Below are 72,089 nucleotides of genomic sequence, written 5' to 3' on the forward strand. Positions count from 1 at the left end.
GCAGTATCCTCAGAAAGAATAGACTTGACAAATTTTTCTGGGGATGCCGGAATCTGAATTTGTTGATGTTTCTGGCGTGTAAATTCTACCGTTTAAACAGTGCAGCCAAATCCTATTGAAATCAATGGGACTCTGCCCCCTACTTAACAGAAGTCGCCCACAATGAAAGTCCTGTCGGTCTAGACAGAAAGGACTTTCCGTCGACATTTAAGTGAAATTAAACACTATGACAGGAGACCCAGGAGGACCCCACTGCTGACACAGCGACATAAAAAACCAACACTAGATTTTGCCAAAATTAATTTAAGTAGGTCAAAATCCTTCTGGGAAAACGTCTTGTGGACAGATGAGACCAAGATAGAGCTTTTTGGTAAAGTACATAATTTTACTGTTTACCGAAAATGGAATGAGGCCTACAAAGAAGAACACAGTACCTACAGTGAAATATGGTGGAGGTTCAATGATGTTTTGGGGTTGTTTTGCTGCCTCAGGCACTGGGTGCCCTGAATGTGTACAAGGCCTCATGAAATCTGAGGATTACCAATGGATTTTGGGTCGCACTGTACAGACCGGTGTCAGAAAGCTGGGTTTGCGTCCGAAATCTTGGGTCTTCCAGCAGGACAATGACCCAAAACATACGTCAAAAAGCCCCAAGAAATGGATGGTAACAAAGTGCTGGAAAGTTCTGAAGTGGCCAGCAATGAGTCCAGATCTAAATCCCATTGATCACCTGTGGAGAGATCTTAAAATTGCTGTTGGGAAAAGGCGCCTTCCAATAAGAGAGACCTGGAGCAGTTTGCAAAGGAAGAGTCCAACATTCCGGCTGAGAGGTGTAAGAAGCTTATTGATGGTTATAGGAAGCAACTGATTTCAGTTATTTTTTGCAAAGGGTGTGCAACCAAATATTAAGTTAAGGGTGCCAATAATTTTGTACAGCCCATTTTTGGAATTTGGTGAGACATTATGTCCAATTTGCTTTTTTTCCTCAGTTTGTTGGTTTAGTTCCAATACACAGAAAGGTAATAAATGTGTGTATAGCAAAACATGTGGTACTGCAATCCTTTTCTTTGAGAAATACTTCATTTTCTAGAAAAAATTCAGGGGTGCCAACATTTACGGCCATGACTGTATATCCTGTACTGGGACATTACATGTGGCTCTGCAGACTACCTCCTATACATATAGTGTGGCTCTGCAGGCTGCCTCCTGTATATATAGTGTGGCTCTGCAGACTGCTCCCTGTACATATAGTGTGGCTCTGCAGGCTGTCTCCTGTATATATATAGTGTGGCTCTGCAGCCTGCCCCCTGTATATATAGTGTGGCTCTGCAGGCTGCCTCCTGTATATATAGTGCGGCTCTGCAGCCTGCCCCCTGTATATATAGTGTGGCTCCACAGACTGCCTCCTGTATATATAGTGTAGCTCTGCAGCCTGCCCCCTGTATATATAGTGTGGCTCTGCAGGCTGCCTCCTGTATATATAGTGTGGCTCTGCAGGCTGCCCCCTGTATATATAGTGTGGCTCTGCAGGCTGCCTCCTGTATATATAGTTTGGCTCTGCAGCCTGCCCCCTGTATATATAGTGTGGCTCTGCAGGCTGCCTCCTGTATATATAGTTTGGCTCTGCAGCCTGCCCCCTGTATATATAGTGTGGCTCTGCAGGCTGCCTCCTGTATATATAGTGTGGCTCTGCAGGCTGCCCCCTGTATATATAGTGTGGCTCTGCAGGCTGCCTCCTGTATATATAGTTTGGCTCTGCAGCCTGCCCCCTGTATATATAGTGTGGCTCTGCAGGCTGCCTCCTGTATATATAGTTTGGCTCTGCAGCCTGCCCCCTGTATATATAGTGTGGCTCTGCAGGCTGCCTCCTGTATATATAGTGTGGCTCTGCAGGCTGCCTCCTGTATATATAGTGTGGCTCTGCAGGCTGCCTCCTGTATATATAGTGTGGCTCTGCAGGCTGCCTCCTGTATATATATAGTGTGGCTCTGCAGCCTGCCCCCTGTATATATAGTGTGGCTCTGCAGGCTGCCTCCTGTATATATAGTGTGGCTCTGCAGGCTGCCCCCTGTATATATAGTGTGGCTCTGCAGGCTGCCTCCTGTATATATAGTGTAGCTCTGCAGCCTGCCCCCTGTATATATAGTGTGGCTCTGCAGGCTGATCCTTGTACATATAGTGTGGCTCCGCAGACTGCCCCCTGTACATATAGTGGGGCTCCGCAGCCTGCTCCCTGTACATATAGTGTAGCTCTGCAGCCTGCCTCCTGCATATATAGTGTGGCTCTGCAGGCTGCCTCCTGTATATATAGTGTGGCTCTGCAGGCTGCCCCCTGTATATATAGTGTGGCTCTGCAGGCTGCCTCCTGTATATATAGTGTAGCTCTGCAGCCTGCCCCCTGTATATATAGTGCGGCTCCGCAGCTGCCTCCTGTATATATAGTGCGGCTCCGCAGCCTGCCTCCTGTATATATAGTGTAGCTCTGCAGCCTGCCCCCTGTATATACAGTGCGGCTCCGCAGCCTGCCTCCTGTATATATAGTGTGGCTCCGCAGCCTGCTCCCTGTATATATAGTGTGGCTCTGCAGCCTGCTCCCTGTATAAATAGTGTGGCTCTGCAGCCTGCTCCCTGTATATATAGTGTGGCTCCGCAGCCTGCCTCCTGTATATATAGTGGGGCTCTGCAGCCTGCTCCCTGTATATATAGTGTGGCTCCGCAGCCTGCTCCCTGTATATATAGTGTGGCTCCGCAGCCTGCTCCCTGTATATATAGTGTGGCTCTGCAGCCTGCTCCCTGTATATATAGTGTGGCTCCGCAGCCTGCCTCCTGTATATATAGTGCTGCTCCGCAGCCTGCCTCCTGTATATGTAGTGCGGCTCCGCAGACTGCCTCCTGTACATATAGTGCTGCTCCGCAGCCTGCCTCCTGTATATATAGTGCTGCTCCCCAGCCTGCCTCCTGTATATATAGTGCGGCTCCGCAGACTGCCTTCTGTATATATAGTGCGGCTCCTCAGACTGCCTCCTGTATATATAGTGTGGCTCCGCAGCCTGCCTCCTTTATATATAGTGCGGCTCTGCAGCCTGCCTTCTGTATATATAGTGCGGCTCTGCAGCCTGCCTTCTGTATATATAGTGCGGCTCTGCAGACTGCTCCCTCTATATATAGTGTGGCTCCGCAGCCTGCCTCCTGTATATATAGTGCGGCTCCGCAGACTGCCTCCTGTACACCATACATACATTTCATTCATGTGACACAGACAGAAAAGCCCCAGTGAGGTTTGTGTAGACACAAGCTTCTCCTCCTCCTCCTCCTCCTCCTCCTCCTCCCTCGGAGTGCTTCTCACATTGAGTAAAGTTCAGCAGACACTGGAGATCAGGAGGCAGTGGAGCTGGTGGCTCTCCTCACTTCTCCCTCCTTCCTCCTATATATTTTTCCTATTCTTCCCTTCAGTCACTGAGGAGTCATTTCTCGACACATTGTATATGGGAAATCTATTTTGTGTGTGAAGAACAAGAAGGCTTGGAGAAGGTTTCGTTGAGGGGGCTGCCATTCGCAAGACCCTGTGAGTCAAGAATTTCTTGTGAACTTTTCTTTGGTGCCTTGAGGTGTTCTGCTCCTCCAGTTAAACATGTTGTGCAATGTATCCGCGATCTGTTTGGATCCTCCAGGGGAGACAGTCTGGAGACAGTCGGGAGGTGCAAACAGAGCTAAAACTTTAAGGTGAGAAGCACAACTCTAAGCTTGTCCTTCACCTGCTCTTGGGTGGTACTGAAGGACAGCGCCCAACCGTGTGGCCTCAGCAATGAACTTTTCAAGGGACCCCTTTATCCTTAACGTTGGGGGTGCCAGGTATTCCTTCTCTCAGGATGTGATAAAAGATTTCCCGTTGAGAAGGGTGAGCAGGCTGCACGGCTGCTCCTCCGAAAAGGATGTCTTAGAGGTTTGTGATGACTACGACCAGGAGAGGAATGAGTATTTCTTCGACAGGCATTCGGAGGCTTTTGGGTTCATCATGATGTACGTCAAGTATGGCAAGCTAAGGTTTGTCCCCCAAATGTGTGAGCTTTCCTTCTACAATGAGATGATCTACTGGGGGCTGGAGTGTTCCCAACTGGAATATTGTTGTCAAAGGAGACTTGACGACCGCATGTCCGATACCTATACCTACATGTCTGATGAGACCAAGCCCGATGAGAGCACCGTCAACGACGACCCCCAGGCTCCAGGGGAGAAGAAGTGGCTAGAGCGCATGAGGATGACATTTGAGGAGCCCACCTCATCCTTGGCAGCCCAGATCTTGGCTGTGATATCTATTCTATTTGTCATTGTCTCCATGGTGGTCTTATGCGCTAGCACCTTACCTGACTGGAAGACAGCGGAGAATAGGAGCGTGGAAGAGCACAGGTATACAGCAAGTCTATGGGAACCTTCGGGGTACGAGCCGTAACTATAACTACTATCCATGTCCGTCTGTCTTGGGATGGGTGAGGGGGGCTTATTGTCTTGTGTCTCTTGCTATCCTATAAGTCAGTGTTTCCCAACCGTGGTGCCTCCAGCTGTTGCAAAACTACAACTTCTAGCATGCCCGGACAGCCGAAGGCTGTCCGGGCATGCTGGGAGTTGTAGTTATGCAACAGCTGGAGGCAGCCTGGTTGGAAAACACTACTCTAAGTGGTTCCCAACGTGTAGCTTTTCAGCTGTTGAAAAGCTACACGTTGCATACTCATGTTAGGAGTTGTAGTTTTGCAGCAGCTGAAGAGCCAGGGGTTACGGACCACTACTCTAAGGTAAGGGGTGCTCTAGTGAAAAAAATATGTTTTCAAATCAACTGATGTCAGAAAGTTATGTCTTGGGATGGGTGAGGGGGGCTTATTGTCTTGTGTCTCTTGCTATCCTATAAGTCAGTGTTTCCCAACCGTGGTGCCTCCAGCTGTTGCAAAACTACAACTTCTAGCATGCCCGGACAGCCGAAGGCTGTCCGGGCATGCTGGGAGTTGTAGTTATGCAACAGCTGGAGGCAGCCTGGTTGGAAAACACTACTCTAAGTGGTTCCCAACGTGTAGCTTTTCAGCTGTTGAAAAGCTACACGTTGCATACTCATGTTAGGAGTTGTAGTTTTGCAGCAGCTGAAGAGCCAGGGGTTACGGACCACTACTCTAAGGTAAGGGGTGCTCTAGTGAAAAAAATATGTTTTCAAATCAACTGATGTCAGAAAGTTATGCAAATTTGTAAATTTCTTCTATTTAAAAAATCTTAATCCTTCAAGTACTTATCAGCTGCTGTATGCTACAGAGGAAGTTGTGTAGATCTTTCCAGTCTGACCACAGTGCTCTCTGCTGACACCTCTGCCCTCGTCAGGAACTGTCCAGAGCAGGAGAGGTTTGCTCTAAGTGGTTCCCAACCTGTACAAAAACTACATCTCCCAACATGTGTGCTGTATGCTACAGAGGAAGTTGTGTAGTTCTGTCCAGTCTGCTGACACTCTCTGCTCTCTGCTGACACCTCTGTCCATGTCAGGAACTGTCCAGAGCAGGAGAGGTTTGCTACGGGGATTTGCTTCTACTAATGCAAAATTTTTACAACACATGCATTATTAATAACATTGTCTTTTTATGAACGAATACATATTAATTTGTTCTTTATTACATTCCAAATTCATTGTTGAAATGTTCCTTTTGTCTAATTCTTTGAAAAATCCCAATAAAAATCACGTTAAACGGGATTTGCCGCTACTCTGGACAGTTCCTGACATGGAAAGAGGTGTCAGCACAGTGGTCAGACTGGAAAGAACTACACAACTTCCTCTGGAGCATACAGCAGCCGATAAGTACTGGAAGAATTAAGAATTTTAAATAGAAGAAATTTACGAAGCTGTATAACTTTCTGGCACCAGTTGATTTGAAATTTATTTTCCCCACAGGAGTACCCCTTTACCTGATAAATAATAGTTGCGGTCCACAGAAGACCACTAAATTGCAAGTAGCTTAATTGATAGAAATTGTTAACCGCTTTGCACCAGTTGCCTGGTGTAAAAAGAGTCAAAAACATATATGCATGCAAAAATTTGGCATTTTTTAAAATCTTGCACTGCAAATGGAGGACCTCTTGCTACCTGACCAATTTACTACAAAAAAATACTGGAAATGATGGCTAAGATTTGGGGATGTGCGGGATGATCTCAAAAATTTGGTGCATGTTACTCTGACGAATTTTGGAGTAAGACTGTCAGGAAACATCAGTTTTTAGACATCTGCTCCAATGTGATACAATGTAGCTCTATAGATATAATCAGGAAATCTCAGTTAGTGTAGCCTCAGTCTGTGGCAGAGGTCTACAAACTATTGCAAAATTACAACTCCCAGCATGCCCGGACAGCCAACGGCTGTCCGGGCATGCTGGGAGTTGTAGTTTTGGAACAGCTGGAGGTCCACAGTTTGGAGACCACTGGTCTACAGCAAGGGCTACACAGCAGCACAGGACGCAATCCTAAAATCCCAATCGCAATCCCCAAAACGTATGTGATCACATTCAGTTTTATTCTGCTGTGATGCAGTCAGTGAGACACTGTGATCTTAAATAGTGTTGAGCGGCATAGGCCATATTCGAATTCGCGAATATTCGCGAATATATGGACGAATATTCGTCATATATTCGCGAATATTCGCATATTCGTTATATTCTCGTTTTATTTTCGCGTATACGAAAATACGCGCATGCGAAAATTAGCATATGTGGAAATTCGCACGCCAGTCTCACACAGTAGTATTACAGCCTTCTTTACACCACACAAGCTGGAAGCAGAGAGGGGTGATCACTGTGATGTGTACTGTGAAGAAAAGTAAAAAAAAAAAAACGAATATTCGTAATTACAAATATATAGCGCTATATTCGCGAAATTCGCGAATTCGCGAATATGCGATATTCGCGAATAATATTCGAATTGCGAATATTCGCGAGCAACACTAATCTTAAAGGGGAACTCCAGTAAAAAAAACATGTATGTATGCATATATTTGGTGGCACAGTACGAGAGATGTTACCCCGTACCCTTGGTGTCCTGTCAGGCAGCCTCCTTCAGTGTCCACAGGGACCCTTGTACCTGTTTCCCCCCCTGTACATATGTTCTGCAGTGCATTGTATTATAAAATGTGCTGTATCTTTAAGAGTTATGTCATGTGATTGTTACCCAGGAGGTACCAGTGACCAGGTGATCCCAAGAGTGACCTATGGGCTCCCTGCTAGTCTCCCCCATATAACCCCTGGGTGGAGCTTCTCAATCTTTGCTCTTCTGCTGAGGTCCAGTGCAGTCTTGTCTAGTGTGTGTGTCCAGAGTGTTGGAGACCTCAAAGTCCAGTCCTGCAGCCACCATCAAGTCAAATGACTAAAGTCACAGCTTTATGAGTCAAGTCAGTCCCTGTCATCTGTCCAGTCAGCATGGTCTGCATTCAATTGTCCAGTCCTACTACAAGTCCCAGCAAGCCCTTAAGGTCTCTGCATCACTGGTCACCTCCTTGGGCCCTGGCTGAACTGTATAGACTTTACCATCTGTCTACCCTCAGTAAAGCTACCGTTGTCCATAACTTGGCATCGGAGTCTTTATTGCCCCCGTGCCTAGCCCAGGATCCAGCGGTATACCTTCAGGTGGTCATAGGCTAAACCACGCCCTGGCGTCACGAATACAAGGGGTTAATGCCATCTGCCCCGAGGGTAACAACATCTGCCCTCATCACACCCCGCTACCACATATATATATATATATATATATATATATATATATATTTATATATATTTATGTTTTTTATTTATTTTTTTCAAATCAACTCGTTCCAGAAAGTTAAACAGATTTGTAAATTACTTTTAAAAATAAATCTTAATCCTTCCAAGACTTATCAGCTGCTGTATGCTCTGGCGGAAGTTTAGTTGTTCTTTTCAGTCTGACAACAGTGCTCTCTGCTGCCATCTCTGTACATGTCAGGAACTGTCCAGAGCAGGAGAGGTTTGCTATGGGGATTTGCTCCTACTCTGGACAGTTCCTCACACAGACAGAGGTGTCAGCAGAGAGCACTGTGGTCAGACTGAAAAGAACAACTTTACTTTCTGTGGAGCATACAGCAGCTGATAAGACAAATACTTGAAGGATTAAGATTTTTTTTTATAGAAGTAATTCACAAATCTGTTTACCCTTCTGGCACCGGTTGATTAAAAAAAAAATATATATATGTATATATTTCCCACCGGAGTACCCCTTAAAGCCACGTGACAGGCGACCCAGCCTCAGTGGCCCTCGCCTTGGCTGGGGCTACGGTGTGATTTTGGCCATGTCTGGGGTCGTGCAATTAAAGTTCCCAGTGTCGTGCTATGTCCCAACAGAGGCATGAAAGCATGACCCCATTCAATCACATGTAACGGGTTTACTAATTTACTCATCTTTAATCGCACATTCCCAAAATTGGCCTAAGTGCATTTTGCCTCTGCATCACAGGCATCAGTCATCAAGGACGAGCACATACATTTTTGGGGGCAGGGCAGGGCAGTGAAAAAAAAAAAAGGGCACTCATAATTATTTATGTAAATGCCCACATAATGATGCCCCACTGCCCAGAGTCAAAATGGCAGGGGCTCAAGCCCCCTTTCTAGTCAATGTGTGCACGTCCCCGTCTGTCATCATCCTGAAGTACAGCATACTGTGGTGGAGAGCAGCGGGTACCATCCATTTTGATGGCTCGAATGGTGTCCCTTAGGGACTCGAAAGTGCGAAAACTTTTTTTTTTTTTTTTTATCAACTGGTGCCAGAAAGTTAAACAAATTTGTAAATTGCTTCTATTAAAAAATCTTAATCCTTCCAATACTTATTAGCTGCTGAATACTACAGAGCAAATTCTTTTCTTTTTGGACATCACGAGCACAGTGCTCTGGACAGTTCCTAAAATGGACAGAGATCTTAGCAGAGATGTGCTCGTGATGTCAGCAGAGAGCTCTGTGTTCCAAAAAGAAAACAATTTCCTCTGTAGTATTCAGCAGCTTATAAGTACTGGAAGGATTAAGATTATTTACAAAACTATTTAACTTTCTGGCACCAGTTGATTTAAAGGGGTACTCCCATGGAAACCTTTTTTTTTTTTTAAATCAACTGGTGCCAGAAAGTTAAACAGATTTGTAAATCACTTCTATTAAAAATCTTAATCCTTCCAGTACTTTTTAGGGGCTGTATACTAAAGATAAATCCAAAAAAGAAATGCATTTCCTGTGATGTCCTGACCACAGTGCTCTCTGCTGACCTCTGCTGTCCATTTTAGGAACTGTCCAGAGCAGGAGAAAATCCCCATAGCAAACATATGCTGCTCTGGACCGTTCCTAAAATGGACAGAGATGTCATCAGAGAGCACTGTGGTCATGACATCAGAGGAAATGCATTTCTTTTTTGGATTTCTCTTTAGTATACAGCCCCTAAAAAGTACTGGAAGGATTAAGATTTTTTTTATAGAAGTGATTTACAAATCTGTTTAACTTTCTGGCACCAGTTGATTTAAAAAATAAAATAAAAAGAAAATGGTTTCCACGGGAGTACCCCTTTAAAAAAAAAAAAAAAAAAAAAAAAACGTTTTCCACCGGAGTATCACTTTTAAAATGTAAATGGAACCTAGTGAGTCCATTCAAACCATTAAAATGGACGACACCCGCTGCTCTGTACTTCTGGATGACGACGGATTCCTGTGATGGAGAGCTGGAACGCAGTATGAACCGAGGCTTACTCTGCAGACCAGTGTTTCCCAACCAGTGTGCCTCCAGCTGTTGCAAAACTACAACTCCCAGCATGCCCGGACAGCCGTTGGCTGTCCGGGCATACTGGGAGTTGTAGTTTTTCAACATCTGCAGGTCCACCGTTTGGAGACCACTGCTCTAGACGTTAGAAAGACCCCAGCACCAAATAACATCACCCAGATAGGAATCACCTGCTACACTTCAGTCACTTGAGTTCGGCGCAGCCGAGGGATTACACCGTCTATAAACACTTTCAAAGTTCTCCTGATAGACCTCATTATCTGAGCGCTGTCTCCGAACCCCTGAGAGTGTTTACTCGGGAGCGAGAGGCGACGGATTAACCCTTTGCCAGGCACTGTGCAAAAAGAATAGACATAACTGATGGGTGCCTGATGCCTAGATCCATCGTAACCGTGTATATTGCGCAAACATCACGCCAGTCTGGCTTAATCCTCGCCAGTGCAATTTTCTCCGGGCGATAAAGTAGCGCATGACAGTGATCAATGCGAACACATAGCGACTCATTGTATGCGTCGTCTTGTAATAGGAACTCCGACACGGGTGAATAGAACCCTATTAGCGCCAATTGTCTCTGGCGCAGTGTTTCTCAACCAGTGTGCCTCCAGCTGCTGCAAAGCTACAACTCCCAGCATGCCTGGACAGCCGAAATCTGCATTATATATATATATATATATATATATATATATATATATGCATTATATATATATATATATATATATATATATATATATATATATATATATATGTGTGTGTAAATGTTTCCTTACTCTGTAGAGTCTAGAAGGGGAGATTTATCAAAACCTGTGCAGAGGAAAAGTTGCCCAGTTGCCCATAGCAACCAATCAGATCGCTTCTTTCATTTTGCAGAGGCCTTGTTAAAAATGAAAGAAGCGATCTGATTGGTTGCTATGGGCAACTGGGTTACTTCGGTTTTGATAACTCTCCCACTAGGTCTCCAAATTGTGGACCTCCAAATGTTGCAAAACCACAACTCCAAACATGTTCCGGCATGCTGGGGGTTGTAGTTTTACAACAGCTGGAGGCACGTCAGTTGGGAAACACTATTCTAACATATATATATATATATATATATATATATATATATATATATATATATATACAGTACACCATTTTATCCAATAATACATTGTAAACTTGATATCCTTTTTTGACACTTTAAAAGCCACATGGTGGGAGTTGTAATCCTGCAATGTCCAAAAAGCCACAAGATCCCTATATAGATATGGGGGGTGGTGGGGGGGGGGGGGGGGAGAGAAAGACATAGCAGTGCTGTATTTGTATATCTGACCCAGTGTTTTTTTTTAACCATCGTGCCTTCAGATGTTGCAAAACTACAACTCCCAGCATGCCCGGACATGTTAGGAGTTGTAGTTTTGCAACATCTGGAGGTCCACAGTTTGGAGACCATGGCATGCCTGGACAGCCGAAATCTATGTATTTGTATATCTGACCCAGTGTTTTTTAAACCAGCGTGCCTTCAGATGATGCAAAACTACAACTCCCAGCATGCCTGGACAGCCAAAATTGACATCATATATAGTATGTGTGAATGTACCCTTACTCTGTTTCCAAACTATGAACCTCCAGCTGTTGCAAAACTACAACTCCCAGCATGCCCGGACAGCCAAAGGCTGTCCGGGCATGCTGGGAGTTGTAGCTTTGCAACAGCTGGAGGCACCCTAGCTCTATGCATAACCACAGATTATACATCTTAACTTGTACTTTATGACAAACTCAGCTCTGCTACATCTCTACAGTACACACAGCATGATTCGGCTCAACAAAGAGTTAAATGCAGGCGGCTGAGGATTCCCCACTTGCTGCTCAGGATACCCCCTCCCCGGAACAGGATGAAAAGCTTGGTACCACAGGGACGGAATGGGGGAATACATGTGTTAAATATAATAAGGTTATTGCCGGTGATGGATGACGCTATCTTTCAAGCCCTGCAGAGATGTGTTTGCTATAAGTGTGTGTGCTGGGCGGCTGCGGGGGTCCGGGAGGGGGCTACATGCACTGTACTACCAGACGCTGGTCAGTGATTCATTGTAATCCTATCACAATTACCAACCAGTGACTGAAGGATGAGATGTCAGAGAAAATGAATAGGCGGGTACGCTGGGATTTGTATTTTTGCAACAGCTGGAGGCACCCTGGTTGGCACAAAATAACATTGAGTTACCATAGCTCCGCACTACATATCTGCAGACACTCTGCCATCTAGTGCCTCCATACCGCACATTTAGGGCTCGTTCACATGGCAGAAGTTTCGGGGCGGAATCCGGTAAAAAAAATTCAAAGGGATTCCGCTGCACCATGCACAGGGCGTAATTTCCGCGGTGGAAACATCTGCTGTGGAAATTCCGATTCCAGCCTTTTCAGAAAGAATTGACATTGGCACGGAATCTTCTCGGAGATGCATTTATGGAATAGCCTTCCTACAGATGTGGTCACTGCAAATACAGTGAAGAAGTTTAAGCAAGCACGGGATAGGTATTAGGCTATCCTTCATATAAGATAGGGATAGGCATAAGGCTATCCTTCATATAAGATAGGGATAGGCATAAGGCTATCCTTCATATAAGATAGGGATAGGCATAAGGCTATCCTTCATATAAGATAGGGATAGGCATAAGGCTATCCTTCATATAAGGTAGAGATAGGCATAAGGCTATCCTTCATATAAGATAGGGATAGGTATAAGGCTATCCTTCATATAAGATAGGGATAGGTATTAGGCTATCCTTCCTATAAGATAGGGATAGGCATAAGGCTATCCTTCATATAAGATAGGGATAGGCATAAGGCTATCCTTCATATAAGATAGGGATAGGCATAAGGCTATCCTTCATATTAGATAGGGATAGGCATAAGGCTATCCTTCATATTAGATAGGGATAGGTATAAGGCTATCATTCATATAAGATAGGGATAGGTATAAGGCTATCCTTCATATAAGATAGGGATAGGTATAAGGCTATTCTTCATATAAGATAGAGATAGGCATAAGGCTATGCTTCATATAAGATAGGGATAGGTATTAGGCTATCCTTCATACAGTATAAGATAGAGATAGGCATAGGGTAATCCTTCATATAAGGTAGAGATAGGCATAAGGCTATCTTTTATATGAGATAGGGATAGGTATAAGGCCATCCTTTATATGAGATAGGGATAGGTATAAGGCTATCCTTTATATAAGATAGGGATAGGTATAAGGCTATCTTTTATATGAGATAGGGATAGGTATAATGCTACCCTTCATATAAGATAGGGATAAGCATAAGGCTATCCTTTATATAAGATAGGGATAGGTATAAGGCTATCCTTCATATAAGATAGGGATAGGTACAGGGCTGCCATCAGAAATTTCAGGGCCCCTCACACAGCTCAAGGCCTGGGACCCCCATGATACTGCCAGACACTGTAACCTGAATATAATACTGCCACACATCGTACCCTAAATAAAATACTGCCCCACACTGTACCCTGAATATAATACTGCCCCCACACTGTACCCTAAATAAAATACTGCACCTCTCATCACCCCCATAACCCCTCCTGCACCTTTCATCACCCCCCTTCACCTCTCATCACCCCCATAACCCCTCCTGCACCTCTCATCACCCCCATAACCCCTCCTGCACCTCCTGCACCTCTCATCACCCCCTGCACCTCTCATCACCCCCATAGCCCCCCTGCACCTCTCATCACCCCCATAACCCCCTCTGCACCTCTCATCATCCCCATAACCCCCCTGCACCTCTCATCATCCCCATAGCCCCCCTGCACCTCTCATCACCCCCATAACCCCTCCTACACCTCTCATCACCCCCATAACCCCTCCTGCACCTCCTGCACCTCTCATCACCCCCCTGCACCTTTCATCACCCCCATAGCCCCCCTGCACCTCTCATCATCCCCATAGCCCCCCTGCACCTCTCATCACCCCCATAACCCCTCCTGCACCTCTCATCACCCCCTGCACCTCTCATCACCCCCATAGCCCCCCTGCACCTCTCATCACCCCCATAGCCCCCCTGCACCTCTTATCACCCCCATAGCCCCCATGCACCTCTCATCACCCCCATAGCCCCCCTGCACCTCTCATCACCCCCATAGCCCCCCTGCACCTCTCATCACCCCCATAGCCCCCTGCACCTCTCATCACCCCCATAGCCCCCCCTGCACCTCTCATCATCCCCATAACCCCCCTGCACCTCTCATCATCCCCATAACTCCCCCTGCGCCTCTCATCACCCCCATAACCCCCCCTGCACATCTCATCACCCCCCACCACCACTCATCACCCCCCTGCACCACTCATCACCCCCCCCTGCACCACTCATCACCCCCCTGCACCACTCATCACCCCCCCTGCACCACTCATCACCCCCCATGCACCACTCATCTACCCCCCCTGCACCACTCATCACCCCCCCTGCACCACTCATCACCCCCCCCCCTGCACCACTCATCACCCCCGCTGCACCACTCATCACCCCCCCTGCACCACTCATCACCCCCCCCTGCACCACTCATCACCCCCCCTGCACCACCCATCACCCCCCCCCCGGCACCACTCATCACCCCCCTGCACCACTCATCACCCCCCCCTGCACCACTCATCACCCCCCCTGCACCACTCATCACCCCCCCCCCCGGCACCGCTCATCACCCATAACACCAACTTCATCCCCCCGCGCAAGTTCACCTACCTTGCCGGAGATTGGAGAAACCACGTGAGGATTCTACTGCTCCTGGTGCTGGACGGGGAGGATGAAGGAGACCGCGCAGGGACGTGGACAGGTCAGGTGATTGGAGAAGATGTGCGTGGGGCACGTGACGTCTGTACTCCAATCAGCCCTTGGCCTGTCCGGCTCTGCCATAATTCTTAAGGTGCCTGCCCCCATGAAATAAATGTGCGGGCCCCCGGGACTATGAGGCCCGGTCATAGTCCTTGCGGGCACCCAGCGGTCAGTGAGAGACAGTCGCAGTCACTCACTGACAAGCAGGGCCGCCATTAGGGGGGAGACAAGCCATAAAAATTTTTTAAAAGTCCAGGGACGTCCGGGCTTCCTGAAGCTCGGGGCCCAATACAAGTGCATGGGCTGTATCCCCCTGATGGCGGCCCTGGATAGGTATAAGGCTATCCTTTATATAAGATATGGATAGGTATAAGGCTATCCTTCATACAGTATAAGAGAGAGATAGGCATAGGGTAATCCTTCATATAAGGTAGAGATAGGTATAAGGCTATCCTTTATTTTAGATAGGGATAGGTATAAGGCTATCCTTCATATAAGATAGGGATAAGCATAAGGCTACCCTTCATATAAGATAGGGATAGGCATAAGGCTATCCTTTATATAAGATAGGGATAGGTATAAGGCTATCCTTCATATAAGATAGGGATAGGTATAAGGCTATCCTTTATATAAGATAGGGATAGGTATAAGGCTATCCTTTATATAAGATAGGGATAGATATAAGGCTATCCTTCATACAGTATAAGAGAGAGATAGGCATAGGGTAATCCTTCATATAAGGTATAGATAGGCATAAGGCTATCCTTTATATGAGATAGTGATAGGTATAAGGCTACCCTTCATATAAGACAGGGATAGGCATAAGGCTCTCCTTTATATAAGACAGGGATAGGCATAAGGCTATCCTTTATATGAGATAGAGATAGGTATAAGGCTACCCTTCATATAAGATAGGGATAGGCATAAGGCTATCCTTCATATAAGACAGGGATAGGCATAAGGCTATCCTTTATATAAGACAGGGATAGGCATAAGGCTATCCTTTATATGAGATAGGGATAGGTATAAGGCTACCCTTCATATAAGATAGGGATAGGTATAAGGCTATCCTTCATATAAGATAGGGATAGGTATAAGGCTATCCTTTATATAAGATAGGGATAGGTATAAGGCTATCCTTTATATAAGATAGGGATAGATATAAGGCTATCCTTCATACAGTATAAGAGAGAGATAGGCATAGGGTAATCCTTCATATAAGGTATAGATAGGCATAAGGCTATCCTTTATATGAGATAGTGATAGGTATAAGGCTACCCTTCATATAAGATAGGGATAGGCATAAGGCTCTCCTTTATATAAGACAGGGATAGGCATAAGGCTATCCTTTAAATGAGATAGAGATAGGTATAAGGCTACCCTTCATATAAGATAGGGATAGGCATAAGGCTATACTTCATATAAGACAGGGATAGGCATAAGGCTATCCTTTATATAAGACAGGGATAGGCATAAGGCTATCCTTTATATGAGATAGGGATAGGTATAAGGCTACCCTTCATATAAGATAGGGATAGGTATAAGGCTATCCTTTATATAAGACAGGGATAGGCATAAGGTTATCCTTTATATAATACAGGGATAGGCATAAGGTTATCCTTTATATAAGACAGTGCCAGGGACTATTCATAGTATTCAGGATATCGTGCAGACTAGATGGGACAAATGGTTCTTATCTGTCGACACCTTCTACAGTATGTTTGTATGTTGACAAGTTGCCAATTTCAGCCTGGAGAACTGTCAATGCAGCTCTTGACTTTAAGAAAGGTGGTACTGTAATGCATTAACTAAACTTGATGGCGGAGATTTATCAAAACCTGCCCAGAGGAAAAGTGGCTGAGTTGCCCATAGCAACCAATCATATCTCTTCTTTCATTTTTCAGAGGCCTTTTTAAAAATGAAAAAAAAAGCAATCTCATTGGTTGCTATGGGAGACTGGTCAACATTTCCTCAGGACAGATTTTGATATACCTCCCCATATATGTAGACGATGGTGGAGATTTATCAAAACCTGTGCAGAGGAAATGTTGACCAGTTGCCCATAGCAACCAATCAGATCACTTCTTTAATTTCTAAACAGGCCTCTTAAAAATGAAAGAAGAGATATGATTGGTTGCTATGGGTAACTGGTCAACTTTTCTTCTGCTCAAATTGTAATAAATCTCACCCTATGTCTATACATACACTGCTGAAAAAAATAAAGGGAACACCTAACACCACAATGTAACTCCAAGTCAATGACACTGCTGTGAAATCACACTGTCCACTCAGGAAGCAGCACTGATTGACAATCAATTTCACATGCTGTTGTGCAAATGGAACAGACAACAGGTGGAAATTATAGGCAATTAGCAAGACACCCACAATAAAGGAGTGGTTCTTCAGGTGGTGACCACAGACCACTTCTCAGTTCCTATGCTTCCTGGCTGATGTTTTAGTCACTTTTGAATGCTGGCGGTGCTTTCACTCTAGTGGTAGCCTGAGACGGAGTCTACATCCCACACAAGTGGCTCAGGTAGTGCAGCTCATCCAGGATGGCACATCAATGCGAGCTGTGGCAAGAAGGTTTGCTGTGTCTGTCAGCGTAGTGTCCAGAGCATGGAGGTGCTACCAGGAGACAGGCTAGTACATCAGGAGATGTGGAGGAGGCCGTAGGAGGGCAACAACCCAGCAGCAGGACTGCTGGCAGGAGAAGAACGGCCAGAGCGCTGAAAAATGACCTCCTGCAGGCCACAAATGTGCATGTATCCACTCAAACGGTCAGCTACAGACTCCATGAGGGTGGTATGAGAGCCCGATGTCCACAGGTGAGGGTTGTGCTTACAGCCCAACACCGTGCAGGACATTTGGCATTTGCCAGAGAACACCAAGATTGGCAAATTTGCCACTGGCACCCTGTGCTCTTCACAGTTGAAAGCAGGTTCACACTGAGCATATGTGACAGAAGTGACGTCTGGAGACGCCGTGGAAACGTTCTGCTGCCTGCAACATTCTCCAGCATGACCCATTTGGCGGTGGGTCAGTACGGGGTGGCATTTCTTTGGGGGGCCGCACAGCCCTCCATGTGCTTGCCAGAGGTAGCCTGACTGCCATTAGGTACCGAGATCCTCAGACCCCTTGTGAGACCATTTGCTGGTGCGGTTGGCCCTGGGTTTCTCCTAATGCAAGACAATGCGAGACCTCATGTGGCTGGAGTGTGTCAGCAGTTCCTGCAAGAGGAAGGCATTGATGCTATGGACTGGCCCGTCCGTTCCCCAGACCTGAATCCAATTGAGCACATCTGGGACATCATGTCTCGCTCCATCCACCGATGCCACGTTGCACCACAGACTGTCCAGGAGTTGGCGGATGCTTTAGTCCAGGTCTAGGAGGACATCCCTCAGGAGACCATCCGCCACTTCATCAGGAGCATGCCCAGGCATTGTAGGGAGGTCATACGGGCACGTGGAGGCCACACACACTACTGAGTCTCATTTTGACTTGTTTTAAGGACATTACATCAAAGTTGGATCAGCATGTAGTGTGGTTTTCTACTTTAAATTTGAGTGTGACTCCATATCCAGACCTCCATGGGTTGATAAATTTGATTTCCATTGATCATTGTGTGTGATTTTGTTGTCAGCGCATTCAACTATGTAAAGACGAAAGTATTTCATACGATTAGTTCATTCATTCAGATCTAGGATGTGATATCTTAGTGTTCACTTTATTATTTTCAGCAGTGTAGTATTTCCCCAGGGTCTTTCCTGCAGGTCTTGTTATTTTATTTCCATAACCCCCACCACTAATCTGTTCCTGTTGGCTATACGTGGGGGTCTTGCATTTGTAATAAGCTCCCAATTTTCTAATTTTTATTGCTATAATAATAAATGATAATTAGAACGGAAAATGGAAAACAACATAGAGTACATAGTGAGATAGTTAAGAAGGTCAATGATGCCTGAAAAATGTAAAAAAAAAAAAAAAAACACCAGAGAGAAGTGATAGGAAAGTGGCGCTGTATCCCTCCCCCACCTGTGATTATATATAGTGATCCTGGTAAATGTAATTACCGCTCATAAGACAGATTTAGGACATGAGTATAAAGTTTGCTGAACCCCCCACTCTACACCGCATGTTGCACTATTCAGTCAAGGATACCGTAATTACTGCTTCGTGAACAAGACAAATGGCTACTCAGGGACATTGCGACAGAATTTTTTTGTTTTTTTTTTGTTAGCAGAGAGTTAGATAAATGTAACAGTGGCCACAGCATATGTCCTTAAGCCCAGAATATGAGAGCACAGCATCAGGGTCTTGTTGGAACATTATATGCCCGGGGCACATCAGCTGTATTGATTTTCCCATAAGAGATGTGTGATAACTAGCAATGCACTGAGTTGCATTGATCCAACAGGTTCGGTTAACAATAGTGTTACTCTACGTCAGACAGCGAAATGGAAAAAAGCAAATACGCATCAACATAGTAAGGACCGATAGGACACAGGTCCATATAATTTAAAGGAGAACTGCAGCCACAAGTAACTTATTCCCTATCCACATGATATGGGATATGTAGCTGATGTGTGCGGGGGGTCCAACCGCTGGACCCCCCTGCATTCACTGGAATGGGACCCTGGTTGTTTGTGAGGAGTGCATGTCGTCTACTGGTAGACGGCACACGCTCCATTAATTTCTATTGGAGAGTCAGTGATGCCCGTACTGTGGTCTCTTCGGCACTTCCATAGAAATGAATGGAGCAGGTTTCATTGGCAGTATGCTCTCCCCCCGGAGATCGTGGGGGGGGGGGGGTCTGACCATTGGGACCCGCCACTTATCCCCTATCCTATTGCTGGCGTTCCCCTTTAAGTGGTGTGAATTCAGAGTAAGGCCTAAGAGGAAATAGCAACCTGTAGTCCACATTTTAGGGGAAAGATTGTTGCTCAACTGCAATGCAAAGTATCTCAAGAGCTTCTTTGTAGTGTAACATATTGGAGGTAGCTTCTTTGTAGTGTAACATATTGGAGGTAGCTTCTTTGTAGTGTAACATATTGGAGGTAGCTTCTTTGTAGTGTAACATATTGGAGGTAGCTTCTTTGCAGTGTAACATATTGGAGGTAGCTTCTTTGTAGTGTAACATATTGGAGGTAGCTTCTTTGTAGTGTAACATATTGGAGGTAGCTTCTTTGTAGTGTAACATATTGGAGGTAGCTTCTTTGTAGTGTAACATATTGGAGGTAGCTTCTTTGTAGTGTAACATATTGGAGGTAGCTTCTTTGTAGTGTAACATATTGGAGGTAGCTTCTTTGTAGTGTAACATATTGGAGGTAGCTTCTTTGTAGTGTAACATATTGGAGGTAGCTTCTTTGTAGTGTAACATATTGGAGGTAGCTTCTTTGTAGTGTAACATATTGGAGGTAGCTTCTTTGTAGTGTAACATATTGGAGGTAGCTTCTTTGTAGTGTAACATATTGGAGATAGCTTCTTTGTAGTGGAACATATTGGAGGTAGCTTCTTTGTAGTGTAACATATTGGAGGTAGCTTCTTTGTAGTGTAACATATTGGAGGTAGCTTCTTTGTAGTGTAACATATTGGAGGTAGCTTCTTTGTAGTGTAACATATTGGAGGTAGCTTCTTTGTAGTGTAGCATATTGGAGGTAGCTTCTTTGTAGTGTAACATATTGGACGTAGCTTCTTTGAAGTGTAACATATTGGAGGTAGCTTCTTTGTAGTGTAACATATTGGACGTAGCTTCTTTGTAGTGTAACATATTGGAGGTAGCTTCTTTGTAGTGTAACATATTGGAGGTAGCTTCTTTGTAGTGTAACATATTGAAGGTAGCTTCTTTGTAGTGAAACATATTGAAGGTAGCTTCTTTGTAGTGTAACATATTGGAGGTAGCTTCTTTGTAGTGTAACATATTGGAGGTAGCTTCTTTGTAGTGTAACATATTGGAAGTAGCTTCTTTGTAGTGTAACATATTGGAGGTAGCTTCTTTGTAGTGGAACATATTGGACGTAGCTTCTTTGTAGACTAAACTTCCCAGGAGAGCAGCACAACCACAGGTGTAGATCCAGAAGGTGGTGCATGCTGTGTAGGAGCCTTGGTGAGGGGATCCTAACTCAAAGAAATCCAAATAGCAGCATCACACGAGGTAGTAGGTGCAAAAATGAGAACATTTATTGCATCATTCCAGTGTATACAGAACAACGTTTCTGCGAACTCCTGTCGCCATTTTCAAGCTCCAGAAACGTTGCTCTGTATACACTGGAATGATGCAATACATTTTCTCATTTTTGCACCTACTACCTCATGTGCTGCTGCTATTTGGATTTCTTTGTAGAATAGTGATCAGCAAAACCAGAATCTCCTCAAAAAGGAAGAATCACCCATCTGTAGGACAACTGTTTAGGGGATCTTGTCTCTTGTCATGGCAGAGCAAGATGCTGGATGACAGGGATAGAGAGGCCATCTTAGTGGTTTCCCCAAGGAGATACATTACCCCCTTAAAACCAAGTCAAAGACCTCTCTTCCAGCCAACACCCTGCTCTGTGCTGATCAGAGACATGGACTAGAGTCCTGTGTGGGACTGTCTTCTTAATTTTGCTCCCCCTGGATTGTGGCCAATCCCGCCCCCTCCCGCAAACATTTTCTCACAGCATTTAGAGATACCTGCCATTTCATCACCTTCTTATACCATTTCATCACCCCCTTGTTCCATTTTTATCACCCCCTTTTGTGCCATCTCATGAGCCCCCTGTTCCATTTCAGAGGTTTGTGGGACCTGTTCTGTGACCACACGCTCCTGCCTGCTCAAGACTAAAAAACTGTCCGCTCCCGCAAGTTTTATTTTGGGTCCTGTAGGACCTGTGGGATCCCAATCCGATTTCAGTCCTCTAACATGGACCCCAAAACAGCTGTTTACAGGTAGGTGACTCTTCCTTTTGCTTTTGTTTAATTGATTATCCCTAGTCATGTTTCAAGGCTCTATAAAGTCCCATGTAGTACAATGTATTGCTCATACAAAGGATAGGGGATAAGTATCTCCTGTATAGCGATCCGGCTCTTCTTGTGCACAGAGCGGGGGTCGGCACACACCCTCCATTCATCTCTATGGGAAAGTCAGGAATAAAGTCACATTTTTCTACTATAAATATTGTTCAGGTGGATGTTGCCTCAAAGGTTCTCAGCTCAGTCTCAGGTCTATTTTTCTTAATGTATCGTTAGACAAGTGTATTTTTCTATATATATAACTCAACGTGTATGTATGTGTGTATGTGTGTATGTATGTTCCAGCATCACGTCCAAACGGCTAAAGATATTAACATGAAACTTGGCACACATGTTACTTATATGTCAACAACAAACATAGGATAGGTGATTTAACCCTTACTCACCCCCATTTGCCAGGGGCGGGGTTCATGTTTAAAGTCCTATACAAGTCAATGGGAAATATATATTACTGCATAACTTCCAAACGGCTGGAGATATTTTGATAATACTTGGTCACATGTTACTGATATGTCCACTTAAAATATAGGATAGTTAATTCAACCCTTAACTACCCCCATTTGGGAGGGTTGGGGGTTTTATTTAAAGTCCTATGCAAATCAATGGGAAATGTATGTTCCCACATAACTTCTGTACGGCTGGAGATATTTCAATACCTGGTACACATATTACGGGTCGGAATATGAGGACGGGATGAGAGGTCAAGATAGGAGGTCAAGATAGGAGGACGGGATGGTCGGGATAGGAGGACGGGATAGGAGGACCGGGATAGGAGGACGGGATAGGAGGTCGAGATAGGAGGACGGGATAGGAGGACGGGATAGGAGGACTGGATAGGAGGTCGAGATAGGAGGACTGGATAGGAGGTCGAGATAGGAGGACGGGATAGGAGGACTGGATAGGAGGTCGAGATAGGAGGACTGGATAGGAGGTCGAGATAGGAGGATGGGATAGGAGGTCGAGATAGGAGGACGGGATAGGAGGTTGTGATAGAAGGTCGGGATATGAAGTCAAAAGCTTCCTCCTTTGTTTATTTTCCTCCCCAACAAGGATTAGGAAGGAATAAAAGGGCAACGCCGGGTACTCAGCTAGTATATATATATATATATATTTCTGGCGGTTTTTGAGTCAAAGTCAAAAGTATATGCATAAGGGAGGAGAAGTGTAAGTCCTTCCTTAATATGTCCTATTCTTTTTGAATACATTTCTGGCTTTGGCAGTTTTGGCAGTGACAGTTTTCAAAAAACTGCCAGAAAAAAAAAATAAGTGGAAACTTAGCCTTTTGGATGTTCTAAGGTCAGTGATGTTTCAGAGTAACCCAAGGAAATGTCAAGTCAGTCTTAAAGGGGTACTCCGGTGGAATTATTATTATTATTTTTTTTAAATGAACTGGTGCCAGAAAGTTAAACAGATTTGTAAATTACTTCTATTAAAAAATCTTAATCCTTTTAGTATTTTTTAGCAGCTGTATGCTACAGAGGAAATTCTTTACTTTTTGAATTCCTTTTTTGTGTTGTCCACAGTGCTCTCTGCTGACACCTGATGCCCATATCAGGAACTGTCCAGAGTAGCATAGGTTTGCTATGGGGATTTTCTCCTGCTCTGGACAGTTCCTGATACGGGCATCAGGTGTCAGCAGAGAGCACTCTCGACAACACAAAAAAGAAATTAAAAAAATATAGATTTCCTCTGTAGCAAAAAGCTGTTAAAAAGTACTAAAAGATGTTTTAATAGAAGTAATTTACAAATCTGTTTAACTTTCTGGCACCAGTTCATTTAAAAAAAAAAAGTTTTCAACCGGAGTACCCCCTTAAGTCAAGTTTTAAATTGTAGTCTACAGTCTCCTTTGTCTGATCTTATTCTGCAAATGCAGTGTAGTACAGCCAGAACTGCCAAAGACTTCAGAGCCCAGCACGTACCGCTACGGATAGAGACCTAGGCTACTCAGGAGGACTACATGTCAAACAATTCCCAAGTCTATATTCCTCACCTTGTTCAAGGACTGCAAAAGTGACATACTACCAGCTATGTCTACCTAACCAGTCTATCAAGTGTGATATTTTCAGTCTTTATCGTCATCACTGTCTGCTTTTATATCGGATCTGAAACAACAGTAAAAAACAAGCTGTTATTCATAAATCCTGGCTTTTCAGGTATTTATTCCTGGGGGGTTGATATGGATAGCTGCTTTACTTGAAGTAGTGGTTAGTGGGAACTGTTGGTTATTTACAGGGTTGTTACACTTCAGCCATGAAACACTACAACCCCCATCATCAGTCACAGATACTAACTCACTGTTTCCCAACCAGGGTGCCTCCAGCTGTTTCAAAACTACAACTCCCAGCATGCCTGGACAGCCAGAGGCTGTCCAGGCATCCTGGGAGCTGTAGTTTTGAAATAGCTGGAGGCACCCTGATTGGGAAACAGTGTACTAACTACAACCCTACCTCTGGCGTCACAGACCTGACAACCTGCCAGCCAAGAATCCGAATCTGTTTTAAAAGCATTTATGTCAGACGCTGCCCGCACATACATATATAAGTTCAAATAAACTATAACTCTGTATTTCTAGCCTCTGCATCACCTCAGTGACTGCACCAGTAAGACGCCATTACACTGGGGTATGCCTGCTCTGTATATGTACCTGAACCCATTTCGCCTTCTTGAAGCATTCCATACCAGCCGCACTAGTTAAAGGGGTACTCTGCCCCTAGACATCTTATCCCCTATACAAAGGTTAGGGGATAAGATGTCTGATCTTGGAGGTTCCTGCTGCTGGGGACCCCTGCGATCTCCCTGCTGCACCCATCGTTCATTTAGAGCGGCGTTTGGTGCAGCGCCGGATGCTCATGATGTCTCGGCTGCACCCCCTCAATGCAAGGCTTAGGGAGGGGGCGTGACGGATTTCTGGGGTTCTGCAGCCGGCGGGACCCCCGCGATCAGACATTTTATCCCCTATCCTTATGATAGGGGTTAAGATATCTAGGGGCGGAGTACCCCTTTAAGCACATTCAGGGAGGCATCTGCACGGCACAGTGCACATCCTAAGGAACATCTATTACCTGCGACGCACTACAGTCTATAAATCGAGCACAGCTTGTCCCTGCAGCCAGCCGAGAAGTTATCACCAGCTGAAGCGATGTGCTGCATCGTCATGAGCAGTGACAGGGTAGGAGCGTGGGGGCCTCTAAGACTATTAGTGAAAACAAAAAGTGTCATGTGGAAATATATTAGCGGCTCCTGACTCCCATCATCCTCTTGTCACCACTTATAAACAGTTTATGCAATAGAGATTCTAGCTATGCAGCCTCTGGTACTGTGAACCATTCAGACCTGCTGCATCGCGCACGGCAGTATGACATCACAATGTATGGCACAGGGCAGTAATAAGGTCATAAACAATTATCCTTAAAGGGTCTGTGCTCTTTAGCACTTAGGGGGTCCTCTCATTATATAGTTCCGAACATGCATTGAAATGTCTGTAAGAACTGGGATAGGAATAAGTGTTAAATGCGAATATCCGAAATGCAAATTTTTACTATGAATATCGGCACTTCGCGATTTCGCTAATATTTAGAATAGAGCGATATATACTCGTAATGACGAATTCATTTTATTTATTTTTTCTTCACAGTACAAATCACAATAATGATGTGTACTGTGTAAAAAAAGTGATCACCCCTCCCTGCTTCCAGCCAATATTATTTACTATTCATCCATATATTCGTAAAATATTGTGAATTCGAATATGGCCCCTGCCGCTCATCACTAATAGGAATTACATATTTTGAATGAGTGTCGTTTTGCCTGTTTAGAAATAGCAGCAGTTTTTGGGGGTAAGATTTAGTGACAGGTTCCTTTTATTTTTCAGAAATAGCATCACTTTTCTAAAAGGAGCTTATATGCAACTGTTTACATAGCAAATTTTTGCTATAACACACCTACACTATAAGATATGAGGACTGAGGTCCCCAGGCTGTGTTGGATTTTACAACTTGGCTCCATTCATTTCAATGGAACAGAGCTGTAATACCAGACACAAACTGAGGATAGGTGTGGCGCTGTTTTTTTTGTTTTTTTTCAGTGTTCATATGGGACAACAACCTTAGACTTAAAAGAGTTGTCTGGGAAGCTGAAAATGACCTTTTCTTCAACACTCTATTTTCTACCCTGTGCCAACACAGCCCAATAGTTACCCCTGACTTAAAGGGGCTTGCTATGTTGCTAAGGCAGGTACTAAATTGTGCATATGGATGAAACCACACCTGCATTTAGTGAGCAATCGCTGCACAACGTTGCTGCAACATGACTCACTACTGTCAGGATCGGCAGGCTGGAGGTGAATCCTCTGTGTCAGAGAGGGATTGGCGTGGACCGTGTCGGTGGACCGGTTCTAAGTTGCTACTGGTTTTCACCAGAGCCCGCCGCAAAGCGGGATGGTCTTTCAGCGGCGGTAGCAACCAGGTCGTATCCACCGGCAACGGCTCAACCTCTCTGACTGCTGAAGATAGGCGCGGTACAAGGGATTAGACAAGAGCAAGGTCGGACGTAGCAGAAGGTCAGGGCAGCAAGGATCGTAGTCAGGGGCAACGGCAAGAGGTCTGGAACACAGGCTAGGAACACACAAGGAACGCTTTCACTGGCACAAGGGCAACAAGATCCGGCAAGGAAGTGCAGGGGAAGTGAGGTATAAATAGGGAGTGCACAGGTGAACACACTAATTAAAACCCATGCTCCAATCAGTGGCGCACCAGCCCTTTAAATCGCAAAGAACCGGTGCGCGCGCACCCTAGGGAGCGGGACCGCGCGCGCCGGGACAGCACAGACGGGGAGCGAGTCTGGTAAGCTGGTCGAGATGCGCACCGGAGCCGTGACCTAACGATGCTCCGGCCCCTGTATTGCGTGTCATTACGTGCAGAGCGAACTCGCTCTGTGCTGTAATGATAGCGCAGTGCTGCAGCGGGGATCCCGGGGGTCCCCAGCAGCGGCACCGCGGCGATCTGACATCTTATCCCCTATCCTTTGGATAGGGGATAAGATGTCTAGGGGCGGAGTACCCCTTTAAGTAGCAGTGACACATAGTCCTACAGTAAATACCAGCAAACAGTTCTCAAATAACATAAGGGCACGATATCTCTCTGCGTATGTGGTTTCCCTGCTTCATTTCAAGACATTACAGTTTCTTATTCTTTTCTGGGCAAATACAAAAGCATCTGACATCTGCTGCCCCTATAAATAGAACTGCTGTTCCTTGTGCTGCTAAGTCCGGCCTGAATATTAAATACTATAGGGACACAAGCTAAAATCCAAGCTCTCCATAGAGGGCTGATGATCAGAATGGCCTCAATTATTACAGCTCCCAATTATTCACTATTTTTAGACATTGTTAATGTAAATTGTAATGAACTCATGAAATCCTCATTCATAAAGATGTGCGGAGACTTATAGGCCACTGATGCTCCAATGGGAAATCTGGGAAGAAAGGAGATGCAAAGCCGCCTTCTCTTAAACTCTGTTTTCCTACTAGTAGTCTTGGAAACTAACTGGGAATGTATGCTTAACCAGGAATCTCTCCAGAATGAAAGGATAACTGTCTCTGGAGAGATATCAGGCTTGGTATACATTCCCAGTTATTTCCAAGACTCCTAGATGGGGTGAAATGATAAAAGGGAAAGCCTCCTGAGAAAGTGGTATTAGAGCTGCTTTGCAAATTCTTTTTTCCCCCGTAGAAGTGAATAGAAGAATACAGAAACATCCTAGAACAGCTCGCTCAGCTAATCCCGGCAACCTTTGGCCACTGTCAGGTATTCACAATTCCATGCCATGATTGACTAAGAAGGAAATCCCCCAGTAACTTGAAAACTGACATGAAAACATATCTGGGGGATATTACTAAGTAATTCTGTAACTTGAAGTATAGCAACCAGGGCCGCTGCCATCAAGGCAAATAATATTATGTGATGCAGTAAAAGGGTTGTATACTTCTAAACTAGCCATACATATAGTATTTCCAAACATAACTTCTAAACATAGATTATTAGAGAGGCTGCAGACTGTGCACCTGTATTCATGTCACAAGCTGTGAGCCTATTTCATTAAGTCCCAATGGCAGAATACACAGGGCTGGGGACATTTGGGACCACAAGAGGATTTTTGTGTGGTTACAATGCTATGATTTAGGCACATTCTGCTTGATATTCTGAAATTAACAAGGCACAGCAGTGACATCAGATATCATATTGCGAGAAAAAGAGAGGAACCGGCCCGGGGAGCTTCTAGGTTTGAGAAAGCACATATTCCATCCAGGAAAAGCTGGGTGATATATAAAGAATCCAGGAATAGTCGAATCCCTAGCAGACCATATCTGCTGAGGACATTGGCAAAGTTAGTTTTTGAGCCTGTAATGTAATGGAATGAAAGACAGGTTAGTAATGGGGCCATTCATTCCCATCTTGGCCAGTCCAGCACAGGTGCTGAAGACAGTTGGTTATTGGGCTTTAAGACAAGGGGTAACTGTAAGGAACCTGTACCACTGATAGGAGTTGAAGTCCTGAAGTTTGTAGTCTCAATAAGGAACACATATGATGATTGTTTTGTTAAGTGGCTGGTAGTAAGCCACCTGTATGGATAGGGAGGATTATTGTATAGTTAAAGGGGTTATTCATGGCAAAACCTTTTTTTTATATATATATATATATATATCAACTGGCTCCGGAAAGTTAAACAGATTTGTAAATGACTTCTATTAAAAAATCTTAATCCTTCCAATAGTTATTAGCTTCTGAAGTTTTCTGTCTAACTGCTCAATGATGATGTCACGTCCCAGGAGCTGTGCATGATGGGAGAATATCCCCATAGGAACTGCACAGCTCCCGGGACGTGAGTCATCAGAGAGCAGTTAGACAGAAAACAACAACTCAACTTCAGAAGCTAATAACTATTGGAAGGATTAAGATTTTTTAATAGAAGTAATTTACAAATCTGTTTATCATTCCGGAGCCAGATGATATATAAAAAAAAGTTTTGGCCTGGAATACCCCTTTAAGATTTGGATAAGCAGGAATATATTTAGTATTTTGTGCCACAGTGTAAAAGCTGTATTTTTGTTTGCTGAAAAATAAAGACAGAAGAAGCCCTGTTTAAAATTGACTTCCATGTCCCTGTCTCTGATGCTATTTGCCACTACTTACCTGGCCTTATGGAGCTAATCTCCCACAATACTTGCTTGTGACATTTCATGTGGAAAACAAGGCTTATTACTGAAGCTACATCTGGACAAAGCCAACAGTTTGAAATACTTGGTGCCTGGAATAAAATTGCCCTATATGACCCATATAGTAATAACTCTCCTTCATAGGCATGTGTTTATAGAGTCTGAAATTTCTACTAGACTAATAATAATAATAATATAGAAAGGTAAGCAGCTTTCCACGCAATAAAATATATGAAATGTCATAGTTCACTCCAACATCACCAGCTGTAAACGTCCAATAGCGATAGCTTCCAGTTGTCATATAACAAGGCAAAGCTTCAGCCCAGTAGACACGAAGATCTGGAGACCTTGTCTAACAATCCTCATAATAACCAAAGCCTATGTGTTTATATTAAAAACCCTCTCTTGACCTATGATGAGAAACCTTGCAGAGGGAGAACTGGGAGAACTGGCAGAACGTCTTTGCCCTTTTCTACAAGACTTTAACTTGAAGGCCTTTAACCTTTTCATTGGTTTGGAGCAGAAACATATGAGCTGACCCTTTAACCTTTCCGGATTTTGTGATAGAATTACTTTTATAAAAATATCACAATATAGATGACATTTCTCCAGTATTAACATTAAAAGGGTTGTCTTAATAGTACAACCCCTTTAGTAATGCCCTATTACAACATACGAATATTATGGATGGTGGAAAGCAGAATGCCGCAAACCAGAAAAAGTTCTTAAGGTGCCCACAGATCTTCAATAGTTGCCAGCTAAATGCTCAATCAGCCACCAGCTATGTCTCCCCCCTCCCCCCATATGGCTAAGCAGCCATATGTTCTTAATAGGGAAAGCGGAGTAAGTGGCGAGTAAAAGCCAGATTTAACAACAATCATAGTTACATAGCTGATAAGGTTGTAAAAGGAAAATGAACAAGTCCAAATTACAGTATAACCCGATTGTGTTGAGGAAGAGGAAAGCAAAAAGAAAACATAGCGCAGATGCCAATTGCCTCATACCAGGGAAAAAGTTCCTTCCTGACGCCATACGTGGCAGTCAGAATTAATCCCTGTACCATCTCTAGAAAATTAGTACATTAGTATCAAAAATGTCACAACTCCAGATGTTGGCAGATGTTGAAATAACAGCAACAGCTGCAGAAATGCTGGAGGAAGAATATTGAACTGACAGCAGATGGTGCTGTGCTAACTGTTAAAGGGGTACTCTGATTTGTTTAAAAAAAAAATGTGATGACCCTGCATGAAAACAAAAACAAAAAAACATATACTCACCTTCCCCGTTTTCGCTGCCACTATTTTCCCAGAGATGGACCCATTGCACAATGTTTGCCGTGATTTGTGTTCGATGCGTGCACTGCCCGATCAGCAAGTAGGTGGCTGAGGTAGGATACCCACCAACCCCAAACACAGCAAGCGTTGTGCAACACGATCGGGTCTGGGAGAACATTGGTAAGAGCTAGGAAGGTAAATATATATAAAGTCAAATAAGAAGCAGCACATCCAGACCAAGTTGAATTTGAGAGCAGGCACAATAGAGCCTCGGTGCTCCGGTTCCCTTTGATATAACGTAGATAGCAGGCAGCACTCCAAAATTAAGTGAAGCAAATCTAGTGATTTATTCCATAAATCACAAGATTTGTTTCACTTAATTTTGGAGTGCTGCCTGCTATCTACTTCATATATGTGTGTGTATATATATATATATATATTTTTTTTTTTTTTTTTTTTTTTTGTCTCATCACATCAGGCTCATCACATTATATAACAAGTCAGAATACCCCTCTAATGTTTAATAATGTGTAGAGTGGTTCATTCCGTGTAATGATTCCTCCTTCTCTGTATTTAATGTGAGGTACATGGTGGTTTCTGTATGTCTCAAATAAACAGTGTGAATTCTGATGCTTCTGCTGGAAGCTGATACATCTGCAACACCAGAGAGTTCTATCTTTTCAAAGTATATCTGCAATGTTAAGAATCGCTGTCTATGATGATAGTGTAATTTTCTTTTCTCTAGATGTAGAGAATGCCCCCTTTAACATGTTCAATGATTAAACCACCACACCATTGTGTGCCAAGATTCCGTAGTCTCACTGCTTTTACAGTGAAGAATTTTTGTATGTGGTGATGTTCAAACCTTCTTTACTCTAGACGTAAAGGATGACTATTAAGCACATTCAATAAATCAACCATTACAACACTATAGAATTGTCAAATCAGGTACAGTGACCAGAGTTCATTGAGAAAGAGACTCTGAAAGAGACTGAAATTGGCACAATAAAAAGTTAGATCCTACATTTGAATCTTTGCTGATCATGCACGGATTGCGCCTACATGTCCCGGATTCTTTTTTGGTCTTTGTACCTGATTCAACAAGTCTACTGATCGACATGGGTAACCCATGCTCTGATTCCCGGGCGGCTGCACCGTATCTCCTTGTATCAAGCTTTGATGGTAGTTGTGTATCCTACATAACTGGAAAAGATGAGCATACCCTCACCCCGTGTACCCCTGTCTTCAGTGTAACGCTATACATACGTACTGTCCCAAGGGAATCTCTGCCCTTTGTTTTTCCTGAAACTAGCTATAACACCATAGAATTGCATTGCATCGCTGCTTTTCTAGTAAAGAATATCTGTGAGGACGCTGAACATTAAAACTTTGTGTGGCAGAGAGTTCCATTGCATCACTGCTTTTACAGTTAAGAATACTTTGTCTATTATGATGTTAAAATCTTCTTTCCTCTGGACGTAGAGAATCCACCATAACAGCATCATGTAGCAGAGAGTTCCATTGCATTGCTGAATTTACTGTAAAGAATCCCCATATGTGATGATGTTGAGCCTTCTTTCCTCTAGATGTTGATAATGCTCATTGAACTTGTTCAATGAATCAACCATAACAGCATGTGTGGCAGAGACTTTCATAGACTTAGTGCTTTTACAGTAAAAATTCCCTGTTTCTGATGATGGTGACACCTTCTTTTCTCTAGATGTAAAGGATTCTAACTTGAAAGTATTCAGTGAATCAACTAACGCAACATCAATTGGCAAATAATTCCATTTTAATACTGCTTTTACAGTAAAGAATCCCTGTGTGTGATGATACTGAAGCCTGATGCCCTTTGAACATATTTATTGACTTAACCTTCAAAACAATGTGTTGCAGAAAGTTCTATTGTGTTACTACTTTTACAGAAAATAACCCATATGGGTGATCATGTGGAAACCTTCTCGAAAATTTTTAGTGAATCAACATCATTAGTCAGTTAATTCCATTTATCACTACTTTTACACTAAATAATCCTTGTGTGTGATGATGAAAAAAAAACTTCGGTCGCCACGCCCCCTCTCATAGACATAAATGGAGTAGTTGTGGTCTGACATCACAAGGGGGCGTGGTGTGATGTCAAGACCACAGCCGCCCAAACCCAGCATTCTGTTCAGAATGCTGGGTGCTCCACGGAGATCGGGGGGTCCCAGCAATCAGATATCTTATCCTCTATCCTTTGGATAGGGGATAAGATGTCTAGGGGTGGAGTACCCCTTTAAGGGCAATTAATTTATGTCCTTTGAATTTATGACCAATAGGATATTTAAAGGGGTACTCCGGTGAAAACCTTTTTTCTTTTAAATCAACTGGTGCCAGAAAGTGAGACATATTTGTAAATTACTTCTATTAAAAAATCTTAATCCTTCCAGTACTTATTAGCTGCTGAATGCTACAGAGGAAATTCCTTTCTTTTTGGAAAACTGATGACATCACGAGCACAGTGCTCTCTGCTGACATCTCTGTCCATTTCAGCAACCGTGCATAGCAGATGTATGCTAAGGGCAGCATGGTGGATCAGTGGTTAGCACTGCTGCCTTGCAGTGCTGGGGCCTTGGGTTCAAATCCCACTAAGGACAACAATAAATAAAGAGTTATTATTATTATAATGACATCAGCAAAGAGCACTGTTCTCGTGATGTCATCAGAGAGAATTCCAAAAAGAAAAGAATTTCCTCTGTAGTATTCAGCAGTTAATAAGTACAGGAAGGATTAAGATTTTTTAATAGAAGTAATTTACAAATCTGTTTAACTTTCTGGCACCAGTTGATTTAAAAGAAAAAAGGTTTTCACCGGAGTAGCCCTTTAATGTAAAGATTGCAGATTACTATTATGTATAAATAGCACATAATATTGGGGTAACAAGATGTACTAGGAATTATCAGCACATACTTTCTACTTAGCTATTTAGGTTGAATAAGAAGACATTACACTTTAATCCCCATGGAAGACAAATGTCATCTCACTCGGGTGCTTCTTATATGTAGCTTTCTACTTAAATGTAGTTGTCTCATCTATTTGTGATTCTAATGTAAAGTCTGTTTTTCCACATTTACATAATCCTATTGCCGCTTACTTAAACGCGGGGTTAAAAGCAGAACCACAGTGATGACGGTGAAGGACACTCTTTCAAATATCATTATGAAAATAAATAATTCAACATGTTTTCTTTCCGCAGGATAATTGAAGCTATCTGCATCGGCTGGTTCACGGCAGAGTGCATCGTCAGGTTCATTGTCTCCAAGAATAAGTGTGAATTTGTGAAAAGGCCCTTAAATATCATCGATCTGCTGGCCATCAGTCCTTATTACGTCTCCGTACTCATGACTCTTTTCACAGGGGAGAACCCTCAGCTGCAGAGAGCCGGGGTGACGCTTAGGGTCCTGAGGATGATGAGAATTTTTTGGGTCATAAAACTCGCAAGACATTTCCTCGGTCTCCAGACGCTTGGCCTCACTTTGAAACGCTGCTACCGAGAGATGGTCATGTTGCTGGTGTTCATCTGCGTAGCCATGGCGATTTTTGGAGCGTTATCTCAGCTGCTCGAACACGGCTTGGACCTTGAGACCAAAAACGAGGACTACTCGAGTATACCGGCAGCCTGCTGGTGGGTGATTATTTCAATGACCACTGTAGGCTATGGAGACATGTACCCAATATCTGTCCCCGGCAGAATACTTGGAGGAGTGTGCGTGGTCAGCGGGATTGTCCTCCTTGCGTTGCCTATCACGTTCATATACCACAGTTTTGTACAGTGTTACCATGAACTCAAGTTTAAGTCTGCAAGGTACGGCAGAACCCTGTCCAATGAGTACTTAGACTGATATACGGCAGAGCTTTGTTATATGAATATTTATTTTGTTATTTAATATTATTCAGGGCTACACGAGATCCCTAAAGCATAGACAACATGGCGCCTGTCCTTTCTCATATATATACACATTACTCATGTTTTTTTATCATATGGCACACAATAGGAAGAGACACAGGGCTGGGCCTTTCATCAATGATTTGCTTGTGGTCGCCAGACTCAATGCCAAGAGCACCTCATTCTTCTGGTTGATTCCAGTAAGCACAAAGGTGATTTCTTAGTTAATCTCAGTCAAAAGGGTTGTCTGCTATAATTTTTTAAAGGGGTCAGCTTGGGTTAAAAAAAAAAAAAACATTACTCATCCTCTTTCACTGGTGTTCTGATGCTCATTAGGTCTCTGTTGATCTCTGCTTCCTGATCCCATCTTGATGCACCGAAAATGCTCACTGCCAAATGCCAATCACTGGCGGCAGTGGTGACCACAGGTTCGGGGAGCTTGTATTTCTAGCCATTTCCTGTGCGCCAAGACCATCCACTTCCTACGGGGCACTGACACTCCTGATAATTCCAAAGGCTGTTATACCAAGCGTCAGGGATGTCATTTGGAAGACGATGGGATCCCATATTACCAACTAATCAGGTCCCCTTAAAGGGGTACTCCACTGCTCAGTGTTTGGAACAAACTGTTCTGAACTCTGTAGCCGGCGCCGGGAGCTTGTGATGTCATAGCCCTTCCCCCTCATGACGTCACACTCCGCCCCCTCAATGCAAGTCTATGGGAGGGGGCGTGACGGCTGTCACACCCCCGCCCATGGACTTGCATTGAGGGGGCTGGGCGTGACATCACGATGGGCGGGGCTATGACGTCACAAGCTCCCGACACCTGCTCCAGCATTTGGAACAGTTGAGCAGCGAAGTACCCCTTTAAACCTCCTCACTCCTTTGTCATCCCCTAATGGGCTAAATTTGATGGGCCCCTGGGCTGGGAGGAGGGGGGATTTCTGTAATTATGGGCCTCTATCAAAGGAAAAGAAGTATATTTTGGCCTCTATATGTAATATATGTGAAGTGGTCTCTAATCAAAGCAGTGCATTGATGGTAAGGAGTGGCAGCTTACAGAACAATGTGTACCACTGGTCTAGACTACTCCTTCTGGGCCTCTTCCAGTAGTCCTGCCAGTATGAAGTCATCCTAATTTAAGAGTAGGCTAAACTTGTGTAAATCTAGTGGGTTTGAAGCGTACCTAAGCGTACTAAAAAAAACTAAATACATTTCACATGTCCTAGGGACACCCATACCCCAACCAATGTGATCAAGCTGGGAGAGAGGCATGCGCAGTGTTTCGGTCAGTGTTTTCTTGAGTGTGCAGTCCCTGTGGGGATGACATGTCACAGGAACAAGAAAAAAGCAGTGACAATTGGATACGGAAAGCCATCAGAACAATAGTTGCAGGGGATCAGGGTTGGTATAATTTTTTATTTTTACACTATCCCCAACCACATTTTTAAAAACTTGAAAAACCCTTAAAAGATGGCCAACTATTCCTCCTGACTTTTCCATACACATGCATGGTTCCGCCTAGCATGCACGAGGAAAGATGGGAAGAGAGTAAGCCACTGCTATCCACTGCATATCTCCTTTAAGAATTAAAGCATCAGTGTTTCCAACCTTTTTCCCAATGAACATTGGCCTAACCCTTAAAGGGGTACTCTGCTACTCAGTGTTTGGAACAAACTGTTCCGAAAGCTGAAGCGGGCGGCGGGAGCTCGTGACGTCATAGCCCCGCCCCCTCACAACGTCACACCCCACCCCCTCAATGCAAGTCTATGGGAGACTTGCATTGAGGGAGTACGGCTATGACGTCACAAGCTCCCGGCGCCGGCTCCAGTGTTCGGAACAGTTTGTTCAAAACGCTGAGCAGCTGAGTACCCCTTTAATATACATTAGATTGTTGGATGGTTCCACCATGAGCAGGTTTGGGCCTCAATAATCTAATGTGTATGGCCACCTATAATATAAGGTAGTAGGACAATATTCTGGTTCAGTGCCCAGAGCTACTAGTGTAAAGAAAAACAATCCTCTTTATAGACAGTTTATGGCAAGAGTCAAACTTAAGACCTGCTGGTCTATGTGGGGTTCCAGGAACATAACTGCTTGGTCACTGTTCTTCCAAGAAATTAGAAAAATCAATTATGGATTTGGAGAAAATTATTTGAATTCAATCTAAAAATAACATATTAAAGCCATACTTTGGCCTGATTTTGAAGGATAAATATTCCCTATGAATCTCTCTGAAAGACCTATGAAAATAAGTCAGAATCTGAGAATCTGTTCTCTGTACCAGGAATGTTTTCTATTTTTTATGTAAATTCTCTCTATTTTATTATCCAAACTTCCTGCTTGTTTAGATGGCAGCCGCAGAGTGCCTCATTACAGGTTCTACACCGTCCACAGGGTCACCACAGGAAAGCAATTTAATTCAGGAGCTACCGAAAGTGGATTCCTCATTATGGTATAGAACCATTTCTGACTTGTCTGGGTCACTTCTCTTATCTCTGTTCAGGGGGTCCTCTTATGTTATTAGAAGCCTACTGATCATGTGCGTACTTTTCTCTGCAGGGAATGTCTCTGGAATTAAAGGGGTACTCCGGTGGAAAACAATTTATTTTAAATCAACTGGTGCCAGAAAGTTAAACAGATTTGTAAATTACTTCTATAAAAAAAATCTTAATCCTTCTAGTACTTATCAGCTGCTGTATACTACAAAAAAGTTATTTTCTTTTTGAATTTCTTTTCTGTCTGTCCACAGTGCTCTCTGCTGACGTATCTGTCCGTGCCAAGAACTGTCCAGAGCAGTATAGATTTGCTATGGGGATTTGAAATAAATTGTTTTCCATTGGAGTACCCCTTTAAAGGATGTGTTCATCTAAATGTTGACTACTGAGAAGTTCTCCAATGTTCTTATTGTAAAATAAGTAATGAGTTGATCACAACTGTGAAACAATACTAAGCTTTTGGGTTGCTATATGTACGGCATCCATTTTAGGACATCGTCAGTCGTCAGCCGTAACTCCGTCCCGCATCGGGCGAAACAGCGTCCCGCCTCCTCCCTCACACCAATCACCATCATCCTTCAGCCACAATTCCCTCCTTCCTCCTCCGAAACTCCCTCATCCAAAACGCCATCATGCCTCAGACATTGAATAGCATGTACAGCAGAACCCGTTGAGCAGAGAGCCGACACTGACTCGGCTCTGCTACACGGCAGGAAGGTTTTTCGTCTGAGGGATGACGGAGGGTGGGGGATGGTCAGAGGGAGGAGGCAGGACGATGTTTCGCCTGACGCGGGACAGAGTTACAGCTGACGACTGATGATGTCCTAAAATGGACACCGTGTATATGCTATAGGTAAATACATAGTATACCATAGGTTTAATAGGAACCTATCACCAGGATTCTTGGATTAGTATCTATAAAGTCCACTATCAAAACCAGATTAGTAGGTGCAGTGATGTTCACCACTCAACTGCTACCACCCCATGTCAACTCCTTATTGGCAAGGAGTATCAGAGCAACTTGTAAATATGAAGATTATCCAGAATGACCTGTCATGACTCTTAGTAATTGTGATGATCCCTGGAGGCTTCTCCCCACCCCACAAGCTTATATTCAGACAGGGAGAGGCCTAGCAATCATGGCTGGTGGGGTGGAGAGAAGCTGCTGGGCCACCCCAATGACTTCTGGTTCAGGGCGCTTAAAAGCCATGAAATGTTCCCTTTAACCCAACTACTGTCAGGGTCCCATAATGTCATATTAAAGAGGTTTTTAGGAACTAGCATTTAAGTATATTAAAAGATTTTAAAATACCATCTAGGTATACCTTATTCAATACATTTACCGGGGCATTAATTCGGATGTTGAATGCATAATTCCATCTCTGCTCTTTCACATGCATTGTAGATCAAGTGCCGTACATTCGATATGTAACCTATCAAAGCTGGGTTCTTCTCCCCATGTACATGCCATCATTACTTGATGCAGCTATAGGATGTATTTGGGAGAGTTTTGGATTGCTGGGAGATTATTGGAAGCGCATGGATAGAAGTCATGTTGGAAGGTAGTAGAGGGATGAATTAAGGACTGCTGACCTCCTCCTAAGCTAGAGGTTCCAAAGTACAACTAGCTGCATGCGCCAGAAGAATAGAGTCTGCAAAAGAAAAAGAAAAATTCAAAACAGTGCTAGTCAATGATCTTTTTTCTGCTGGAAGCTGTAAATCACTGTATTTATACTCATACAGGTAAGTCTGTCAATCATTGAGTGAGAACGCCCACTGGACTCCTAAGCCCAGAATGAGCAGAGATTTCAATCAATAACTTACAAAGAATGATAATTTCAATCTACTACTAGATATCTACTGTACAATAGGAGAACATTTCACTATGACAGCTTACCTTTAAAAAAAAAAATATATATATATATAAATATATATATATATATATATATATATATATATATATATATCAATATTTCCTTTATTGACCTATTTATTGCTCTCCTGACGGTTTTGCATAGATGGGTGGGGAGAGATGCAGCTCACACTGGTTGGTACAGTTGCTGTACAACGCCCAGTGAGTTCCGTGCACAAGAACTTGCTGGGTGTCATGTGCTTACCTCAGCAACTGTACCAATCTGTGCAGAACGAGCTGCACAGATCGTGCACAATGAAGTTCCGTGCACGTGTCCTGTTCCTCAGAAGAAAGTCTGTGCACAAAACTTCACTGAGTATTGTACAGTTTCCTCGGCTGTTTCTCCCCACTCAAAGTATGGGACTTACACATTACCAATGGGAAATCTATTTCAAGTGCCTCCAATTATGGTTGTGAAAAAATCTTATTTCACTGTTAAAAAACAAAAAGCAAAACTGATACCTAAATTGAATTTGAATGAGGAATTTTCTCTTTGAATCCCTCTGATGGACCCATGTACATAAGTCAGAGCCTGGGAATTTGTTGTCTGCTCCAGGAGTAATGTATATTTTTATGTAAATTCTCTCTATTTTGTTATCCATAAGTCTTACATGTTAAGACAGCGGCCGCAGCGTGCCTCATTACAGGTTCTACACCGTCCACAGGGTCACCGCCTGAAAGCAATTAAATTCAGATGCTCCCTAAAGTGGATTTGTCATCACGGCATAGAACCACATTCTGACTTGTCTGGGTCACTTCTCTTTTCCCTGTACAGGAGTCCTCTGAGGATGTTAGAAACCTTCCGAATGTTAACTTTTGAAAATCCTCTAAGGGATTTAAAATGAACAACGGAAAACCTGTTTCAAATTCCTCTAAATATGGATGTTCTTTTAGTTTATTCTGAAAATAATAAATATATAAGTTGTGCTTTATCTTCATTTTCAATAACAAATGTTCTCAGTGATTTTCTTTTTCTAATTTTCATTGTAATCTTCTTAAATGGGTTTTCAGGGACCGTTTTTTCAGGATAGATGATCAATAGCTCATCGACACCCCAATGATTAGGGGTTTGCCAGAGCTGTGGTGCCCACATACACAGAAAACAGAGGTGAAAGCAGACAGTGCCATACATTGTGAAGTGGCTGCTCTGGGTTACAGCAGCTTAATCCACAATGAAGGAAATGGTAGCTGAGTTGCAGTAACCCAGCATGGCCACTAGAAATGTCCGGAGCTGTCTGTTTCTGACTCGGTTTTCTGTAAATGGGGGCGTCATGGTTCTGGCAAACAGCTAATGACCCCCACTGATCGCCACCAATCTGATACTGATAACCTACCCTAAGAAAAGGCCACAAATAAAAAAAAAATGTCTTGAGAATCCCCTTTAATAGGATATTCCAGCCATAGACATCTTATCCCCATTCCAAATGATAGGGGATAAGATGTTTGACCGCAGAGGGCCAGCCGCTGGGACCCCCCGCAATCTCCGTGCAGCACCCACATTCTATGCCGGGCTGCTGCTCTAGTCTGGGAAACCTCTGTGTTTCTGGGACTGGAGATGTGACATCACACCATGCCCCCTCCATGTCTCTGGGAGGGGGCTTGATGGCTGCCATGCCCCATCCCATAGACATGAATGAAGGAGGCATGACATTATGTATCCAGTCCCGGAAACACAGAGGTTTCCGAGACTGAAGCAGCAGCCCAGCATAGAATGCGGGTACCTGCTGCTGGGACCCCCCGCAATAAGACATCTTATCCCCATCATTTGGATTGGGGATAAGATATCTATGGCCAGGATAGCCTTTTAAATTCAGGATCAACTAAGGAAAGATCAGTACAATTAAAATGTCTTTATTCTGGCATAACTGGAACCTGCCAAAAATGTGAATAATATACAACTTGGATTATCTTCGAGGGTATAAAGACTCCAAAATAAAATTCTATATGATTTCTTATAAAAATAGTTTTACATCTCAGATCAGCCCCCTGTGTCCAGTCTATGGAAATCCAAGATCTTTCTGTTGTTCTCAACCAGAAGCAATATGAGATGTTGGATTATTCATGTATCGTAGGTTATTTTAGGTTATGCTGCGTTGATGTTAGTGAAGGATCAGGGATTGTGTGATAAGGTATTGCAACTTTTCTTCTGTCTCTTCACAGTGCTCTATGAGGGAAATTTACTAATGGTTTTGTGCCAGTCTTCTAAGCTTCTCATGCTACTTTTTTTTTTTTTTTAACATAGTTTGTAAGGTTGAAAAAAAGATAAATGTCCATCAAGTTTAACCTAAAACCCTACTGCGTTGATCCAGAGGAAGGCAAAAAAAAAAGACAAACATACATTACAACAACCCTGCTCACAAGAAAGTGAGCAGGGTTTAATGTAAGGGGCATGGCCACCAGCAACCCAAAAGAATTAACATAACTGATGTAAATGATGCTATAAATATATGTCTGCTCATACTGGGCATATCTTTACTTTTGTAGTGCACAGACAGCCAAAAAATGCACCATATTTATTTAGAGGCATTTACCTGTTATGTCAAAAGTTTTAAACGGTCATGATTTCAGTGCTGAGAGCCCCACAAATCATTAGGACAAGCAGAAAGATTCTCAGCGCAGCAATCTCCATCCAATTTCAAAGGGAAAGAGTTTGCAGAGAGTCAGGGACTAAAATGCACCACTGTATGCTTCAAAATGTTAAAAAATTTGGACATGTCACTATTTTTAAGTCAGATAAAGTTATGGTCTGGGTGTATGACGTGCACTCACAATGTCTGGCATTAACCCTTTAGCTACCACAATCAAAGTCTATCATGGCATCTTAAAGTTGTAAAATATAGATGCCAGTCCTTTTGGGGGGGCATTATGATTGTGGGGTCCCAATTAGATAAGATGTCAGCAAAAGGTCCCTCACCTTCCTCTGTGCCATCCAATTTTCATTCTGCTAATCAAGTCTTCTTCAGCAGGCTGGAGAAGCAGAGCGCTGATAACACTAATCAATGCTATGGCATTGCATTGAACAGTGTTTACAATTGAAAAGGTGCATGTAATAGTCCCCTATGGGAACAAAAAAATTGTGAATAAAATATTTTTATTTTTTAAGTGATAATAAATGTCCCCTAAATCACCAGATTATATAAAAACAAAAATAACTGGTTTTGCAGTGTGTGGAAATATCTGAACTATTAAAATATAAAGTTAATGACACCACACGGTAAATGGCTTAAATTTAAAAAAATACTAAATTCAAAAATTGCAGATTATTGGTCAATTAATTAATAAAATGTTATAAAAAAGTACCATCTAAACAAAAATGGTACAGATAAAAACTACAGATCACTGCATAAAAATGAGCCCCAAAGGCCCCTTATATGGAAAAAAAAAAAAAAAGTTATATGGGTTAGAACATAAAATGTTTAAGCTTACTAATTTACTTACAAAAAGGTATAATTTTTTTTAAACCAATGTAACTTTATGTAACTATGATAACCTTAGACCTTATCTGTCCTGTGTCACGGATCGGCAGGCTGGAGGTGGATCCTCTGTGTCAGAGAGGGTTTGGCGAGGACCGTGTCGGTGGACCGGTTCTAAGTAGCTACTGGTTTTCACCAGAGCCCGCCGCAAAGCGGGATGGTCTTGCAGCGGCGGTAGCAACCAGGTCGTATCCACCGGCAACGGCTCAACCTCTCTGACTGCTGAGATAGGCATGGTACAAGGGATAAGGCAAGAGCAAGGTCGGACGTAGCAGAAGGTCAGGACAGGCAGCAAGGATCGTAGTCAGGGGCAACGGCAGGAGGTCTGGAACACGGGCTAGAAACACACAAGGGAACGCTTTCACTAGGCACAAGGGCAACAAGATCCGGCAAGGGAGTGCAGGGGAAGTGAGGTATAAGTAGGGAGTGCACAGGTGGAAACTAATTAAGCTAATTGGGAAGATTGGGCCAGGCACCATCATTGGTGCACTGGCCCTTTAAATCTAGAGAGCTGGCGCGCGCGCGCCCTAGAGAGCGGAGCCGCGCGCGCCAGAGCATGACAGCCGGGGACCGGGACAGGTAAGTGACCTGGGATGCGATTCGCGAGCGGGCGCGTCCCGCTGTGCGAATCGCATCCCCAACGGCCATGACAGTGCCGCGCTCCCGGTCAGCGGGACTGACCGGGGCGCTGCAGGGAGAGAGACGCCGTGAGCGCTCCGGGGAGGAGCGGGTACCCGGAGCGCTCGGCGTAACAGTACCCCCCCCTTGGGTCTCCCCCTCTTCTTGGAGCCTGAGAACCTGAGGATAAGACTTTTGTCCAGGATGTTGTCCTCAGGTTCCCAAGATCTCTCCTCTGAGCACTTGACTACAAAGGGTCCAAGATAACGTGGTCCGAGATAAAAACTGGGGACACGGAAGCCGAAATACTTGGTGGAGAGCCACACAAAAACAGGAGGAGCTCTTCTCTTTTTTCCGGCAAGCTTCTTCACCCGGGATGAGGCCAGCATGAGGAATTTCAGAGTCTTTTTCCAGATGGTGGCGAAGCCCCGGGAAGCCACATCAACAGCGGGCACACAAGAAGGCGTGGGGGTGGGGAGGGAGGGAAGAGGGTCAAGCCCGGCACGGGGCAGAGTGTCAACAGGACGGAAGCCGTGAGGAGGAGACACAGCATAGTCCAGACAGGCCTTGGGGAGGCCAGGTAAAGGGGGAGACACAGAGGCTTGACTGACGGGACTGGGAGCAGACGTGAGGCACTTCCTGTGGCAAGAAGCACCCCAGCTCCCGATCTCCCCGGTAGTCCAGACAAGGGCAGAAGATGGGGGTTGGAGCCATGGCAGACCGAGGAGGACTTCAGAGGAGCATTTGGGCAAAACAAAAAGTTCCATGCTGAAGAGCAGGGGTTCTGTGCGGTAACGCACAGTGCAGTGTAGAAGTAAATCTTCTTTCTTCCTGCGGCGAGTCCTCTCTTCAGGGGTCAGGCGGGACCGATCCAGTTGCATAGCCTCCTCGGCGGGAGGCACAGGGGTGGATTGCAAAGGATACTGTAAGAGAGGTGCTCCGGGCGGTGTGGCACATGGCAGGGCCTTCCCAGGCAGGAGACCACGGCAGAGTCTAGAGTCCTCATCAAATTTGTCCGGCAGGGACAAGCAGGGGTTAGGAGCGGATGGTTGCTGCGGAGGAGTTGCAGGAGCCGGCGGAGGAGATGGTTGTTGCAGCTGCTGTGTCTGTGACTGAAGTTGCTGTATCTGCGACAGCAGCTGCTGTATCTGTGACTGAAGTTGCAGTGTCACGGTGGTCAAGTATGCCAGCTGGTGATTTCGTTGGGTGATCTTTAGGGCTTGCTGGGCGATCACCGTGGAAATGTCGGCAAGACTTGACAGCGGCACCTCAGCGGAATCCATGGCCGGATCTACTGTCACGGATCGGCAGGCTGGAGGTGGATCCTCTGTGTCAGAGAGGGTTTGGCGAGGACCGTGTCGGTGGACCGGTTCTAAGTAGCTACTGGTTTTCACCAGAGCCCGCCGCAAAGCGGGATGGTCTTGCAGCGGCGGTAGCAACCAGGTCGTAACCACCGGCAACGGCTCAACCTCTCTGACTGCTGAGATAGGCATGGTACAAGGGATAAGGCAAGAGCAAGGTCGGACGTAGCAGAAGGTCAGGGCAGGCAGCAAGGATCGTAGTCAGGGGCAACGGCAGGAGGTCTGGAACACGGGCTAGGAACACACAAGGGAACGCTTTCACTAGGCACAAGGGCAACAAGATCCGGCAAGGGAGTGCAGGGGAAGTGAGGTATAAGTAGGGAGTGCACAGGTGGAAACTAATTAAGCTAATTGGGAAGATTGGGCCAGGCACCATCATTGGTGCACTGGCCCTTTAAATCTAGAGAGCTGGCGCGCGCGCCCTAGAGAGCGGAGCCGCGCGCGCCAGAGCATGACAGCCGGGGACCGGGACAGGTAAGTGACCTGGGATGCGATTCGCGAGCGGGCGCGTCCCGCTGTGCGAATCGCATCCCCAACGGCCATGACAGTGCCGCGCTCCCGGTCAGCGGGACTGACCGGGGCGCTGCAGGGAGAGAGACGCCGTGAGCGCTCCGGGGAGGAGCGGGGACCCGGAGCGCTCGGCGTAACATCCTGTGTGTGCAATGATAACAAAAAACTAGGGTTCTGTTCAGGGGTTACTGCTTGAAAACTACCAAATTCCTAACCATCTATCTGTGTTCAGACGTCGGAATTTCTGTGCATAATTCCACTTAGAATTCTACACGAAGATTTTTCTGCAGCACAGTCCCATTGAATTCAACGGGATTCTGCTGCGCTGTGCACACAGCAGAATTTCCGAGCCAGATGTTCATTCTTTCTGTGGACTCCGCAGGGAATGCAAAGCCGTCTATGAGATGGCGCATATTATGCCGGTGCCTGCAGTCTCCGGAATGTCCACACAGAGATGTTCCATGCGGAAATTCTGTAGTGTGAGCATAGCCACTCCACTCCACATATACAGCATGTCTTTGACATTGTTTTCTGATAACATTGTAGCACCTCGCTATGCAGGTTCTCATCATTCTCAAATGGATTCACCTAAATGTATGGATTAAAACATACATAGTCCCTGCCCCACTTGCTCAGCCTGCATGCTTCAAGCAGGGAGGATGTTATAGGGTCGAGGCAAGACCAAGATGGAAGTGAGCTTCTGGGGAGCAAGGAAAGGTAATAAATGTTCTGCTCTCTAAATAAGCCCTTTTATTTAACCTGTTTACAAGAAAACAAGAAGGAATTTTCAAAGACTTGCATTTCATATGTCGGTCTTAATCCAATTTACAGAGCAAAAAGATGCCCCAAATTTATTGATGCCTTAATGATATATTTTTGCATTTTTGTTTTTTACTCCTGCCTTTTTAATAGCCATATTTCTTTAAATTTTTTACCTTACAATGCATATGCGTACTTTGTAATGACATAACTCATTTTCCCACAAAATCTATAACACCCCCCCCCCCCAAAAAAAAATATATATATATATATTTTGTGGGGGCAAATTTTTAAAAAAATCTACATTTTGCAACTTTTTGGTGGTTTGTTTGCCCAGTGCACATTTTGGTGAAAATGTATGTACTCTTGAAAAAACGGTTGAAAAAAGTCATATGTCCATCAAGTTCAACCAACCATCAGTAGGTATATTAGGTTATTTGTAAATTATCCTATAAGAAAGAGAAGTGATTGGCCCCAAAAATAACCTCCATATGGGGTTGTCTTCTGCTGACGTATTGGGCCCCAATATGGTACCAATTGATAACATACATGTAGCTGAACATCGAACACATTTCTAATTCTGAAGATGGTGGGAATGATGAACGGATGCTTCGGTTTTCAATATACATATTCAATGTGGTTAAAGTTGGACTTTAAATGTTCCTTACCAACAGAACTATATATAATAAGAAGACCAGATGTCAACAGAAGCACAACATGAAATAAGGTCAAAGCCTTGTATTTTTGATTATTCTTATTCTTAATATTTTTATTATTATTATTTTTTTTTTTTTTAAACATACATTTTCATTGGTCATAAAATAAAACTCCATTGCATAACTGAAGTGACACAATTTGCAGAAAATCCATTTAGAGCGGATTGCACTAGAGATTATTTGCTGTACGTAGAGCTCAAACAAAATAATGCCTGATCGCGGGAGTCCCGCTGCTGGAGACCCCCGTGATCTTGCACACGGCACCCCGTTTGTAATCAGCCCCCGGAGCGTGTTCGCTCCGGGTTTGATTACCGGCGACCACAGACCCTCCCGCAGGCTTGCATTGAGGGGCGGAGCGTGACGTCACAAGGGGGTGGAGGCGTGACGTCACACGCCGTCCGCCCTGTGGTCGCCGGTAATCAGACCCGGAGCGAACACGCTGTAGGCACACTATGGGGTTGGGTCACCGGCGGATCCGCAGCGTATTTTACGTGTGACCCTACACTAAAGAGGTTATCCTGTAAAAAAGCTGTTTTCTACAAATATGCCCAGGCTGCTTGCTTTAAACGGGCATTGTCACCCTGGTACTGAGACCACCACTGATCAGGAGAACCAGTCCAGAAAAGTGTGCTGCATTGCTGTTCACAGTCTGGGTCTTACTGCTCTATAGACATATAGAGGGTGAACAGCACAGACAAGTCACTGAGTTCTCCCCTCTCGTTCTCCTTATCGGTGGGGGTCTCCGCACTGATAAAAACGTTTAACATGTCTACGTGACATTTCAAAAGTTTTTCTAAGTGACAGTGGAAAAACCAAAACTGCACATACCTCCCGCACTCCCCCACTGCCTCCGATATTCCTGCTCCAGTCTCCGGTGCTCTACTCTTCCTGGTTCTGTTGGTCAGTGCGTCAGTTACATAGTTAGTACGAAAACATCAAGTCCAACCAAGAAATTGAAGAGAAAGGGTATGGATGAATGAAAGGAATGGCAAGTGTTTTGACATTTCGTCATAAGCATTAATGGTATATTGTTCTAGGAATGTATCTAATCCTGTTTTGAAGCTTTCAACTGTTCCTGCTGTAACCAGTTCCTGAGGTAGACTGTTAAATTCACAGTTCTTATAGTAAAGAAGGCTTATCGCCCCTTGAGACTAAACCTTTCCTTCTTCAGATGGAGGGAGTGCCCCCCTTGTCCTTTGAGGGGGTTTAACCTGGAACAGTTTTTCCCCATGTTTTTTTGTATGGGCCATTTATATACTTATATGCGTTGATCATATCCCCCCTTAAACGTCTATCAGCCTCCATCCACCCCCCTTTTTTTTTTATTAAGTTCCCGTCCATCTGACCATTGCTGGAAAGTGTCATCTAGTCATTTAAATATTGAAATTTCTATTTCTTGGGAACAAAGGGGCTTAGCAACAGGATAAAGGATAAAAGGGGTGCAGCAACAGGATAAAAACAGCATTGGAATTGGGGACATTTATATGGAAAACTGATTTTTTTTATACTGGCCACAGGCCCTCTTTCGTAAGGCTGGATAGTTTCCAGGTTATTAAATGAATTATTGTACAGTCATGTTACAGGAAAAATAACACATTTGGAAGAAAAAATTACCTCCAAAACACCAAAAAATTAAGCCTTAAAGGGGTATTCCAGAATATTTTTTTTTATTTGACTATGCTACAGGGGCTGTAAAGTTGGTGTAGTTCATAATATAGTGTCTGTACCTGTGTGTGACGGTTTTCTCACAATTCTTCTGTGATTTTCACTCCAATATTTATTTTTACCAGCATACAAAATTACTGTTGTCTCAGATTTTTCCCAGCTTGCAATGCGGCCGAGACCTGACTCACTAGTCAGCTGATGACAGGGAGCCTGTCTGCTTCAATGGGTGGAGGGATCGCTTGGTGGGAGAGAGATCAATCTGCAACAGCTGTAGGCACCCTGATTGAAAATCACACTGATTTGATTGGATGCAGCTCATTTATGTTTTAATGGGTGGAGTGGTTGATGTGTAGGAGGGAGGAAGATGGAATTGTGGGATTTGTAGTAATAAAAAAAAAGTCAAACAGGAAATACTAGTTCACAAACAGCTAGCCACAGTGTTATGGTAATCTCACAACATAGCCATTTAACCCCAAGACAAGCGCAGATCCTTCCTAAGCATGTCCATTACTGCCTGCCAGGTACGTACTAAAATCACCTTATGGTGGAGAACCCCTTTAACTTAATTTAGACATCTTTGTCTAGTGTTATACAGCGTATTGTCAGGATTATTGGATCCCAGATTAAAGGAATTTTACTCTATAATAAGAAATCACCTGTAATGTCTCTTACTATTGTCACGATTCGGCTGGCTGGAGGTGGATCCTCTGTGCCAGAGAGGGATTGGCGTGGACCGTGTTGGTGGACCGGTTCTAAGTTGCTACTGGTATTCACCAGAGCCCGCCGCAAAGCGGGATGGTCTTGCAGCGGCGGTAGCAACCAGGTCGTATCCACCAGCAATGGCTCAACCTCTCTGACTGCTGAAGATAGGCGCGGTACAAGGGAGTAGACAAGAGCAAGGTCGGACGTAGCAGAAGGTCAGGGCAGGCAGCAAGGATCGTAGTCAGGGGCAACGGCAGGAGGTCTGGAACACAGGCTAGGAACACACAAGGAAACGCTTTCACTGGCACAATGGCAACAAGATCCGGCGAGGGAATGCAGGGGAAGTGAGGTATAAGTAGGGAAGTGCACAGGTGAACACACTGATTAAGCCTGCTGCGCCAATCAGTGGCGCAGTGGCCCTTTAAATTGCAGAGACCCGGCGCGCGCGCGCCCTAAGGAGCGGGGCCACACACGCCGGGACAAGACAGACGGGGAACGAGTCAGGTACGGGAGCCGGGACGCGCATCGCGAGCGGGCGCCTCCCGCATCGCGAATCGCATCCCGGCTGAGAGGGATATTGCAGCGCACCCGGTCAGCAGGTCTGACCGGGGCGCTGCAAATGCGAGGATGCTGCGATCCGGGGAGGAGCGGGGACCCGGAGCGCTCGGCGTAACAGTACCCCCCCCCCCCTTGGGTCTCCCCCTCTTCTTGGAGCCTGAGAACCTGAGGATAAGACTTTTGTCTAGAATGTTGTCCTCAGGTTCCCAGGATCTCTCCTCTGGGCCACAGCCCTCCCAATCCACCCAAAAACTTTTTTTCTTTCTGACAGTCTTGGAGGCCAGAATCTCCTTCACGGAGAAGACGTCAGAAGAACCGGAAACAGGAGTGGGGGAAACAAGTTTGGGAGAGAAGCGGTTAATGACAAGTGGTTTAAGGAGAGAGACATAGAAGGCATTGGGAATACGAAGAGAAGGAGGAAGAAGGAGTTTGTAAGAGACAGGGTTAATCTGGCACAAGACCTTGAAAGGGCCAAGATAGCGTGGTCCCAGTTTGTAACTGGGGACACGAAAGTGGACATATCTAGCGGAGAGCCATACCTTGTCTCCGGGAGCAAAAATGGGGGGAGTTCTTCTTTTCTTATCGGCAAATCTTTTCATCTGGGATGAAGCCTGTAAAAGAGAATTTTGGGTCTCTTTCCATATGGTGGAAAAATCACGAGTCACTTCATCCACCACGGGTAAACCAGAGGGCAAGGGAGTAGGGAGGGGGGGAAGAGGGTGACGGCCGTACACCACGAAAAATGGGGATTTAGCAGAAGATTCGGAGACTCTGAAGTTGTATGAGAATTCGGCCCATGGTAGAAGATCTGCCCAGTCATCCTGGCGGGAGGAAACAAAATGCCGTAAATAGTCACCCAGGACCTGATTAATTCTTTCTACTTGCCCATTGGATTGGGGATGATAAGAAGAAGAGAAGTTTAATTTGATCTTGAGCTGTTTACAGAGGGCCCTCCAGAATTTAGACACAAATTGGACGCCTCTATCCGAGACGATATGCGTGGGCAAACCGTGAAGGCGAAAAATGTGTACAAAAAATTGCTTTGCCAACTGAGGCGCTGGAGGAAGACCAGGAAGAGGAATAAAATGTGCCATCTTGGAAAATCGATCAACGACCACCCAAACAACTGTGTTGCCACGGGATAAGGGTAAGTCCGTAATAAAGTCCATACCAATCTGTGACCAAGGCTGTTCGGGGACAGGCAGAGGATGAAGGAGGCCAGCAGGCTTCTGGCGAGGAGTCTAATCCCGGGCACAGACCGTACAGGCCCACACAAAATCAACAACATCAGTCTCCAGAGTCGGCCACCAATAAAAACGAGAGATGAGTTGCAAAGATTTTTTGATGCCCGCATGGCCTGCGAGGTGGGAGGAGTGTTCCCATTTGAGAATCCCGAGACGCTGGCGTGGAGAAACGAAGGTCTTCCCTGGAGGAGTTTGCCTGATGGAGGCTGGAGAAGTGGAGATCAGACAGTCAGGAGGAATGATGTGTTGCGGAGAGACCTCTACTTCAGAGGCATCAGAAGAACGAGAGAGGGCATCGGCCCTAATGTTCTTGTCAGCAGGGCGAAAATGAATTTCAAAGTCAAAACGGGCAAAGAATAACGACCACCTGGCCTGGCGAGGGTTCAGTCGTTGGGCAGACTGGAGATAGGAGAGATTCTTGTGATCAGTGTATATGATAACTGGAAATTTTGATCCCTCCAGCAGGTGCCTCCATTCCTCAAGCGCCAATTTAATGGCCAATAGTTCTCGATCCCCGATGGAGTAATTTCTCTCCGCCGGGGAGAAGGTCCTAGAAAAAAAACACAAGTCACAGCATGCCCGGAAGAATTTTTTTTGTAGAAGGACAGCTCCAGCTCCCACTGAGGAGGCATCTACCTCCAATAGGAAGGGTTTAGATGGGTCAGGTCTGGAGAGCACGGGAGCAGAAGAAAAGGCAGACTTGAGATGTTTAAATGCGTCTTCCGCTTGGGGAGACCAGGACTTAGGATTGGCATTTTTCTTGGTTAAAGCCACGATAGGAGCCACAATAGTGGAAAAGTGTGGAATAAACTGTCTGTAATAATTGGCGAACCCCAAAAAACGTTGGATAGCACGGAGTCCGGAGGGGCGTGGCCAATCTAAGACGGCAGAGAGTTTATCTGGGTCCATTTGTAGTCCCTGGCCAGAGAACAAGTATCCAAGGAAAGGAAGAGATTGACATTCAAAGAGACATTTCTCCATTTTGGCATAAAGTTGATTGTCCCGAAGTCTCTGAAGAACCATGCGGACATGCTGACGGTGTTCTTCTAAGTTGGCAGAAAAAATCAGGATGTCATCCAGATAAACCACAACACAGGAATATAGGAGATCACGAAAAATTTCATTAACAAAGTCTTGGAAGACGGCAGGGGCGTTGCAAAGGCCAAAGGGCATGACCAGATACTCAAAGTGTCCATCTCTGGTGTTAAATGCAGTCTTCCATTCGTCCCCCTCCCTGATGCGGATGAGATTATAAGCACCTCTTAAGTCCAGTTTGGTAAAGATGTGGGCACCTTGTAAGCGATCAAAGAGTTCCGAGATAAGAGGTAAGGGGTAGCGGTTTTTTACCGTGATTTTATTAAGTCTGCGGTAATCAATGCAAGGACGTAGGGAGCCATCTTTTTTGGACACAAAAAAAAATCCAGCTCCGGCAGGGGAGGGGGACTTGCGGATAAACCCCTTTTTTAAATTCTCCTGGATGTACTCCGACATGGCTAGAGTCTCTGGAGCAGACAGAGGATAGATTCTGCCCCGGGGTGGAGTAGTGCCCGGGAGGAGGTCAATAGGACAGTCATAAGGCCTGTGAGGAGGTAAAGTCTCAGCTTGCTTTTTGCAAAAAACGTCAGCATAGTCCATATAAGCCTTAGGAAGACCGGATACAGGAGGAACCACAGGGTCACGGCAAGGAGTACTGGGAACCGGTTTAAGACAGTCCTTGTGACAAGAAGTACCCCAATTCTTGATTTCTCCTGTGGACCAATCAAGGGTTGGGGAATGGCGTTGAAGCCACGGTAATCCAAGAAGAATTTCAGAAGTGCAGTTGGAGAGGACCAAAAATTCAATTTTTTCGTAATGAGGTCCGATGCACATTAGGAGAGGTTCCGTGCGGTAACGCACGGTACAGTCCAATCTTTCGTTGTTAACAGAATTGATGTAGAGTGGTCTGGCGAGACTGGTCACCGGGATGTTGAACCTGTTGATGAGAGAGGCCAAAATAAAATTTCCTGCAGATCCGGAATCCAAGAAGGCCATAGCAGAGAAGGAGAAGGTAGAGGAAGATATCCGCACAGGCACAGTAAGGCGTGGAGAAGCAGAGTTGACATCAAGAACTGTCTCACCCTTGTGCGGAGTCAGCATACGTCTTTCCAGGCGGGGAGGACGGATAGGACAATCTTTCATGAAGTGTTCGGTACCGGCACAGTACAGGCATAGATTCTCCATGCGGCGTCGTGTCCTCTCTTGAGGTGTCAAGCGAGACCGGTCAACTTGCATAGCCTCCACAGCGGGAGGCACAGGAACGGATTGCAGAGGACCGGAGGAGAGAGGAGCCGAGGAGAGAAACCGCCTCGTGCGAACAAAGTCCATATCCTGGCGGAGCTCCTGACGCCTTTCGGAAAAACGCATGTCAATGCGGGTGGCAAGATGAATGAGTTCATGCAGGTTAGCAGGAATTTCTCGTGCGGCCAGCACATCTTTAATGTTGCTGGATAGGCCTTTTTTAAAGGTCGCGCAGAGGGCCTCATTATTCCAGGATAATTCGGAGGCAAGAGTACGGAATTGGATGGCATACTCGCCAACAGAAGAATTACCCTGGACCAGGTTCAGCAGGGCAGTCTCAGCAGAAGAGGCTCGGGCAGGTTCCTCAAAGACACTTCGGATCTCCGTGAAGAAGGAGTGTACAGAGGCAGTGACAGGGTCATTGCGGTCCCAGAGCGGTGTGGCCCATGACAGAGCTTTCCCAGACAGAAGGCTGACTACGAAAGCCACCATAGACCTTTCAGTAGGAAACTGGTCCGACATCATCTCCAAGTGCAGGGAACATTGCGAAAGAAAACCACGGCAAAACTTAGAGTCCCCATCAAATTTATCCGGCAAGGATAATCGTAGGCCGGAAGCGGCCACTCGCTGCGGAGGAGGTGCAGGAGCTGGTGGAGGAGATGGTTGCTGGAGCTGAGGTAATAGCTGCTGTAGCATCACGGTCAGTTGAGACAGCTGGTGGCCTTGTTGCGCTATTTGTTGCGACTGCTGGGCGACCACCGTGGTGAGGTCGGCGACAACTGGCAGTGGGACTTCAGCGGGATCCATGGCCGGATCTACTGTCACGATTCGGCTGGCTGGAGGTGGATCCTCTGTGCCTGAGAGGGATTGGCGTGGACCGTGTTGGTGGACCGGTTCTAAGTTGCTACTGGTATTCACCAGAGCCCGCCGCAAAGCGGGATGGTCTTGCAGCGGCGGTAGCAACCAGGTCGTATCCACCAGCAATGGCTCAACCTCTCTGACTGCTGAAGATAGGCGCGGTACAAGGGAGTAGACAAGAGCAAGGTCGGACGTAGCAGAAGGTCAGGGCAGGCAGCAAGGATCGTAGTCAGGGGCAACGGCAGGAGGTCTGGAACACAGGCTAGGAACACACAAGGAAACGCTTTCACTGGCACAATGGCAACAAGATCCGGCGAGGGAGTGCAGGGGAAGTGAGGTATAAGTAGGGAAGTGCACAGGTGAACACACTGATTAAGCCTGCTGCGCCAATCAGTGGCGCAGTGGCCCTTTAAATTGCAGAGACCCGGCGCGCGCGCGCCCTAAGGAGCGGGGCCGCGCGCGCCGGGACAAGACAGACGGGGAACGAGTCAGGTACGGGAGCCGAGACGCGCATCGCGAGCGGGCGCCTCCCGCATCGCGAATCGCATCCCGGCTGAGAGGGATATTGCAGCGCACCCGGTCAGCAGGTCTGACCGGGGCGCTGCAAATGCGAGGATGCTGCGAGCGCTCCGGGGAGGAGCGGGGACCCGGAGCGCTCGGCGTAACAACTATTTCTATACATAGAGCTTTTTACTGAATAAACATTTTATTAAAATATGCGCAAATGTATATTTATAGTTCAGTGCAATTTACAGTATTGAAGTATTGAAGATTTTTGGTAATATTTGAATACCGGGCCAATGTATATTAAAAACTGTAATATGTGATAATATTAGTATTGATTGTGTTCATGCAATTCTAAGACTAGTGCCTAGAAACATTAAACACTTGGAATTAACACAAAACGTTTTCCAATACTTTCTATACATAAATCTGTTTCTCTCCAGAAGGAAGAAAACTCTTATAGTTGCTAAACCAGAACATTCTCCAAAAGGAAGAGTCACCCATGGATGTCCCATGATAGTCTGGGATGAGACTTTTTTTTCCTCCTTGAGTGAAATTAATTTGCATAGTTTTTCCCATGAAGCATTGCTGGTGGCCAACCAAGCCTGTATCACCCATTTGCAGGACTTCTGCAGTTATCCCTGGTTTAGCTTCTGCCTCAGAGAACTTCTCTGCCTCAGCATTTTCACCATCCAATGTTCATATCTCTGCAGCTTCAGAGGACCTTTCATAGGGTTTCACCTCAGTCTCAGCTTCAGAGGACTTCTCATATGGCTTCCTCTCATGGTCTTCAGACTCTACCGTTTCTTAAATTCATTGCTCAGACTCTGCCACTTTTAGAAAAAGTATCTCAGTCTCCAGTAGCTTTAAATGTTTTTGCTGCCCACTCTTGATCTTAGCAGAGATCACCTGCTCACTTTCCAGCAATTCTGTAAAGTTTTTGACAGTATACTCCAGGGACAGCAGTTCTTCTCTCATCTGCTCACTGTGTTATATAAAAACATAACACAGGAACAAACAGAACCCTAGACCGTTTAGTCACTAACTAAGCAATCCAGCATGCCCTGACTATCAACTGGTGGGCTTTTCCCAGCCAGTTAAACTTATGCCTCCTGCAATCTTTTACTCACTGTTCACGCACAGCTTTTGCAACGTCTTGCAGTGTGTCTCGTCCAAACTTGGGACCAATCACAGCTCGGGCTGTGTGTTCCTCACTTGGACCCCTGCCTCCCCCAAAGCCATCTTGCTGTCTTCTGGGGAGAGCCCAGATTATTCTGTTTGACTTACTTTTAAACACACTTCCCTTTTCTGCTACCTCATTAATTAGGCCACAGGTGGAGGTTTCTCCAGGGTTAGCTAGGGAAATAAACCCTTCCCTTGCCACAGTGTCACAATATATATATATATATATATATATATATATATATATATATATATATATACAAGGAAGAAAAAGAAGAAGCACCGTGGTTCAGGATTCTAGATCCGTGTGGGTGCTCAGCTTCAGGGGCAGACCAACCCCCAATGTAGTATCCACAAAGAAGCAGAAGCGGCACTCCAAAGTCACAACAAATCGTGGTTTATTCACTCATCTGTGAAAGCGACGTTTCGGCTTATCAATAAAGCCTTTCTTAAGCATCATGTTTGAGAAAGGCTTGTTGTGACTTTGGAGTGCCGCTTCTGCTTCTTTGTGGATATATATATATATATATATATATATCAGAAATGTGGATGATTCGGAAAATCAATATCAAGGCAACACATGGCGTCTTTTATGTGTATAGTGGCCTATGAGAAAAGGAATCAGACTGAGGAGTAAGACACAGGCTGAGATCTAAGGCTGTGTGTGAGATCATCCAGAAAACAAATATTGATCTGTCATAAATTTTTAATTCAAATGAAGAAGAATCAAAGAAATAAAAAAATATTATATTATGCTCCTGCGCTCTCTTTAAAGTCTAGAAGGAGACTTAGGATGTACATGTAGAGATGCCACAGTGCTTACTACATTGCAGGGCTTTACAGCGTGTTAGCCATCTATTCATTCCATTTGGAGCTCACGGCCAGGAAACTCCACCCGTAAAGGATAGCCGGCACTGAGGCAATGCAATGTAACTGCCATGTGTAATGTGTCTCAGTACCGACTCTTCTTCATGGATGGGGTTTCCCGCCCGTGAGCTCCAAATGGAGTGAATAGATGGCCGACAAGCTGGGGGCCCTGCAATGTAGTGAACACTCTGGCATCTCTACATGTAATGCTGGAGTCTCCTTCCGGACTATTAAGCAGGAGCTGTACTCGCTTTATAGACCATGGGTAATGATAACGGTGGTTATCAGCTATGCCCACCATTAACACTCCAGATGCCATGGTCAATACTGATCACAGCATTTGAAGTATTAGGTGGGCTTTGAGAAACTCATTGGATTACCCACATCGTGATCACTGGGGTCCGATGAGTTAAGATGGCAGTCAGAGCTCCGCTCACCTGCTCAATGGCAAGCCCGAAAGATCTTCTATGGTCTGCCTTCTACCACCACCCATGTAGTTCTGTCCGCTGGCTACTACAACTCCAACCAGTCCACCACTGGTGCTATCTACTTGTCGCTTAAGAAGAAAAAAATATTTGACAGTGTCCTAGAGACTTGTTCAAAGTTTTGATCGGCAAGGTCTGAGTATTTCGACCCCGACCAATTGTTAGAACAATTGGGGAGAAAAGTGCAACTGAACAGCATAAACAGGACCCTACATAGTAATATCAAAGAGAAATGTAAAAAAGTAAATACAAAAAAAAGTACAAAGTATACACGCTGCATTCTGAGGGCCACAGTTGGCCCTGTCATTAAACAGGTTAAGATAGATCTGTCGTATCTGTGAAATAGATTCTTTGCCATTAAACTCTTTATGAAAGAAGCATACACAGCCTGAAACATAAGCACAGTAGCCTTTATGTCTCAAGCACAGATAACCCTATTAGATATAGTGTTCTAAAAGGTCATTTTTCACTATTACGCCCAATTAGAGGATATGAGCCCCTTTAGTGACCTCTATATATCGGTACTGGCGTGCATTGTGCAATATCATACATGTAACATTGAAATGCACTTAAAGGCATTATAATCTCATTAAGCCAATCTGAGCAGTCACCACAACAAATCACGTCTGATGCGGTAATAGTGGATACACAGGGCACAGCCTAGCATCACATTAATAACACATCCCAGTATTGCGCTGTGTAATTACCGCCACACAATTCTCTGTTATTGTGCCGAGAGGGGAAAGCAAAAAGCTTTTCTCACATTTACTAAGAATCAATTTTACTTATTTCTCCTTTCAGGAGGTAAAGCTCTACAAAGTTCATAAAGAGAGATGAGCAATGCCATTTGTCAAATTTCTTTACTTATTGGTGGTTGGGGGGCTCTCTTATTTTAATCATTTTGTAGAATAAATTATATAGTATACATTATGGGAAAAATCCAATTGTGAATGTATAAGATTCTTACAGTGTCCTAGTACATAATCAGACTGATCTATACATTAAATAACCAATAGTTAAAGGGGTATTCTGGCTTCATACATCTTATCCCTTATCCAAAGGATTGGGGATAAGATGTATAATCGCAGGTGGCCCCGCCAGTGGGGACCCCCGCGATCTCCATGCAGCACCTGCATTCTATGCCAGGCTGCTGCTCAAGTCTCGGAAACCTCTCCACCCGTAAAGGATAGCCGACACTGAGGCAATACAATGTAACTGCCATGTGTCTCAGTACCGGCTCTTCTTCATGGAGGGAGTTTCCTGCCCGTGAGCTCCAAATGGGATGAATAGATGGCCAAGAAGCTGTGAGCCCGGCAATGTAGTAAACACTCCGGCATCTCTACATGTAATTCCAGAGTCTCCTTCTGGACAATGAAGGGAGCGCAGGAGCTGTACTCGCTTTATAGACCGTGGGTCATGGTAATGGTGGTTATCAGCTATGTCCACAATTAAGACTCTAGATGCCATGGTCAATACTGATCACACCATCCACTCCCGGTGTAGCCTGTGCCTTACACCACCAGCTGGAGATCACTGACCTGGGGATCAAGGACCAGTGTCCTGGATTCCCTGGCTAGTGAGCAGATTATAATGTGGGTGGTTTGGATGCTCATCTAAACTGACCACATTATCAGGTGGGTCAAGGGGTTTGGAGGGGCTTGGCACACCTCCTATTCAATGGCTGCCCAGCCCCCCATAAGAACGCCACTGCCGTCCCGCTCAAATTAGTGAGTTTGTCCATCGTACATTTAATGTGTATTTTATGGTAAAGATGCTTCCATTCAACTATTCATCATTGCCGATGTTCTGTTCTTATGAGGAAGAACTTTTTATCCCATACTTGTAATTGCAGGACCCTATAAGTGAGACCCCCAGCAATCTAACACACAGCAATACTGTGAACAATACCAGGCATAAGCTGATGATGTATGGCATAAAATCGCTAAAAGAAGAAAGAAACCTCATTGTCTAGTGACCACCTGGCCGTGAGTTTTTTTTTTAGAAAGCAATGTCTGAGCCATCATATTATTTAGAGAAAGAAAAACCTGGAGAAGAAATTCTAAAAAAAATATTAGCATTTGTTTTTTGTTTTATTTTTGTTTTGTTTTTTTAAGCGTGCCTGTTCAGGGGACTTTTCAAGATAAGCTCCCCTGTGTGTGTGTACACGAGGAGCAGCATTATTTCTGGCCATTATATATCTTGTACATGGTATTTTTCTGCAGATTTCTGCTCTGCAGGATTACTCTCTAATTTTCAGTTCTCTCAGAGCTGGTGGGTGGAGCTCCTTGCTCCTCCCCCTTCCACAGACTTGTATTCCTTATGTTGCAGACACAGGACAAAGTTGAGCTGATTTTCAGAGAGGAAGATTTGAGCAGCAGTAGGAAGAGGGAGAGGAACGAAGCTTTATAATAGGAGAAAGAAGCATTTTTGTCAAGATATATTACAAAGTTTTTTTTATATTCGCTTGTACTGTTGATCTGTGCAAAGTTTTTTCAAATGACACAGTGCCTATTGAAGTAACTCCAGAACGAAAAACACTAACCAAACACCAAACAGAGAATCCTTGTGTCATCCATAAGAAGGCGTAGATTTGTCCACAGATGGTAACAGATAATGGGGAAAATGTTATCAACAGTGTCAATGGCTTCCTCTATCATTGTCACTATCAGCGCACTTCTTTACTGTTGCTGGAATAAAATATCTGTCATTGTGATATTTCTGATATTTCCTTTATTACAAGTGTATTATATACCAACATTGTGGCTGACTGTGTATTTCATTTGTAATGAAGCATATATGCGCTGCACCTTTTACTGCACCCTAGAGAATTATTATTATTATTATTTATTTATTTAACAAATACACAAGTTAGATTCACAGGAAGAAATACTGTCAGCTTTTCTTAGCCACAAATCACGAGATTGCTTGGATGAAAGTCAGACTTGTAAAATGGAGCTAGGTTATTTACTCAGCTGCACTGCAGTGTAGTAAATTAATTGCCTATTTCTAATAACAATAAAATAAGAGTAAAGTCACTTGGATAACATCACAAATTACTGTATGTTTTGTCTGTGATAGCTAAGTTTGCCCTTTTAACAATGTGCTTACCCTAATTGTTACGCCGAGCGCTCCGGGTCCCCGCTCCTCCCCGGAGCGCTCGCTTCACTCTCCCCGCGGCAGCGCTCCGGTCACGTCCTCTGACCCGGGGCGCTGCGATTCCGCTGCCAGCCGGGATGCGATTCGCGATGCGGGTAGCGCCCGCTCGCGATGCGCACCCCGGCTCCCCTACCTGACTCGCTCTCCGTCTGTTCTGTCCCGGCGCGCGCGGCCCCGCTCCCTAGGGCGCGCGCGCGCCGGGTCTCTGCGATTTAAAGGGCCACTGCGCCGCTGATTGGCGCAGTGGTTCCAATTAGTGTGTTCACCTGTGCACTTCCCTATATCACCTCACTTCCCCTGCACTCCCTTGCCGGATCTTGTTGCCTTAGTGCCAGTGAAAGCGTTCCTTGTGTGTTCCTTGCCTGTGTTTCCAGACCTTCTGCCGTTGCCCCTGACTACGATCCTTGCTGCCTGCCCCGACCTTCTGCTACGTCCGACCTTGCTTTTGCCTACTCCCTTGTACCGCGCCTATCTTCAGCAGCCAGAGAGGTGAGCCGTTGCTAGTGGATACGACCTGGTCACTACCGCCGCAGCAAGACCATCCCGCTTTGCGGCGGGCTCTGGTGAAAACCAGTAGTGGCTTAGAACCGGTCCACTAGCACGGTCCACGCCAATCCCTCTCTGGCACAGAGGATCCACTACCTGCCAGCCGGCAGCGTGACACTAATGCAGTGGTTTCATAACTGTGGACCTCCAGCTGTTGCAAAACTACAACTCTGTTGGCTCTCCGGGCATGTTGAGGGGTTGTAGTCTTGCTACAGCTGGAGGTCCACAGTTTTGAGACCACTGCTCTGATGAATTTATAATGAAATGAAAAATCTAATTTTCAAATAGTCTTGGTAAGAGTTAGTCTCACCAAACTTTACAAAACAGGTTCTCCACAAACCGGCAATACAATTAGCCATAAAACCCCTGTATAAACCTGCCTAAGAGCTGTTAATGGGGTACTCCGCCCCAAGACATCTCATCCCCTATCCAAAGGATAGGGGATAAGATGTCTGATCGCGGGGCTCCCTGCTGCACCCGATGTTCGTTTAGAGCGTCGGGTGCAGCGCTGGAGGCTCGTGACTTCATGGCCGCACCTCGCTCGTGATGTCACGGCCATGGCCCCTCAATGCATGTCTATGGGTGTGGGCATGACGTCACAAGCGGAGCATGACCGTGACATCACGAACCTCCGACCCACAAAGTTTGCTCCGTGCACCGGATGTCGGAGGTGTCGCAGCCGAGATCGCGGGGGTCCCCAGCGGCGGGACCTCTACGATCAGACATCTTATCCCCTATCCTTTGCATAGCAGATAAGATGTCTTGGGGCAGAGTACCCCTTTAAGCCCTATATAACACTGCTAGGGCCACCAAGATGCATAAAGTATGTCTTGTTTGTGAAAGACCCGTTCCAAAAATCCTCTCTTTTTTAAAGCAGCAACAGGTTTGGTGACAGTGTCTCAAAATATATATATATATCCCTTTTTTGGAATCATAGGTTGTGTATGTGTAGGTCTGGCTGTTAGTAGCAGCAGCAAGGGTGAACGAATAGTTGTAGTAGCCAGCGAACAGCAGGCAGTGATGGACTAGGGATACTAGTCCACATGGCAGGATACTGTAACATGATAGGTACACCACCACCCGGCTATGCCCCCTATTTTTATTTTTTTTCAAATTTACATATGTAGCAGCAGCACCACTGTCATCTGCTCCTGAGCTAACCAACAGGCCTGCTGACATCCTCATCATCAAACTCCTCCTCTTCATCCTCACCATTCATTTCAGTAAGAACTTCTGTTATCTGATCATGGGCTGCCCCTAAGCATATCCACAAACAAAACCACACAATCTCTGGAAGACAGTGACAACTTTTTCTGGTGGCTGCTGTTGCTGCTACTACCACCGCTACCAACATTCTTACTGTCAGAGGACATGGCAGGGGTGGTCTGTCCTGTACCCCGTTCAACAATTCCTTTATCAGACATATATTTTTTTTATTGAAAAAAGATTTGTAGGATATTTTTATGTTTGTAGGGTGATTTGTCACTCACCTATTCGTCACCTTTCACTTTCAGTGAATATTTATGTTAAACCCAGCTACGAATGCTATGTTTTCTTTTATTTAACCCAGAAAGTATATGTAACTTGGCCTGAAATGGCTATTCCGCATTCCCGCTTAGTGCTTTTAAATGTGCAGTCATGTAAAAACCAGGTGTAAAAACCATATGTGAAATTAAATACAGAAAATATGCGTAACATGTTGTCATATGGCTATTCTGCGTTAATTCTCAGCACTTTTAAATGCATAGTTATGTTAAACCCAGGTATAAATACTTTGTTTGATTAAACCCAGAAAATACACATAACTTAGCCTTAGATGGCTATGCGCCATTCACTCACAACTCATTTAAATGTGTAGTTATGTCAAACAGGTAGAAATGCTATATGTTTGATTAAACCTAGAACACATATGTTACGTCTCCTTAGATGGCTATGTGTTAAACCCAGGTAGAAATACTGTATGTTTGACTAAACCCAGAAAATTCACATAACTTGGCCTAAAATTTTCCATGTTCACAATGCTTTTGTCAGGATCCGGACTGGTATGCAGTGAGGACACTGGAGGTGGATCCTCTGTGTCAGTGGGGTGATGGCGTGGGCCGTACCAGGGGAACAGAATCTAAGGGGTTACTGGTTTTCACCAGAGCCCGCTGCAAAGTGGGATGGACTTGCAGCGGCAGGCAACCCCCAGGTCGTTCCTCCTGATAGCGACTCAACCCCACTGATAGCTGAGACAGGCGTGGTACACAGGCATAAGGCAAGAGCAAGGTCGGACGTAGCAGAAGGTCAGGGCAGGCAGCAAGAGTCGTAGTCAGGGGCCACAGCAGAAGGTCTGGGTACACAGGCTTGGGAACACACTAAACGCTTTCTCAGGGCACTAAGGCAACAAGATCCGGCAGGGACAGGAAGGGGAAGAGGGTTTTTATACCAATGGAAATGATTGACACTGATTGGGCCAGGCACCAATTAGTGGTGCACTGGCCCTTTTAATCTCAGAGAGCTGGTGCACGCACGCCCTAGAGAGCGGGGCTGCGCACGCCAGGATGTGACAGCCGGGGAACGGGACAGGTGAGTGGATTGGGATGCGACCCGCGGGCGGGCGCGTCCCACTATGCGGATCGCATCCCCGTTGGCAGAGACAGTGCAGCGCTCTCGGTCAGCGGGTCTGACCTGGGCGCTGCAGAGAGGTGAACGCCGCGAGCGCTCCGGGGAGGAGCAGGGACCCAGAGCGCTCGGCGTAACAGTACCTCCCCCTTTGGTCTCCCCCTCTTTTTGGAGCCCAGGAACCTATGGATGAGCTCCTTGTCGAGGATATTGTCTTTGGGCTCCCAAGACCTCTCTTCGGGGCCACAATTCTCCCAGTCAACAAGAAACATTTTTTTACCTCTGACAAACTTGGAGTCGAGGATTTCTTTTACCGCAAAGACATCAGAGGAGCCAGAGAAAGGAGCAGGAACAGTGACCTTGGGGGAAAAGCGGTTTAGAACGAGAGGTTTGAGAAGGGAAACATGAAAGGAGTTAGGAATACGAAGAGAAGGAGGAAGATGAAGCTTGTAGGAGACAGAGTTGATTTGACTTTTGACTTTAAATGGTCCAAGGTAATGTGGACCCAGCTTGTAGCTAGGAACACGAAACCGGATATATCTGGCAGAGAGCCACACTTTGTCACCAGGAGCGAAGACAGGAGGAGTTCTCTTTTTATCTGCATGTCTCTTCATACGAGACAAGGCCAGTATGAGCGACTTTTGAGTCTTCTTCCAGATAACAGAGAAGTCCCGGGTTACTTCATCTACGGCAGGAACTACAGAAGAAGAGGGAATGGGGAGGGGGGCAGAGGGTGACGGCCGTACACCACAAAGAATGGGGATTTGGCGGAGGATTCAGAATTTTTGAAATTGTACGAGAATTCAGCCCAGGGCAGAAGGTCGACCCAACCATCTTGGCGGGAGGAGACAAAATGTCGCAAGTAGTCACCAAGAATCTGGTTTACTCTCTCTACTTGTCCATTGGATTGGGGGTGATAGGAGGACGAGAAATTTTATTTGATCTTTAATTCATTACAGAGAGCTCTCCAAAATTTTGACACAAATTGAACGCCTCTATCGGAGACGATATGCGCGGGAAGCCCGTGAAGACGAAAGATGTGCAGAAAAAATTGCTTCGCCAACTGTGGCGCAGAAGGAAGGCCTGGAAGCGGAATGCGGAGCCATTTTGGAAAAACGATCAACGACCACCCAGATGACGGTATTGCCATGGGATACGGGAAGATCAGTAATGAAATCCATGGCAATTTGGGACCATGGTTGCTCAGGGATGGGCAAAGGAAGGAGGAGTCCAGCAGGCTTCTGGCGAGGGGTTTTATCCCGGGCACAAATAGTACAGGCCCGAACGAAATCAGTAACGTCACCCTCTAGTGTAGGCCACCAATAGAGACAGGAAATGAGCTGAATGGACTTTTTAATGCCAGCATGACCAGCCAGGTGAGAGGAATGCCCCCATTTGAGGATCTTGAGGCGAAGGCGTGGAGGAACAAAAGTCTTTCCAGGGGGGGGGTTGCCCCAGTGAGGCTGGAGCAGAGGAGACCAGGCACTCAGGCGGTACGATATGCTGCAGAGGGGCTTCAGATTCGGAGGCATCAGAGGAACGAGAAAGGGCGTCAGCTCTGACATTCTTGTCAGCGGGACGGAAGTGTATCTCAAAGTTAAAGCGGGCAAAAAACAACGACCATCTAGCCTGGCGAGGATTCAGACGCTGAGCGGACTGGAGGTAAGAGAGATTCTTGTGGTCAGTGTAAATGACAATGGGGTGTTTGGAACCCTCCAATAGATGTCTCCACTCCTCGAATGCTAACTTTGGACTTTGGACTTTAACATCATATCAGTGTTCCCTGTACTTCCTTCATTCATTCAATCAGCTGCCAAAATGCCATTCCTCATCCCGTCTGCTGTTATTACTGCCATTTCTAGGCTCGCGAAAGCCGAGCTCGGCAATGTTTGAATGTTCTGCGAGCATTAGTCAATCACCCCAAAGTTCTGAGCGGTACCAAGTTCGTTGGACTCGGCTTGCTCATCTCTACTCTTAATTAAAATTCTATAATCGTTTTGTGTCTACAGCTCCTGTACACCTTGTGTAGCCCTTAGGACATTGGATGGAAATGTACATCCTGGTGTCCTGGAGCTTAACACACCAGGACGTACATTTATCTTCCTGTACATGAAGCAACCGCAGTAGCTGTGATTGCTTCATGCACACAGGTTTTATTTGTGTTGACTCTGGCCAGATAACAACCCTTAGTGGTGCTCACTTTCCCTGAATTCCTCTCCCTAACAGGAGGCATGTCCCTGAGCAGGCTGTATCAGCTTTCATTTCCACACTGTGTCTCTCTGCTCCTGCTGCAGTGACCTAGATGACATCCAGTGAGAAGATAGAAAACTCGGCCAGGAACTGAATATCAAATTACGGTAGCCTTTATGGGAAAAACTAGTGCCCAGAATTATAATGGCCAAATATAAGGTAAAAAAATTATATTTTTAAAATACATATATTAGAAATAGTCTTGGAATTACTATATCTGTAACATATCAATATTTTACGTTGGTTACATTGCCTATTTAAATAAGCACATGGCTAGAAAGGGTTCCTCATCTCCATAAGTCTCTCCAATGCCAAGATTTAAGCCTGTTTGTTATTAAGCAAATGAGACCTAAAAGACCAGTGTGCGCTCCCGGAGCGCAGCAAAAGCCCAAGTAACTCTCTATATCTCGTCAGTCAAACGGGGTAGACAGATGTAGATGGGCCGGGCGACTGTAATAAAGAGGCGATGGGCTAGGCTTATCTGGACTCTTTCCATGCTGGGAACGCCCCTTGGGCTTTTGAGCCTCATTTTCATAATAACAAAAAGGCATATCTCGGTGCTGCAAAGGATTGTGGAGATAAAAAAAGATATACCCAGAATCCTTATTTACACCCCTGTTTTCTTGGTGACGGATCCATTTTAATAAACTTGGATCAATGTTTTGTTTTTAGCCCAAACAGAAATAAAAAAAAAGGCATAAAAAAGTAAGAAGAAATTGTTTGCTGCAATGTGGAAGACTAGAACGGTAAATAACAGGAACCTGTCAGAACTATAGGGAAATATATAACAGAGATAACATAAAATAGCATTGCAGCAAAACAACAAACAGAACAAGGAGAATTGCAAAACTGACAGAATCATATGTCAGAATAATCAGGTTTTTATCTCTTAAATTAAATGAAGCTGAGAAGATAAATACAGTATATGGTGAGCTATAACCCAAAGGCTGTCTGGGCATGCTGGTAGTTGCAGTTTTGCAACAGCTGGAGGCACACTGGTTTGGAAAAGCCGGTATAACCCGGCCCCCATCTAACAAGTGACACCTTCACATTCCATCAGGCTCTATAGAAAAAGATTAAGAATTAAAAAGTTTGTTTGGTTTACAGAAGTAATTTTAACCCCTTAACGACTGCTGCCATATATATATATATATATATATATATATATATGTACACGGCTTAGCCGTGCCAAAGGTCTAAGAAGTGAGCTCAGGAGCTGAGCTCGCTTCATAACCATTTGGTCCCAGCATAAACCCTTTAGATGATGCAATCAAAGTTGATTGCGCCGGCTAAAATGCCAAAAATCAAGTGCCGATGGCTCAGTGGGGATGATTGCAGCAAAATTGCGGGGTCCCGATCAGCTTAGAGGTAGGGTAGAGGGTCCCTACCTGGTTCCTTCCCGTTCGATCTGCACTCCAGGCAGTCTGCAATAATGGAGCACCGATAACACTGATCAATGGAACACCATTGTTCAGTGTATGCAATTGAAAGTTTGGAAGTCCTATTCCCCCCATGGAGAAAAAAAAGAAAAATAGTGAAAATAAAATTTAAAAATAACATGTTAATAAATGTGAATAAGCCCCTCACCTTATAAAAGTTTAAATCACCCCTTTGCACCCTCTCCCTCTTCAAGCCCTGCTGAAATTGTGCGTATGCACTGTGCATTCGGGTTTCTGCGCACACATGGTGAGATCACTGTGTCTAACATAGTAACATAGTTCATAAGGTTGAAAAAGACCAGAGTCCATCAAGTGCAACCTATATCCCTAATGAGTCCCTACTGAGCTGATTCAGAGGAAGGAAAAAAAACCTCATACAGGAGGTAAAAATTCCTTCCCGACTCCAAATATGGCATCAGAATAAATCCCTGGATGAACATTTTGTCCCTATAAATCTAGAATCCATAACCTGTAATGTTATTATTCTCCAAGAATGCATCCAGACGACTTTTAAATTCTTTTACAGAGGTCACCATGACCACCTCCTCAGGGAGAGAATTCCACAGTGTCACTGCTCTTACAGTAAAGAACTCCCTTCTGTGCTGGTGTAGAAACCTTCTTTGACAAGGTCATTAATAAATATATTGAATAGAACAGGACCCAAGACAGACCCGTGTGGTACCCCACTAGTAACAGTCACCCAATCAGAATAAGTACCATTAATAACCACCCTCTGTTTCTTATCATTGAGCCAGTTACTTACCCATTTACACACATTTTCCCCCAGCTGCATCCTTCTCATTTTATGCACCAATCTTTTATGTGGCACCGTATCAAATGCTTTGGAAAAATCCAGATATACGACATCCAGCGATTCCCTCTGGTCCAGTCTGGAGCTCACCTCCTCATAAAAGCTGATCAGGTTAGTTTGACAGGACCGATCCCTCATTAAGCCATGATGATATGGAGTCATACATTTATTTTTATCAAGATGCTCCAAAATAGCATCCCTTAGAAAACCCTTAAACAATTTACATACAACGGAGGTTAAACTAACAGGCCTATAATTCCAGGGGTCACCTTTTTGACCCCTTTTTAAATATTGGCACCACATTTGCCATGCGCCAGTCCCTGAATATTAAATAGGGTTCTGTCTATTACATTACTTAATTCCTTTAGAATTGGACCTGGTGATTTGTCTATTTTGATTTTTTGTAGGCAGCACTGTACTTCTTCCTGATTTAGACAGGTGACTTGTACTGCAGAGTCTACCTTATCTCGCTGTATTTCACCTGGCATTTCATTTTTCTTGGTGAATAAAGTGGAGAAGAATTTGTTTAATATATTTGTTTTTTCCTGATCCCCGTCTATAATTTCTTCCTCATCAATTTTTAAAGGGCCAACACTTTCATTTTTAACCTTTTTACTATTTATATAGTTGAAGAACATTTTGGGGTTAGTTTTACTCTCTTTGGTATTGAGTCTTTCTGTCTCTATTTTTGGGCTTTTATCTGTTTATTTATTTATTTATTTTTAGACTATAACCCTGTATGTTAACCGCCCAGTCAAAGCTATCATCCAACCAAGTCTCTGTTATACCCAATATGTCATAATCCTCCTCAGACATTATCAACTTCAGTTCATCAGTTTTATTGGTCAGATTTCTGGCATTAGTCAACATGCAATTCAATGATGTATGTTTTTTCTTCCAATGAAGCTTATACCTATTAACTATTCTAACCCCTCACTCTGCTCCACCCCCAGGGACATTAATAAGTCCCCCCTCTCTATCTACACTATCTTCCCTCTCTATGTTGTAAGTTCCCTCCCCCCAGTCCCCAGTTTAAACCCTCCTCCACCCTTCTGGCCATCTTCTCCCCAAGCACAGCTGCACCCTCCCCATTGAGGTGCATCCCTTCCCTACGGTAGAGCCGGTATCTGACAGCAAAGTCGGCCCAGTTCTCCATGAACCCAAACCCCCCCTTCCTACACCAGCTTCTGAGCCACGTGTTTACCTCCTTAATCTCCCGCTGCCTCTCTGTTGTGGCTCATGGTATAGGTAATATTCCCTTGGAGGTCCTTGCCTTAAGCTTATGGCCTTGCCTTAAGCTTAAGATCCTGAAATCATTTTTAAGGACACTCCACCTACCTCTTACTTTATCATTGGGGCCAATATGTACCATGACTGCTGGGTCCTCTCCAGCCCCACCAAGCAACCTGTCAATCTGATCCGCCATGTGCCAAACTCGAGCGCCAGGAAGACAACAAACTGTTCGTCGATCCCGGTCTTTGTAACAGGTACCTTGTCTGTCCCCCAAATAATAGAGTCCCCCACTACCAGTACCTGTCTGACCTGTCCTGCACTCCTCCCTCCCTCCTTACTGGAGCAGACCCCCCCCCCGGCGGTGAGAGGCAGAGTCCTGCTGCAGAACTGCTAGCTCTGAAATGGCATCCCCCTCATCTGCCAACCGGGCAAACTTGTTGGGGTGTGCAAGATCAGGACTAGCCTCCCTGACACTTTCCCTCTACCCCGTTTTCTAACTGTAAGCAAGCTAGCTGCCTGACTGTCCTGCACCTCCGTCCCACTATCCTCCCCCACCTCTACGCCGAGTGTACTTGCTCAGTGAGCAGGAGACTCCTCTCCAAGTCAGGTCATAGTGAGGAAGTTTTGATCAGTGGGGGTTCTGGATACTAATACCCATCACAATCGCTAAGACAAATAGGCAAGAGTTGATGTGAGTTGCTGAGTGCTGTGGCTATTTGTTTCTACATAACACTGCTCAACCCTATTCAAAGATAATGATAAGCACAGTATATGGATTCATAGAAAGGTGCACTTTGTGTTCTGTAGTTGGTAGGGTGAAGGCCCTGCTGTCAGAGTTATACTGTTGCTCAGGTGTGAACAGTCACTTGATTTGATCCAATGTGCCATTTAAAACTGTAATCTTTTATTAAAAAGTGCCTGTCATCAAATAAACTTTTCTAAACTAACTCAGGCTTTGTTCCACAACTAATCCTAACACCCCTCCCAACCTTAAAAAAAAAATTCAGAGCTTTAAAAAGATGTGTATCTTACCTTTATCCTTGCTCACATTGCAATCTCCCATCACTAAATTCTGCTGGGGGACCACTTCCGCCCTCACATGGTTGCAGTGCTGTGAAGAATAGAAGACCTCAGGCTCTGTGCAGCTTTCAGTCTGTGCAGCTTTCAGTGAGGCTCTGTGCAGCTTTTAGTGAGGCTCTGTGCAGCTTTCAGTGAGGTTTTTTTGTGTGCAGCTTTTAGTGAGGCTCTGTGCAGCTGTCAATCCAGCTCAGTGCAGAAAAACACTTCCTGAGCTTGGTCTCCTGCCAGGCTGGGAGGAGACCAAACTCACTGTATTAATTGTGGCAGGGAACAGAACAGAGCCATCTACTTGTTGTTTTTTCTATTACATTTTAAATATATTTATTGTCAGGATCCGGGCAAGCAGCTGGTGAGGACACTGGAAGTGGATCCTCTGAACCAGAGAGGTGATGGCGTCGGCCGTACCAGGGGAACGGAGTCTAAGGGGTTACTGGTATTCACCAGAGCCCGCCGCAAAGCGGGATGGACTTGCTGCGGCAGGTAACCCCCAGGTCGTTCCTCCCAGTAGCGACTCAACCTCTCTGGCGGCTGAGATGGCGCGGTACAAAAGGACAAGGCAAGGCAAGGTCAGACGTAGCAGAAAGGTCAGGGCAGGCGGCAAGGTTCGTAGTCAGGGGCAACCGCAGAGATTCTGGAAACACAGGCAAGGACACACTGGAATGCTTTCACTAGGCACTAGGCAACAAGATCCGGCAGGGACAGGAAGGGGAAGTGCTGTTTTATAGGGGAAACAGTGATTAGACTAGATTGGGCCAGGCACCAATTAGTGGTGCACTGGCCCTTTAAATTTCAGAGAGCCGACGCGCGCCCTAGAGGGCGAGGCCGTGCGCGCCGGGCAGGGACAGAGGGAGGACGGAGCGGGTGAGAAGGGACATGGGATGCGATCCGTGAACGGGCACGTCCCGTCCCACGGATCGCATCCCCTCCGGTGACAGGGTAGCAGCGCTCTCGGTCAACAGCGCCGACCGGAGCACTGCAAGCAGAGTAACGCCACGAGCGCTCCGGGGAAGCAGCGGGACCCGGAGCGCTCGGCATTACATTTATGTTGATAATCTTAACAGCAAGTGAATGGGAAAGTGTCTACTTATTACACAAGGAACACTTTATTAAAAGTTTTATTTGGTGACAGGTACTCTTTAATGGTCTGTATGATTTTATATATATATATATATATATATATATATATATATATATTTATAGATAAACGTAGAAAAGCGCAGCACTCCTCCAATATGTGCAAAATATAGTGGATTTATTTAGCTCACATAACAGCAGTTATGTTGCTGTAATGTGAGCAAAATAAATCCACTATCTTTTGCACATATTGGAGGAGTGCTGCGCTTTTCTACGTTTGTATTGCATGGACTGTGGTTGAGTCTGGGGTGCCTGCACCCGCTATACATTTGGATAAGTAGTGCTGCAATTATATATATATATATATATATACATATATATATATATACACTAGCTGAGTACCCGGTGTTGCCTACCTAACCCTGTGGGAGAGAAAAAGCTTCAGGGAACTGGGAAAGGCCCACATACTACATACCACCCAGCTTTCCCAGTCTCCTAAAGCCCAAGCAGTGATAAGCTGCTCATCTTTCCTGCACCCCTTACTGCAGCAGTGCTGACATGCCCTCTCCCTACCCTATTGATGTCTTTTCTTCCTCTTATACTTCTCTCAGCCTGCGATAAATCTTCTCTCCCCTCCCGCCCCATTCCCTCTCCCTGCCCTTGCACTAACTATTCTCTGCACCTACCAGACAGTTAAATCATACTTTACCATGACATCTGTCCCGCAGCAGAATTTTTAAAACTCCCAGACAATCTCCGTAGCTTGAGAGTTACACAGTCAGGGGATTTACTGGAAGTCCCATAGACTTGCCTGGGACTTCCTGTGCATCTCCCGATCAAGTAACTTTCGGGCTGCGATGATTGCCATGGAGTATCAAACATCCCATGGTAAAGTATGATTTAACTGTCCTGTCCTGTTTTACTCTGGGCTGCAGAGATTGTCGGGATGGGGACATCCCTAAACTCTACTATATTTTTATATGACATATGTACCAAGTTTCAAAATATCTCCAGCTGTTCAGAAGTTATTGTTTATATATTTAAAAAAGGTCTCATAATGAGACTAAAAAGTTGCACTTGTAAATTGGATGGTTGAATAAAACATCACCATTATTTGGAACTGCTGCTTCCCTACTTTTGGAATGTGCATATATATTTTTTTTATTCATTTTTATTTATTTTTTGATATTTTTTTATATCCACAGGTTATAGATCTTCTGAAATTCAACTTCTGAAAAATAAATTAATTCTCCTGGATATATAGCAATGAGGTAACCGTACTATATTTACATTCTTATTCCCACCTGGGAAATCCCAGACATTGATTAAGGCAAATGTTCAAAGAAGAGGGAACGGCGGGGACCCCTTATGAAGAGTGCGCTGCCCCATCATAATGAATCTTTTCAGGATCAGACGTCACGCTGACAGGAGGCAACACATACAGCATGGAATCATTTGTTCCAGGCGTCTTATTACAAATAAAACCTCCTTGTATGTTCCTGCTTTTAACACCTTTCTTTCTCATTTCTTTTTGGCGCATATTTAAAATAGAACGTTAATTGAAATTTTTTCCTGTAGCTTGCAGGGGACATCCACCTTGGCTAAATATAGCGTCCGGCATGTATTATTAATCAGAATTATAATCTGTAGGAAGTAATTCCTTATAATG

At 44.9% G+C, this 72,089-nt stretch overlaps 1 protein-coding gene across 2 annotated transcripts; it reads left to right on the forward strand.

Annotated features, from left to right (window-relative positions):
* The first annotated feature begins 3,355 nt into the window (after positions 1 to 3,355).
* On the forward strand, positions 3,356 to 38,447 carry KCNG3 (potassium voltage-gated channel modifier subfamily G member 3). Of its 2 annotated transcripts, none has more exons than XM_056568158.1 (2): positions 3,356 to 4,407; positions 33,349 to 38,447. In XM_056568158.1, the coding sequence occupies exons 1-2, from the start codon at positions 3,806 to 3,808 to the stop codon at positions 33,992 to 33,994; spliced, it is 1,248 nt and encodes a 415-aa protein (XP_056424133.1). In that variant the 5' UTR covers positions 3,356 to 3,805; the 3' UTR covers positions 33,995 to 38,447. The 2 variants fall into 2 exon arrangements, with proteins under 2 accessions (XP_056424133.1, XP_056424132.1); XM_056568157.1 differs by having other exon boundaries at positions 3,356 to 4,437; positions 33,349 to 38,446.
* The last annotated feature ends 33,642 nt before the right edge of the window (positions 38,448 to 72,089 follow it).

Source organism: Hyla sarda, chromosome 3, assembly GCF_029499605.1.
Source record: "Hyla sarda isolate aHylSar1 chromosome 3, aHylSar1.hap1, whole genome shotgun sequence".
In the NCBI taxonomy this organism is placed as follows: domain Eukaryota; kingdom Metazoa; phylum Chordata; class Amphibia; order Anura; family Hylidae; genus Hyla; species Hyla sarda.

What these genes read in the sequence shown, in the direction of transcription:
- KCNG3 (XM_056568157.1), top strand. Translation starts at nt 3,806, where the DNA reads ATGAACTTTTCAAGGGACCCCTTTATCCTTAACGTTGGGGGTGCCAGG. An exon ending in AGTCTATGGGAACCTTCGGG is followed by an intron (nt 4,438 to 33,348) that starts GTACGAGCCGTA and finishes TTCTTTCCGCAG; the next exon opens with GATAATTGAAGCTATCTGCA.